Genomic DNA, 71,459 nt, shown 5'->3' with positions numbered 1-71,459 from the left:
AGGCCTGACACACGCTATCTGGACGGCTCTGGCCCCTGAGTGACAGGCACCCCTTGTGACTGTGCTGCCCTATAAGGACACATGCGGTTTACGGCGACGGACACCTCACAGCTCTCACTATCACCCTCACCCTACTGGTCCTTTCTTTAGCCCCCCCCCCACTCTTACTCTATACTGTAGTGGGACTGGGCATTCCTTCTGGAAGCTTCTGAATGGGAGCTTCGAGAAAGCGCCCCTTGTATAAAAAGACAGGAGTAGGCCCAGGGGTCCTCAGATACAGCGAGTGAGAGGACATTCACCTGAATCCATAGAGGATTAGGACCAGTGAAATACAGAGATTTAAATACTAGATTCATCTGCAAAGGAACAGCAGAGACGCTCTGAGATTCAATCTACAGCGATCAGAAAACGCCAAGTGAAGCACAGGAGCACATTCTTATCTAGTCAAGGTAAGAGGGAGATAGATGAAAGGCAAACCAAATGAATAGCTACTTGTAACTCAGGAGTGTAAGGAAGGTCAATAGAAAATATTCTGGAAATACATTATGCATTCATTTTATAAAGGTGAAAGACCAGCAGGAAACAAGCAGCCTACAGTATGTTGGTACTCTATACAGAATAATGTATATTGGGGAAGATTTGAACTGTATTAATCTGAAATTGCATTAAATCAGTGGGGAGAATTTAACAGACAGTTTTCCTGGGTCTGGTAGAACCCTTTGTGTGAGCACGCCCGGAGATGAGCACATGGAATATGACCCTGGTTAGAGGGAGAGAGAGACATGGCAGCTGAAGAGAAGGAAGAGAGGCTTGGCAGTTGGCACAGAGAACAATTACAATCAAGTTACCTATAACAAGTTATTAAAGAATGCAATTATCAGACCTCAAAGTGTCTTAGACCAGAACCTACATGATTAATATAGTCAGTTTGAAGCCAAGGGCAATGATGGATTCATAGATGCATTGATCTGGAAAAAGTAGTTTTATGAAGCCTTGATCATTTTTATGGATAAGATGCTGCTTTAGGAAAAAGTGTCTTCAATGGGGAAGAGTGTTAATGGCATTTGACGAATACTTCTCAGTATATCAGTGCTTTAAAACAATCAGGACATTTAAGACCAACTATAATAGTTTTGCTGAAATTAAATAACACACAAAACCCTATAGTAGAGAGGACAATTCCATGCTGAAGACATAATAAAACTCAACATTTTTCTATTCAAGACAAAAGTCTTACATCATCTTAGTCACATTCACATGGCACCACTACAACTGTTGGCAAGGGGGTGTGAAGATTCTGTAAACTCCACCCTCTTTTCAAATGGCAGAGGCCTTGATTGACAGATGGGGCCTGTGCAACAGGAGCCTCTGATGGAGGGCTGTAACAGCTGCCTTTCTTCCTCAGCACTTCTATCCCTCATTGCCATGTGGCTGACTAGACTTGAGGCTTTCTAGAAAATAATCAGGTGTCTCTGGATGTTAAAAAACTTTAAAAAGGCAACATTTCCTGCAATGACTATTTGTAAGCTACAATAAGTTTTATTTTCTTCAATTGCGCTGAAGCAAGACTTATTGCAAAATGCAGCAACAAGCCTAAAGTGCTTTTAAAAAGCATGTCTTCTGAAAAGCCTTAATTCAAGGATATTCACTCATTCTTAGGATAATAAAAGTACAATTAAAGATCTTTCAATGTCTGCCATTTTGTTTCTCCAGATGCCAGAGATAGCCAGCCACACCATGGAGGAGGAAGTGGAGACCTTTGCCTTCCAGGCTGAGATCGCCCAGCTGATGTCCCTGATCATCAACACCTTCTACTCCAACAAAGAGATCTTCCTTAGGGAGCTCATCTCCAACTCCTCAGATGTGAGTAGATTAATCATAACGCTAAATTGTCCCATGTAACATTTTACCTTAGTAACCAACCACTCATACACTGCACTCTGAGCCAATAGAGAAAATAAGTTATAGCTCAGAGTTAGCATGCTAACCACATTGTTAAATTAGCTCAAGCTATCAACCAAGAGACTTCTTTTTACCATTGTGACCTCTTTTTTTCATGTTCTGAAAGGCTTTGGACAAGATCAGATACGAGAGCTTGACAGACCCCACCAAATTGGATTCCTGCAAGGACCTGAAGATCGAGGTCACCCCTGACCTGCGCACTCGCACCCTGACCCTGGTTGACACCGGCATCGGCATGACCAAGGCCGACCTGATCAACAACCTGGGAACCATCGCTAAGTCTGGCACCAAGGCCTTCATGGAGGCCCTGCAGGCTGGAGCTGACATCTCTATGATCGGGCAGTTCGGTGTGGGTTTCTACTCCGCCTACCTGGTGGCTGAGAGGGTGACCGTCATCACCAAGCACAACGATGATGAGCAGTACATCTGGGAGTCTGCAGCTGGTGGCTCTTTCACTGTCAAAGTTGACAATGGTAAGCCTTTTCAACAGTATTGATTAATATGCTACTACAAACACCTTTCTCCAATACAACACTATAAACCCTCTTCCTGCATAAGTTGAATCTGCTGTGCATCAATGTCATTCTAAAGGTAGTAAGCCTAGATCCAATGTGTGAGTCTGATTTGTCCGATCTGAAGGTGAGTCCATTGGCCGTGGCACCAGAGTGATCCTGCACATGAAGGAGGACCAGTTTGAATACTGTGAGGAGAAGCGCGTCAAGGAGGTTGTGAAGAAGCACTCCCAGTTCATTGGCTACCCCATCACACTCTATGTAAGTTCTAATAGAGCTCTATATTTCTTTAGTCGTAACAAAATATTGGGGAGATTAACTGAAATATACTGTATAAACTAGGAAAGTAACCTGTCGATAATAGTGGACCCAAACATTGCTCCCTATAGTAGGCAAATCCTAAAAAAGTTTGATAACATGAACATTTTCATCAAGGTGGAGAAGTCTAGAGAGAAGGAGGTGGACCTTGAGGAGGGAGAAAAGGATGAGGAGGCTGATAAAGATGCTGCAGCTGAGGACAAAGACAAGCCCAAGATCGAGGACGTCGGCTCTGATGAGGACGAGGACACCAAGGACAGCAAGAACAAGAGGAAGAAGAAGGTCAAGGAGAAATACATCGACGCAGAGGAGCTGAACAAGACCAAGCCTATCTGGACCCGTAACCCTGATGACATCACCAATGAGGAATACGGAGAGTTCTACAAGAGTCTGACCAACGACTGGGAGGACCACCTGGCTATCAAGGTGAGTCTATGATAGCAACCCGAAAACGCAACCCTTATGGGTTTATCTTGATCCAACCTATGAATTAATACATTATTAGGACTGTATGAGTCAATGTTTATGTTTTTATTCCCACAGCACTTCTCAGTGGAGGGCCAGCTGGAGTTCCGCGCTCTGCTCTTTGTGCCCAGGAGGGCTTCCTTCGACCTCTTTGAGAACAAGAAGAAGAAGAACAACATCAAGCTGTATGTGCGCAGGGTCTTCATCATGGACAACTGTGACGAGCTGATGCCAGAGTATCTCAGTGAGTACTGTTCCTTGAACCTTTCATGGATACCTCCTGAGCACCTCACTCAATCAGGACTTCAAGTAAAGCTGTAAGTAAGATGTCTGACCAATTGTCTCGGTCGTTCTCTCCAGACTTCATCAAGGGTGTGGTGGACTCTGAGGATCTCCCCCTGAACATCTCCAGAGAGATGCTGCAGCAGAGCAAAATCCTCAAGGTGATCCGCAAGAACCTGGTCAAGAAGTGTATCGAGCTTTTCATAGAGCTTTCAGAGGATAAAGATAATTACAAGAAGTTCTACGAGCAGTTCTCTAAGAACATCAAGGTACGTTCTTCCTCCCTTTGAAATGGCTTTTCCAAGGTACCACAGATTTTCTCCCAAACTTCTCCTTTTTGAGGGAGCTTATGCTTTAACATCTTCCATCGTTGTGTGCCTTTTAGCTGGGAATCCATGAGGACTCTCAGAACCGCAAGAAATTGTCAGACATGCTGCGCTACTACACCTCCAACTCCGGTGATGAAATGGTTTCCCTGAAGGACTACGTTTCCCTTATGAAGGACACCCAGAAACACATCTACTACATTACTGGTGAGCTGCCCTACATTTTTTCTCTACATTCTTTTTCCTTTGTTAAATCAATGTTACTTAATGTTACTTTTTAATGTTAAAACTTGAGAAAGAAACAGGGCAATCCAACTGTTAATAACTGTGTATCCTCTTCTAGGTGAGACCAAGGAACAGGTCGCCAACTCTTCCTTTGTGGAGCGCCTCCGCAAGGCCGGCCTGGAAGTGATCTACATGATTGAGCCCATTGATGAGTACTGTGTCCAGCAGCTGAAGGAGTACGAAGGCAAGAACCTGGTCTCTGTGACCAAGGAAAGTCTGGAGCTGCCTGAGGATGAGGATGAGAAAAAGAAACAGGAGGAGCTGAATTCTAAATTTGAGAACCTCTGCAAGATCATGAAGGACATCCTGGACAAGAAAATTGAGAAGGTACAAGCACAATTTACCTGAACCTAATGCCTCTGCAAAGTGTCTTCACCTTTTAATATCAGACCACTTACAACAACCGTCACTATGACTACTAATCATCTGTTTTCAATATTGACAGGTTTCAGTATCCAACCGCCTGGTCTCCTCCCCCTGCTGCATTGTGACCAGCACCTACGGGTGGACAGCCAACATGGAGAGGATCATGAAATCTCAAGCTCTCAGAGACAACTCCACCATGGGCTACATGACAGCCAAAAAGCACCTGGAGATCAACCCAACCCACCCTATTGTCGAGACCCTGAGAGAGAAAGCTGAGGCCGACAAGAACGACAAAGCCGTGAAGGACCTGGTCATCTTGCTGTTCGAGACTGCTCTGATGTCTTCTGGATTCACACTGGACGACCCTCAGACCCACGCAAATCGCATCTACAGGATGATCAAGCTTGGCCTGGGTGAGTTGATCAAGCTTATTCGCCCTCAACTTTTGACTTGGTTGATGGGGTTGAAAGTCTCCTCCTAGAGCAATATACAGACAGGGCTGCAAACACCAAGTAACTGACAGAAATATCATGGTAGTACAATGGTAAGGAATATGGCTTTTGCTTTTCCCACCCTTTGGCTGTCTGAATAGCAGTTAGTACACCAACTGAAGATGATTTTCTAATGTGGGCTATTTCTTCCCCTCTACAGGCATCGATGATGATGACTCAGCAGTGGAGGACATCCTCCAGCCCAGTGAGGATGACATGCCTGTCCTGGAGGGAGATGATGACACCTCTAGAATGGAGGAAGTTGACTAAAGATATTACAGCAGTACATTTTATTTCTCCCTTTTAACTCTTTATTTTGTAAGTAAATTTTTTTGTGTCCCAAATAGACTTTCCAATTGACATTTTCCATGACTGTCGAGCTGTGGGGAAAGTATTGAATTTAATCAATCATAATTAATCAATACCATAATCATATAGTATACCGGCTGCCTATTCACATAGTATATAGTATACCCTATTCAACTGTACTTTAATAATAGGCTATTTAATGTCAAGTCAACAGGGATTTGACTTGTCTTTTTGTAACTGTGAGCTATTTTCTATGAAAAACGACAAGATTTATAATAAAGATGTATTTAGAAACATATCTTACATTGTCTCCTTCTGGTTGATGAATCCTCTTTTTCAAATAGTCTGGATTATTGTGATGTCAGGCATGTTTATAATTCAACACAATTTAATATCTCAGAGATGGATGAATGGACTATTTATTTTGCATCACCTTACCCTCTCCTAAGTGCTCCCTGTATTGACAGTATTTCACATCTTGTTTTCTTGTGAATTCTTTTGAGTTATCATGATGATGAACATGCCATGATATTGTCGTGGAAATTCAACACAGGAACACTATATTGGTATGTACTGTACCAATGACTTTGTTTATATGAAGGTATGAACCCAGATTATTTTTTATTTTTTTATTTTTTTATACAAAATTAACACTGAAATCGCCACGCCCATAAACCCGCCTTCGCAGAATTGAATGCAAGAGGGGCGTGGACAGAGTTCTAGCGTTTGATTGACATTCCATCGCTCCTCTCAGTGCACACACTCATCCTACACACTGTAGAAGCACAGTTTAGGAAGAGTCCAGACGGTTCTAGAAGCTGAGGATTTCTCGAAGACGTTCAGCTGGTATAAAACCTTGTCAGTTGTCCTCCTCCTCCCCATCTTTGCCGTTAGTTGTCTGGGTTGTGTTTGGTCGGGGACCAACTTCTGAAGAAGAGTACAGGGACATTTCCATCCACAGTAAGGTAAGAAATGAAATAACATTTTCCAACAGAGTGTCACTCTCCAATTCATACAGTCAGTGGTAGTCCAGTCTATTAACAAAATATATAGATTATATTTTATTTCTTTGCCATCAGAATAATCCACCCAAAACATTATTTAGTTGCAATGAATTGTATTGTACTTTTCCTAATTTCCTTACATTATTTCAGCATAGCCCACCATCCATACGTTGTTTGCATTCATTATATTATGAAGCTGACCTATAAAACCTGCAGTATATCCCGTCATGGATCTTGACTGTCTGTCACACTTTGATCATCATTTTCCGAAACTGATTTTCATTCACTTTACTAAACAATAACTATTCATCACGATTTGGATAATATTTCTAAAAGTAGGAAATTCATAAATATAATCATAACTCGTTATAATACACAGTCGCGTGGAGGAGATTGCGATATGATAGATAGAAACTGATTATGCGCTGGTAGGTTCTAGAATCATGTTATTTACCGTACGAACCGGCAGGTGGAGCATGTTTGTCCGCTGTTACTTCAAGCCACGTGCTTTCGGTCAGATTACACTGAGATTTGACGATGAATGCATATATATCTATATTTTTATATATCCCTCCCTCTAAAAACTGTTGCTTATTAATTAGCGCATCGTCATTGTGGCTGGTACTTCCATAGCCTACCAGCAGTGTGGAATGTAGAATATTTGATTCTATTAGAGTCCGCCTGTTCAGAGTAGATAATTATTCATTGATGTCATTTCCTTACAAGGAATTTATTTCAGTTTATTTTGTTGAATACTTTGCTCTCTGAAATAAGCTATGTAAAATATACTTATTACATTTTGAAGGAAACATTTGGAAAAGTGTTCATATTTTTTTTTGGGGGGGGGGGGGGATTATATTTATGACTGATATGTGGTAGTCTCACTTTGCTATCTTTAGATGAATGCACTAACTGTAAATCACTCTGGATAAGAGCATCTGCTATAAATGCCTAAAATGTGGCAAGGACCTGTGGCTTCTCTGCTGATGGTTTGCATTTGGTGGATTACAGTCATGAAGTCAATGCAGCTGTGAGGAACAGAGAGGACAGTCTGTTACACACCATCTGTCTGTTTTAAGCTATAAATCCCTTACGGAACTCCATGCAGGTGCACAAGCTAGTGCGCTCATTAAAGGCCCAGTGCTGTCAAAAACATGATTTCCTGTGTTTTATATATATTTCCACACCGAGGTTGGAATAATCCTGTGACATTTTGAAAATGATGATAACTCCCTTTTAGTGTAAGAGCGGTTTGAAAAGACCACCTGACATTTCAGCCTGTTTTGGTGGGATGGAGTTTTGGCCTGTCTGGTGTCATCACCAGGTGGTAAATTAGTTAAAGATGCAACATGTAACTTTTTGGGCGACCTGGCCAAATGCACATAGAAATGTTAGTTATAGATCTGCGTTCTCATTGAAAGCAAGTCTAAGAAGCGGTAGATCTGTTCAATGTGCACTATTGTTATGCTTCCCTTAACTTTAGATTTTGCATCTTACTTTTGGTTTTGTACACCAGCTTCAAACAGCATAAAATTATTATAGAAAATATGTTTCACAGCGGTTTAGATTGTACAATGATTCTCGACACCGTACTTGGTTGTTTTGTCACATGAACTGAAATTAGCTAAACTATTTGAATTTTTGCAACCAGGAAATGGTTCAGTGATTTCTACATAGTACACCTTTTAATAGGCCAATAAGAAAGATACTTCCAAACCTCTCTGCCAATAATGGCTAGTTTTCAGTTTCCCACTCAGACCACTCCCAGACAGTTCTAGCAAAATTCTTGCTTGAGGAAATAGCTCTTTGCTAAGAAGCAGTTTTTGTTGCTGTTTTCAATTAAAATGATCACAAAATCACAGTAAGGTACTTAATTATTTGATATTGAGATTAAAATGACTGCATTGGACCTTTTTTTAAGTCTGAAACTCAAATGTCAGGTCCAGCCTTGTCTTATGGTTTTGAGAACTAGTATTGTGCCAGTGACATCCCTACTAGCCACTCACTGACTGTCGTTGACCTGATGGAGCTGTCTGGACTGCCATGACCATACTGATACACAGTGGTTCATTTGGGGATGGAGTTGGAAAATGTGTTTTTGTCGGTGATGTCAGATTGCACAACTTCGGCTGCACTGACAGTTCAAGGAGTGATGCAACCCGTCAGAAGACAATCTGGTGTTTTGTCTCCTTCTCAGCGTGTGTGTCTGTTGTCTCCACAGATGCCGGAAGCCCATGACGCTCCGATGGAGGAGGAGGCAGAGACCTTTGCCTTCCAGGCTGAGATCGCCCAGCTGATGTCCCTGATCATCAACACCTTCTACTCCAACAAAGAGATCTTCCTTAGGGAGCTCATCTCCAACTCCTCAGATGTGAGTACTTCAGACACCACAAGCACTTAGACTACTTGGTAGATTTGATTTGACAATTCATAAAATACACAGGCATTTTACTTAAATTCCTTGTTTATTGCACCACTATTAATATTTGAAGTATCTTTAGATTGTTTTAATTCATATTTTATTACACACAATAAAATATTGATGTAGCCTGCAGGATACATTTACATATAATTAAGAGTTTTGTTAATCTCGTGCTGAGGTCAGTGTGAAATCAAAATGCAGATTTATTTAGACCTATTTATTTTCAATCGACTACTAGGCTCTGGACAAAATCCGCTATGAGAGCCTGACAGACCCGACCAAGATGGACTCTGGCAAGGACCTGAAGATCGAGGTCATTCCCAACAAGGAGGAGCGCACCCTGACCCTGGTTGACACAGGCATCGGCATGACCAAGGCCGACCTGATCAACAACCTGGGAACCATCGCTAAGTCTGGCACCAAGGCCTTCATGGAGGCCCTGCAGGCTGGAGCTGACATCTCTATGATCGGGCAGTTCGGTGTGGGTTTCTACTCCGCCTACCTGGTGGCTGAGAGGGTGACTGTCATCACCAAGCACAACGATGATGAGCAGTACATCTGGGAATCCTCTGCTGGCGGATCCTTCACTGTCAAAGTCGACACATCAGGTAAAGACAGATTATAGTTTTACAGTGAACTGTACGACTTAACTCTATGTTATCATATGAATCGGTGTGAACTGAAAATATGTGTAGGCCTACAGTTACAATATATAATGTAGGCCTACAGTTTGACTGTTTTCCTGGTATGGTCTGTTCTAAACGCTGACTTGACTCCCATGTCTCTCTCCTATAGCTGAGTCTATTGGTCGTGGCACCAAGGTGATTCTGTACCTGAAGGATGACCAGACAGAATATTGTGAGGAGAAACGGGTCAAAGAAATCGTAAAGAAGCACTCCCAGTTCATCGGATACCCCATCACACTCTTTGTAAGAACTAGTAGGCGTGAGTGGATTAAATTGTAACCAGTGTCAAATCAACCCCTAGCTGTAGTGGAAACTCCACTGAGTGATTACTAAGTTGTTGGAAGTACATCTCAAGGATCCTTTCAGATTTGCATAAAAGAGGTCAAGGGAGGGGGTAGGAAGAGATTTCAGATTGGAAAAGTGATTGGACGATAAATTGATGCTGATAACTTTTTTCACTTTTTGCATTTTTATATTGAATGTGAAACAGGCACACAAATATTTCTGCCAACTACCCTCTAAAAATGACTTACTGTACATCAACTCTGTCCCCTAACATGCCCATGATCCTCTCTGTTCAGGTGGAGAAGGAGCGCGACAAGGAAGTGAGTGATGATGAGGCAGAGGAGGAGGAGAAGGAGAAGAAGGATGGGGAAGGAGAGGAGGACAAACCTGATATTGAGGACGTAGGCTCAGACGAGGAGGATGACCATGATCATGGCCATGACGGCGCATGTGGGGACAAGAAGAAGAAGAAGACGAAGAAGATCAAGGAGAAGTACATTGACCAGGAGGAGCTGAACAAGACCAAGCCCCTTTGGACTCGTAACCCTGATGACATCACCAATGAGGAGTACGGAGAGTTCTACAAGAGCCTGACCAATGACTGGGAGGAACACCTGGCTGTCAAGGTGAGGATATTCTATTTATATTGGCCAACAGAATAAGTTTCCACACTGTTTATTTACAAAGTTTCACTCTGATTTGTAAAGTCATAGGTAGTACCAGGATTGGTCAGTTAATAATGCTTGAGCTAGTTTCATAATGGCATACAAGAAGATAGTTTTTTTTGTTAGTTGTTGACCTTCTGTTTTCTTCTACAGCACTTCTCAGTGGAGGGCCAGCTGGAGTTCCGTGCACTGCTCTTTGTGCCTCGCCGCGCGCCCTTTGACCTCTTTGAGAACAAGAAGAAGAAGAACAACATCAAGCTGTACGTCAGGAGGGTCTTCATCATGGACAACTGTGACGATCTGATCCCTGAGTACCTCAGTAAGTCAGACAGAACTGAAGTAGATGCTCACATAGAGCAGGTCTGTGAATGATTAACACAGCTATAATTCATCTGACCCATATTGTCTCTGTCATTATCTCCAGACTTCATCAAGGGTGTGGTGGACTCTGAGGATCTCCCCCTGAACATCTCCAGAGAGATGCTGCAGCAGAGCAAAATCCTCAAGGTGATCCGCAAGAACCTGGTCAAGAAGTGTATCGAGCTTTTCACAGAACTCTCAGAGGACAGAGAGAACTACAAGAAGTACTACGAGCAGTTCTCCAAGAACATCAAGGTCAGTTTCATACTGATGTGACACTGTAAACATAGTAATAATGGATTGTATTATGTATACAGAGCTTTTCACTAGTTTTCTGACAATTGATGTGTAACAGCAGCACCCACCACATGGGTGGTACACGGCAACCATTTTGTGCCAACATGCTCACCACATCAGCTATCATCATTGTAACATTACCTTCAAGGTCAGCCTGAACTAAACCTAGGTTGCGACAGTCACTTTGTATCTAGTGGTATAATAGGATGTAGAAGACAATCTAGGTGGATACTATGTCATATACCCACCTGTTCTTTGAAGAATCATTGGGGAACATTCTGAAAGGTGTAGCTGTAGAATGTTCCAATAACCTTTAACTGGTCGCCACCTGTCTGGTCCCCTCGCCACCTGTCTGGTCCCCTCGCCACCTGTCTGATCCCCTCGCCATCTTGTCTCCTCTAAACCTGATATAAGCTGCTTAGGGCCCTGTCACTCAGTGCTCCTTACCGCCATCTTCTGTCTTGCTGAAGTGGGTTTGCATGACTAGGGTCATGCAAACCTATGGCATATTGTTACAGTTATTGCATACATCTTAAGGTAGGCCTTGGAGTCCAAGTTAAAACAATCTGCAGGGGGCACACCTTTCATGTCCTCCGAAATTATGTGAAATCTGGCTCTAATCTTAAAGGACGTTTACCTTACTGACACAAGGCAACAAACAAGCCCCTTCTAGATATCATATTTGTCAGAACTTTGGGTTACTTCCTGGAAAATGTAAAAGTCTCGTAACGCATCAAGATACTTTCTGGGTGACTTGTTGTTTAACTGAGATCTCCTGTGTTTTCTTTCCCAGCTGGGTATCCATGAGGACTCTCAGAACCGTAAGAGGCTGTCAGACATGCTGCGCTACTACACCTCAGCCTCAGGGGACGAGATGGTCTCCCTGAAGGACTACGTCACACGCATGAAGGACACCCAGAAACACATCTACTACATCACAGGTGAGGAAACACACTCCTCACTGTACAGCCCAGTTCATAGGTTGTCAGATGGAAAGAACCTGTTTGCTCAAGTTGTTTTACCTACTGCATGTTTCAGGCGAGACCAAAGACCAGGTGGCCAACTCCGCGTTCGTGGAGCGCCTTCGCAAGGCCGGCCTGGAGGTGATCTACATGATTGAACCCATTGATGAGTACTGTGTCCAGCAGCTGAAGGAGTACGATGGCAAGAACCTGGTCTCTGTGACCAAGGAGGGTCTGGAGCTGCCTGAGGATGAGGACATGAAGAAGAGACAGGAAGAGCAGAAGTCTCAGTTTGAGAACCTCTGCAAGATCATGAAGGACATCCTGGAGAAGAAAGTTGAGAAGGTGAGGACGCTTAATCACACACTGCTTACACAGATATCATGTTGCTGAAGAGGCCCTTTATGAGGCAAATGTCAGGGGGCTTCACTCTACCTCAAAATGTCACCAATAAACCCCACTTTATTTACAAGCTCACTGACAGTACAACGATTGCCTGATTCAATGCTGTTCTGATCATCTTCCTAATAACCAACCTATCCTAACCCCCCCCCCCCCCCTTAGGTGACAGTGTCCAACCGCCTGGTCTCCTCCCCCTGCTGCATCGTGACCAGCACCTACGGCTGGACAGCCAACATGGAGAGGATCATGAAGGCCCAGGCCCTAAGGGACAACTCTACCATGGGCTACATGGCTGCCAAGAAGCACCTGGAGATCAACCCAGACCACCCCATCGTGGAGACCCTGAGGAAGAAGGCAGAGGCTGATAAGAATGATAAGTCTGTGAAGGACCTGGTCATTCTGCTGTTTGAGACGGCTCTGCTGTCCTCTGGGTTCACCTTGGATGACCCTCAGACACACTCCAACCGAATCTACCGGATGATAAAGCTAGGCCTGGGTGAGTTGATTTGCTCAAACAAGGAGGATGTTTGTGATCAATTGTAGCCCCTTTGCCTGTAGTCCTTTTGTGTTTTCTGATCTGAAGGACCCATGTTGGTGTAATCAATAAGGTCATATTGTCTCCATCTAGCCCTCCAGTATACTTTACTTAACATTAAGTGGCCTAGATATGAGAGAGCACCTTGTTAAAGCTTCAGTAACTGACCGTGACTCATTCCTCCCCCTCTTCCCCTGTCCAGGTATTGACGAGGATGAGCTGACCCCTGAGGAGCCAACTTCAACCCCCGTCGAGAACATGCCTCCACTGGAGGGAGACGAGGATACATCCAGGATGGAGGAGGTCGACTAGACCAGCTTGCTCAGCTGCTGTGTTACTGTAACTATGGCAGTTAGCTTTGGCACTAGTAGTATTGACAGGATTAATTTGTTTGTTCATAAACCTGGAATGTCCCCCCCCCCCCCTTGCCCTCCTACTTGATCCAAAATCCCTTGACCCGCATTGACCACATGCAGTTCAGATTCATTCCCCTACATGTTACATTCTTTTGAAGAAAAACAAGAGCCTGTTGACACTTTTTTTTTTTTTTTGTATCTTGAATTGTATCAAGCATTTTTGTATTTATTGACATTCCAATGTTCTTTTGTGTGTTGACTGTATGACTTGACTGTAAATATCTTCTCGAATTGATACTAACTTCAAATGTTGGGAACCCAAAAAATAATAAAGGTTACCACGTTAACCAATTGCATTGCTTCATTTTGCTATTTGTTGTCGAATAAAATTAGCTTTTCTAGAGGTTTAGTTGGATACTGCACAAATACTCCAACGTTATAATGGTATACAGCTTTTTCTGTCAGTAGGGTAAGTTGATTAAAACAATTACATTCAGCATCCTGCCTTCAAGGGAAATTAGTTATTTCTTACTTTTACCACTTTTTCTCCCCAATTTCATGGTATCCAATTGGTAGTTAGTCTTGTCTCATCGCTTCAACTCCCGTACGGACTCAGGCAAGGCGAAGGTCGAGCTGTGTATCTTCCGAAACAACCCAACCAAGCCGCACTGCTTCTTGACACAATGCCCACTTAACCCAAAAGCCAGCTACACCAATGTGTCGGAGGAAACGCTGCACCTGGCGACCATGTCATCGTGCACTGCGCTAGTGCACAATGGGACAAGGACAACCCTGCCGGCTAAACCCTCCCCTAACCCGGATGACACTGGGCCAATTGTGCGCCACCCCATGGGTCACGAGAGCATGGGCTCTGTCACGCCCTGGCCTTAGTGTGCTTTGTTTTCTTTATTATTTTAGTTAGGTCAGGGTGTGTGCTTTGTTTTCTTTATTATTTTAGTTAGGTCAGGGTGTGACATGGGGAATGTTTGTGTTTTGTCGTTTTGGGTGGTTATATGGTAAAGGGGGTGTTGGGTTTAGTGTATGAGTTTGTGTTGAGTGAATGTTTCTAGGTATGTCTATGGTTGCCTGAGTGGTTCTCAATCAGAGACAGATGTCTTTCATTTGTCTCTGATTGGGAGCCATATTTAAGGCAGCCATGGGCATCATGCATTTTTGGGTAATTGTCTATGTTCTATGTTGCATGTGTGCACTAGTTCTTGCATAGCTTCACGTTCGTCTGTTTGTTGTTTTTGTTTCGTTTGTTCATCTTCAAAATAAAGAGAAGATGTATTTTTCACACGCTGCGCCTTGGTCCTCTCTCTCACCACAAGACGATCGTGACAGGCTCGAACCCAGAATTTCTAGTGGCACTGATAGCACTGCAATACAGTGCCTTAGACCACTGCATCACTCAGGAGGCCATAAGTATTATTTCTAACAAAGATGTCTATATATCTCAGAATGTTGTGTTTCCCTGGAAATGATCAGAATTCGTTTTAACATTACAGTTTTGAAAACCATAGCTTGTCCAAAAAACTGGTCTCCTGGCACAACTCATCCCAGGACTGGGGTAAATTGAGCCACGGTACAGCATAAGTTAGGCCACCTACACATTTCTGTACTGAATTAAATATTACCACTCGTTTTAAAATCTTTTATCTTTATTTCCCTAACTCAATTCAACACAATCACAAGTGCTTTTTTGTTCTAATCATTTTAAACATATTTTAACACAGGCTTAACACCTTACACTTGACTTTTTTTAAACACTTTAAACATGGGGCAGGCCCTGTTAACTCATATCCCAAGAGATAATGCCTTGAATTATGCCTGGGAAGAAAACATTTACATTTGCTCAACTTGCATTGGCTTACCCATTTCTCAACTTACCCCAAGGCCATTGGTTCAAATTACCCCAAGGCAAACATTTTGACTCTATTAGCCCACAAAGCTTCAAGGATGCAATTTCATGCTAGGTTTAAGACCTCATATTGAAACTAATAACCCAACTGATGAAAAGAACAACCTTAAAATGATCTACTTTGGTTTAGAGGTTTCATGAATTAATTTGACCTGGTGAAATTTCTTACCACTTTTTCCATGTTTCTTCCTCCACACATTCCATGAAATGACCTCTTCCTAAATATTTGGTCAAATTATGAATTATACATTTTGTGGGTGTCTCAACTTACCCGTTTGGCTCAACTTACCCCACTCTCCCCTACTGTGCTGACAAATACTTTGCATTACAATCATTGTCTACGATAACAATTACATAGTTGCTTAGCCTATGAATAGACACCACGAATGGATGGAGAAGAACTCCATAATCAGAATACATATGCAACACAACATTATGCACTTTCATGGCATCTGCGTCTACTATGCTCTCCCTAACAGACTAACAGAGATAGTTGGCATATTCAACATGATGAGAAACTGCAATACTAGTACCAGCTACATACTATTTGCTGTATGTCTCCAGCAGTTGAAAATTTAAAAAAAAGTTACAACCATACAACAACAAAAAACTGCTATCTACCTGCCATGTTGGAGTAGGAGCCAGATAGACACCCATCCAACTTGACTGATGTCAACCAGCTGCAGTTTAAACGTGTCTTGCCAGCAGGGCGGGTGCCAATGGGTTGGTGCTCCTATTCATTCTCGAGCACTGTCTGTTAAAAAGAGACGTTGAGTCGCCTGACAGTTAGCAGCCTAATATATCGGCGAGGATAGGCGAAAATGTTCCGATGATGCTTCATCCAGACAAGTTGTGAGACACAAAGTTCGATGGGCAGAGAAGCCCACATTTTGGGAGCATGGAGAGGCCAGAGACAGACAGACAGACAGACAGACAGACAGACAGACAGACAGACAGACAGACTAGTGAATTACAGAAGTTGGGTATTGGAGGAAGGCCATCAGTGAATGTTCTGCAAGCAGTACAGTGGATGAAGGCGCGGTATGAGCATGGTGAACAGAGCGCCATGGAAATGGCAGCGAAAAAGGAGAAGAGCTGAGTGCAGCGGGAAGATATGTGTTGATGAAGAATGGCCAAGCACAAACTGTATTCTGTTGTCTGCTGGCTCAGAAATTTAACCTGATGAGAGTGAGGATGAATGACCTGTGGTGGCATGTGTGGTGAAGCCCTCCGAGTCCGAGCCAAGGCCCGATGATCATGCAAAGGATGATTCATGCCCAGTGGGAGTGACATTTTTGGAGCCAGTGGATCCCTGCCTTTTTGGCTGATCCATATGTAGTCTCAGGCTGGGTAGAAAATAAGTTGTGTACTGTTAAATCTGTGAAGATAGCTCAAAGATGACTTGTGACTTCTGTCCAGAGGTAGTGGGCTCTTCTCATCACACGCCTAGGAACAAGACCTGTGACTTGCTTTGTTTTCCAGAACAGGGCGCCTTTGAAAGGAGTGATTACTGGGGTGGCATTAAGTGTTGAGATGCAGCAACTGAAATTGAAGATTCCCTGTGTCTGTGACTCCCGTCGTTTGGTGCGACGCAGACACGGTGGCGAGCGTGGTGAAACTGAGAAGACATCATCTATCCTTTTGAGTTTTGAAGCAGAGTCTTAATCTGATAAACTAATGTTAAGATGTCAGTTATCCCGTGAGAGATTTTGTGCCAAACTCGCTGAGGTGTTTCAGATGCCAAGTTTATGGTTATGTTGCAATAGTGTGTAGGAGGGAGATTCTGAGATGTGAGAAGTGCAGGAGGGCCTGGGACAAAGGAATGTCTAGTATTGGTGGAAAAAACTGCCTCAATTGTGGGGGTGCCCATGTTGCTGGGGATCAGAAGTGCCCAGTGCAAGAGAGACAGGTTGAGGTTGCCAGGGTCAGAGTAGAGGAGAATGTGTCATATGCTGAGGCAGTGAAGAGAGCGCAGGATGATTGGTCAAGGGTGAGTAGTAGGCCTCGGCCAATACAGTGATATGAATTCATGCTTCAGTAAGGTTGGCTTCTTTGCATTCATTGCCTTGGTTATCAACTGTACCACAGAAATGGAATGTAAATCACAGAAAATAGATGCAGAGCCCCACATGTTTTGAGCCCCACCTGTTTTGCATGCTATTTTGGCATTAATACGTGTCACATATCAGTTTGAAAACAATGTAAAAAATATATATATTGAGTTAATAAAGCCGCAGCTCCAAAATGCAGGTGTTTCAGCCTAGCTCAGTGCTTTCTGTGGTGGTGGGGCAGCCATCGGAAAATACAGAGCATAGGGGTTGGTAATCTTCTCTAGTTGCGCCATGATTGGCTTAGTGTTCCGTCACTCATGGGACACTACGTCACCGCCAAATCTACAGGGAGAGCTAGAAAGTTCAAGCCCCCTTGGGTGCTGCCATAGATTTACATTAGAAGTGCCCATCTAAGAAGGCGCAGGATCATTGGCCACAGATAAAATTATCAAATAATCTACCGTAGCTTTGATTGGACTGATCATGTCAACATCATGAACAACACTCGGGCTCCCAAGTGGTGCAGTGGTGTAAGGCACAGCATCTCAGTGCTAGTGGTGTCACTACAGACCCTGGTTCAGTTCCAGGCTGTATCACAACCAGACATGATTGGGAGTCCCATAGGGTGGCACATAATTGGCCTGGTGTCATCTGGGTTAGGTTTTGCCCAGGGTAGGCTGTCATTGTAAATAATAATTTGTTCTTAACTGACTTCCCTAGTTAGATAAATAAAATCATAGCAAGCAAACTAGATAAGCGTCATCATCATGAATCACCTCGACAATCTACTGGCAAATCCTTGTCATATGAAGAGAAATTATAGATAAAACGTATCAGTGCTCATTGGCCATTGGACATAAACATGACACAACAAGTTGGAAATCGCAAATTCAACAATGAGTAGTTAGGAAGGAATAAATGCCTAACTGCAAGCGCTGCAAAGCAATCACTATTTTGCTTCCGCTGCTATTTGATGGAGAGTGTGTGTGATCCAAGTCTGGATAAACGTTCAAGGATAAACATTCACACGCAACACCATGGGTCAGAAAAGGTTGAATACATTGGCCCTGCTGTCAATCCAGCATGAATTCTGCCGCGTTCAAAACAACTGGAAACTCGGAACTTGAAAATCTCAGACTTCAGTGAGTTCACGACAACTGGGAATGATCTCCGACTGGGAAAATCCGTTTAGAACTTTCATCCAACTTGGAATTCCAAGTCGGGAACTCTGGCCTCTTTCTAGAGCTCCGACCTGAAGATCACTGACATCATGATTCAACTTTCTTTTTTTCAGAGTTTACAAATCTATAGAATGCCAGACTTTGAATGCAAAGTTTCATGACAAAATTTGCCCACAAGCAGGACCGCGCCATCTTCCTGTTCAAGTGTGCACAGTGGTCCAAAAATGTCTTGTATGCTTCTGCATAAATTATGTAATATGCCAGGGAGATATGTATACTGTAGTCAAGAAAGTAATACTAAGTGTATGTTGTGTAGTAAGCTGTTATTAGCCCATGTGCATCACCCTAATAATTTGGTCCCTTTCCTTCTCACAAGTTAGCCTACTGTTCTGACTTGCTGGTGCACATGTAGCCTATAAGCTGTTTTAAAGAAATGTCATCATCGAATATAGTAAGAACTTTCATTGTCTGCTTATATGCCCCATTTTATTTATCCTAAGGTTTTGACTTGGTGTACAGGGAGAATACTGTAAGAACAGCCCATGTTCTGAATTTTGTCGCAGTACATTTCAAAAGTGCTGAACAAATAGTTATATCTTCTATGGAGGAAATTATATTGGAAGGTCGGAAGGCCCAGCTGCGTTGTTGTAGGCACGTTATTGGGGACATGAGCAGAACTCCGGAATGGGAAAATGGAGTCCCTAGAGAAAGCAAGTACAAGATGGGTGTCAAGATGGAGCGGCAGTATTATCATAAGGAGATGTGTACTTGCAAAACGGAGAAGGAATGGAAGGAAAAAGAGAGGGAGAAGAGGTCCAAGAGAATGAGGGAAGAAGAGGGTGAGCTTGAGTCGGATAAAAATGGTGGGAAAAAGGGAGATGGTTTGTCAAAGAAGAATGGTAGAAAGTGTAAGCAGAGGGAGCTGAAGACAGGAGGAGAAATGGAAGTGAATGAGGGGGAAGTATCAGAGGTGGTAGGTGCGGTAAAGTCATCGGAGACCGAGGTATGTACCGAGGATCATGATGAAGAAGAGTCTGTGACATTAGGAGTGAAGCTTATGGAAAAGTGGACTCCTGCCTTTTGGCTGATCCATTTGTGGTTTCACGGTGGGTGAAATCGGTGAGGGTAACCAGAAGTGTTCTAGTGATAATTGTTTGTGTTTCTGTTGGGCAGAGGAAGAATCTGTTCGAAGTAAAACTAATGGGGGCAAGAAAAGTGAATTGTTTCGTTCTCGAGAAAAGGAAATCAATGAAAGGAGTGATAACTGGGGTAGCAGTAGATATATACGTTGATCAGCTGAGGGCAAAGATTCCCGGTGTATGTGATGCTCGTCGTTTGATTCGACACAGACAGGGTGGCGAGAGTGGGAAACAGAAGAGTTTTGAAGTTGAGTCTTTGCCTGATAAAGTGAAGTTAGAATATATAACTTATCCTGTACGACCGTATGTGCCGATTACGTCAAGACGTTACAGGTGTCAAGCTTATGGGCATGTGGCAGCAGTGTGTAGGAGGGAGGGTCCAATGTGTGAGAAATGTGCAGAAGGGCATGAGACAAAGGAATGTGTAGTATTGGGGAAAGTAGTGGAATGTGTTAATTGTAGGAGTGCCCATTGAGCTGGGAATCAGAAATGTCCTGTGCGAGAGAGGCAGGTTGAGGTTTCCAGGGTTAGAGTAGAGCAGAAGTTTTCATATGCTGAGGCAGTGAAGAAAGTAGAAGAAGATGGGTTAAAGGGGAGGAGTGGTGAGAGTAGTAAAGATATACCAGTACAGAGGGATAGGCCAAAAAGTGAAATAAGTTTTAGTAAGATTGGATTTTTAGCATTTATAGCAATGGTTATTAATTGTACTGCAGGGATGGATTGTAAGTCTCTGAAAATTGAGGTTGTGGTGGCAGCTGCAGAGAGGAATTTGGGTGTGCAAGACTTGACAGCAGAAGAGTTACAGGATGTGTTAAGTGGTGATGTCCCATCCTTTCAGGGTGATGGTATGAGGTAGGAATAAATACATTTAATTAGTGGAGTAGTGGGGTGTTAATTTTATTTTATATAATTTTGAGATTATAGAGTATAGTGTTAGATGGTAGGGTATTCATTTAGTACATTTTTCTTTTTCAAGTAAAGTATAAGGGAGTTGTACTCCAGTCTAGCTGTTAAACCTCATAGATGAAGAAGTTATATCAACTATGTCTGTTTTAGCTTGCTCATTATTGTCTTAATTGAAATTACGAATTGCCTCTTATCCGCTCATAGTTCCCTTATGCCATAGTTTGTACATCTCAATTGTCAGTAGAAACCACATTTGTTTAAGCTAGTCAGCCATATTAGCTATGTTATTTTAAAAGGCAGTAAATGAGGCTGAACAGTTTGGCTGCCAGGCAAGGCTCCTCTGATAGCAAGGATTTACTCCATGGGGCTTAAAAGAAAGCTCTGCTGTTGGGACAGCTATATGTAGTCCCTAACAGTTTGTGGGCAAAGTTTGTCACCGTTATAGTGCAATGCATGTATTGTTTAGTGTTGTGTAGTGGCTTTGCTGGCATGCATAAAACATTATTACATTTTTTTGTCCCACCAAGATTTACATGCTAAAATCGCCACTGCGTGTAGAGGTTTTACTGCAGAAGACTTATAAGGTTTTGAACGAAAGAGTCTCGCCCTCCCAGGCGGTCAGCCTGGTATATGATCAGTAAGGGGCGAAGTAGTGGAATGTGGGGGTGATTTTTATTAAATAGTGGTAGGTTACATAGGTGTAGGTAATTGGTGGTGAAATGTTTTCCTTTTTATTTTTGTATCACAAAATATAACGTGATCGACCACACACTACCGCACAGTAGGTGGCGGCATGCACAAACAAAATATGCGAACGCCATGATACCAAAGAAGAAGAACTGCTAAACGTCGTTAGGCTTTAGCTTCTGGAGAGCGTCAGAGAGGGAACGAGGGCGGCTAAATTTTTGCAATGCCGAATAAAGCGAAAAAAGAGAAGGTAAGTTGGGAGTTTTGCAAAACCGCCCATACGAGTAGTGATGTACAACAACTCGTTTGAACTACGAACAGGCGGCCGTCGACTCGACATTTGCAATGTCCCATTATGACTAGCTAATGTTAGCTAGCTATGCTAACTTGGATAGCTACCGTTAGCTGGGTAGTTGCGTGTAGCCAGTCAGATTATTTGTAACAAAAAGTACAGTACGATTTGAGGGACATAAACGCATAGTTAACGTTTGCTACAATTAAAGTTAACTTCTTAAAGTTACTAAATAACTTGTTCAACTTCAACAAAACTGTCAAAAACATTAGCTTTGCTTGGGAAGGTAAACATGAAGTGCTAACGTTAGCGTTTGACATTAGTCAACTTGCCCCCTGTCCCTACACATTACTTAGCTGACTTTTGAATAAGGCATGTCTAAAATATGTTTTCTTTACAGGAGTCGGGAAAAGTTGTCAAAACCGGAGGTCAGGAAAACGACCATGAGGTAACTAAACACCTCGCTAGCTCTTGAGAACCCGTCTATGAATGTGCAAGATAAACACTTGACGTTAGCTACTACAGCACCAAAAACTATATATATATATATGGTTTTGAATGCAAACATTTCAATGCCATTTTGTTCTACCCAAGCAGCGGATATGAACCTGATTCACATGTAGAGAGACTAGTTGTCCGTTTCAAAAACATGGTAGTCACTATCCCTTTACTTTGTCAGAATATAAATAATGCTTGCATAACATTAGCTACTACCATTGTGATCAGAGACCACTTAAGATGGCTAGTTATGTTAGTTAAAATCAGATGTACTGAAGATGTAGATATGGCCATGAATCCACAGGAACATACACCAGTCAGGGATTAAGCCCTCATAAAAACGGTTTGCCCTCCTCTCGCTCTCTGGGGGTGTAATCCGGGGTTATCTATCTGTACTGTGTGTCATCAGCCATGCAGCCGAACTGCTAATGTGTCAAATTGAAATCGCTGTATTACTCCCACAACCCAATCCAACCCCTCTCTGCATACAGCCAGGTTCCGCTCTCCTCTGGGATGCTTGTGGCCACTGGGGTTCTAAGCTTTTGACGTCAGTGGGATGATGACAATGAAACCATGGGAGTCATATTATACAGGCTGGTTCAGGCTTAGTAATACCCTTTGTTTAAGCGCCAATGGCCTAAGCTAGCACGACCTTCTCATTGTTTGAGCTGGGTTAAACAGGGCGTTAGATGCAAGCAGAGAAGTTTTTTGATATGTCTGTTCAGAAACAAACAGAATAAATGTCTGCCTCTTTGGTTACATGTAGCTAGACTTATTTCCTGTCTCCTGTGTTTTTTTGGATGTGTGAACCACACCACTTTCTTACCCAAGGGCCTGACCAGCTGCAGTATGAAGCTAATACAGTATATAAAGCTGAAACCGCTATGAAGGTATAAAGTTATGAAGCTAACACATTGGGTAAATTAATCAGCGGGAGAGAAGACCTTCTGTTGTTTCATGGGTCAGTAATCCAGGCCCGTCATGGGTTCCAGCAGCTTTATTCCTCCCACTACTAGACAGTCGGCAGGCCGGCGGCTCACTAAGAAGGCCTAAAACCCTAAACCCCTGTCTTGTAGTGTGAAAGGCAACATTTAGTTGAGTTCAGTGAATTTGACAAATCCCCCTTCTGATGTAACTCCATAGCGGAGAGACAGCCTTGTCAGGTGTATGTGTGGTGATTAATGGGTCCCAGCAGGCAGGTGGGACAAGACTATGAGAAACTGCCCACATTTACCAGTTTTCATATCTAACCTAGGGGGGGCCGGGACGACTCTACACTGGGTTGTGTTCAGTAGGGGGAAACCTTTTGAAATTAGATACAAAATGAATAGTCCCTCCGTTTCATTGTTTTTTGTTTGGTGTCTAATGAACAAACCTGGGTGCATGCTCTGATCCATGCCCCCCCCCCCTCCACACAGCAGGGTTCCAATAGGAAAGGCAGTAACAGCGTCCCTCCCGCCACTCAGCTGCTGAAGGGCAAGCAGCCGGGTTCCCAGACGCCGGTCAAGAAGGACAAGAGGCAGAGCTCGTCCCGCTTCAGCCTCAGCAACAACAGAGAGCTGCAGAAGCTGCCTGCCTTCAAAGGTACGATTGGACCTAATCTAGCCTATTCCTAGACCTCTCTCTTGTCTCATGCTTTCAAAGGTATGACTGCACAGTAAACCACTCCTAGTCTAGGCTAGTCCTAACTCAGCCTATTCAAAGACATATATTTTGTCTCCGTTCACTCCATAAGCGAAAGTAAATCTAGCTATCTAGGCGATGGTCTGTATCCTGTATTGGCTTGGTAAGTTTTGGTTTCTCAGCCCTCCCAACTGATCTATGTGCTGGCCCCTGTCCCATTACCCCCAGCCCTGGCTTATCCTCTAGGTTTAGCCCTGGTAAGCTTTAGCATAGCTGCCTGCCATCTCCAAAAGCTCTCTTGCATTCTTATCTGATGTAAATCACAGCAACGTCACCGTCACCATCACTCTCTCTCGCTCTCTGTGCAAGTCTCTGTACCTCCCCACTGCTCTGCCATGCTATAAAATGTACCTCCGACAGCATTGCTCAAGACGTGGAAACAAACAGTGGACGTAAAGGGCTCTGACTTTGCGCTGGATTTAACACAAGTGTCTATATTTAGGGGGTAATCCAGAGATAAGGCTTTGATGCTGCCAGGTCCTTGTTTCAGGATGCTGCCGGTTGCCAGATAAGCGTGTGGTTGGCAGGGAGCTACATTACAACCCACCTACCCTCCCCTGCATTTCTCATGGACAATATCAGCACTGGCGCATGCAAATCCTATGCAGTGTTATAATGTTACTACTGTGAGTGACTGGCATGCAGTTGGCTGTCCATGGCAAACTATTATAGATGTGGAATGTGCGCAGTATTCACATCCAGCAGATTTCATAAGTACATAAGCTATGCTACACCATGTGAAAAGGACAGGACCCGTGCATTACTTAGGCCTAGATGCAGGGTCTGAAATAACATGGAACATTTGGTGTTTGGGGCAAAGTGGAGAGCTGCTTTAGTTTCTGTCTACATCCAACTCTGTCTAGAGTAACCACGCAAGCCAACTGCTTCAGCAGTGATAGTATGTCCTGTACACCTCTCACTCGTCCCTGTGTCTTCTGTCAGACCGCTTACATTCAGGCAGACGCTTATCTCTGATCATGTAATACTTTTGTTTCCTTTCTCTTGCGTTACTGTGTTCTTTACGAGTTCGATAAGCTCCGAGTCGTGGTAACAGTTGGTCACATCATGGGCTCAACGAGGGCTTTTGATAAGGTTGTTCTGCTAATATTGTCCGATGGACCATGACCTTGTGGGTGTTATCAGTGGTCCTGTCCTAATAGGCAGTCAGGCACCTAGCAAGGCCTGCTTTCATTCCACACATTCTCCTCTGGATGGAGATAAACTCTGTTTGTCGGCAGCAGTCAGGCTACACCGAGCTTTAGTGCTGCTGCTTTTTGAATGGCTGAACTACTGCAGACTAGACCGCTACACAGAGCTTTACCAACGGGCTGGCTCTGGACACCTGGGCCACATGAAGAGGTAGAGTGCTGCTTTTGGAGAGTTAGTTCTGTGTAGCTGAAGAGCTGATTTCCGAGAGCTACAATGAACTTTAGGGGTTGTTTATTTTGTGTTCCACAGAGCTTTAATAGGTGCCTCTTTTTGACAGAAGACTGACCAGGCAGGGGAAGATGCAGCCTGATACCACCTCACATTATTGCTGAGTGGAATATGCAGTCTGCATCCTGTTCACGTGGTGGTAATGCCTAAAAAAAGCTGTTCCAGGATAATGTTTACCTTTTCCACAGTTTGATAAGCATGACCAACTTGCTACTTTGGGGGAAAAACAAACACCACAGTGTTTCAGACAAGTGTCTGTTTTTAGTTAACCCCCCACTTGGCTCTCAACTCTCCCACCCTGCAAGGGTTTGCCAAAAGGTGGTGAAGAAAGAAACGAACAGCAGCTGGTGTTTTTGTTTGAGATCCCGTGACAGAGGAGCTCTCTTGGGAGGGATACAGTTTCTCTCGCTCTCTGTTGGGAACTGTTGTCTGGAGGAACTGTTGTTTCAGAGCGGAGGAACTTCACTCTGTGTGACTGTGAACTCAAGTCATTGGCTGGATGACATATGGCTTCAGTAGTAGCTTGAGGTCAATAGAAAGTGGTGTAGAAGTGTCAGCAGACTCATAAAAGAAGTCTTCAATTACTTATATTGACACATCTTTGAAATGGCTCCAAAACAGACCTTGTTGTTATAGCCAGAGTAGCCCGACGCGTCACAAGTTCAGTCCAGTTGTTCTGCACAACTGTAGAGGCTAGCGGGAGAGTTTATATAAATGGCTGGAGCCCGGTGGCCTGTGCCAAATGAGAGTTTGGAGGATAACCAATGAGTGAGTGCGTGCAGTCTGTATCAGAAGAACAACAGCTCTTCAGACAGGAGAATGCCCCATGACTAAGCAGGCCAGAAACAGCTCAATCTCACACACACACACACTTGTTTTTTTTTATTCTTGTGGGGACCTAAAATGTATTTCCATTCAAAATCCTGTTTTATCTAATGTTAACTTCTAACGCCACACCCTAACCCCTGAGCTTAAAATAGCCTTTGTCCTTGTGTGGACATGGGAAATGTCCTAACAAGGGAAAATTTCTTGTTTTACTATCCTTGTGGGGACTTGTGGGTATTTCAGGTCCACACGAGGATAGAAGAACAAGACGACACACAGAGCTGGGCGGTGTTTCTGTTGCATGTATTTTAATGATTTCGGAGGATTTTCTATGATGTGTTGAACTACACTCCAGTGTATTTTGTAACAGATACTTTTGAAAGCTGTAATTTGTATTTTCAAAATACTTCACTATACCATTTCTTTATAGCAGTTCAACATTTTGTGGCCCCCTTTCACCCTACATTGGTATCAAGTCTGATGGCACTATGGTGTGATATGAGCATCTGATAAATTAACTATATGTAATGTAAAAAGGAACAATTGCATAACATGTTGACTTACTCTGATCTCCGCACTGAAACGAGGTCAATGGCAATACCCAGTGTGCTTTGCAGTTGTTCATTTTCACATATTTACATTTTGGTCATTTAAAAGATGCTCTTATCCAGAGTGAGAGTGTATTCAACTAAGATGGATAAAGAACATATCACTGTCATAGAAGTTTCTTTAACGGTTACTGACAATGTTGTTTCTGTTAACTCAGCTACTTCCAAATATATTTTAAAGTACATGTATTTTAATTTATTGATACATTGGTCTTTAGGGTATTTTGTAGTTGTATTTTGTACTTTATGCCCATCCCTACACACCACACACACACTTTAAATACTTGAATCCAGAAATCACATTACATTAATGATTTAAACATTTCAAAGGTCTTGGTTACAAAAAGCTTCCCTTCTCCACACAGCTAGGCTGCCCATAACAGCTATAACAGAGCATTACTTCACCAGTTGCTTTGCTCTAGTCTTATGCAGGCCTGCAATCTTTAGTCCACGTACTGTAAAGCTATGTACGTGGCTGAGACTGCCAAATATCAGCGCCACCACACACACACAAACCAGGAATTGCTTTTATATAACTAAACTGAATTACCTGTTATCAGTATTTTCTAATTGTAAATAATTCTACTGGTAACAATACATTTACCAACTATTCTCCTCTTGAATACTGCCAATGGTACTAGTTAACTTATAAGAGAGAGGGTTCTTCCTTTCACTTTCTCACAGAGTATTCAGTGTGGTGCACAGTGACATTAGCTCTCTCCCCATGTGCTACTTTGCCAATAGACACGCAGCCTCCCTCACCTCTAATGTAAAGACCGTTGGTTCAGTCTGTATCTATAGCAACATCAATACTTACTCATACCTTCCTATAGTGACCCTGGACACAGAACATCCAGATCGAAAACACGCAGCAGCTAACCTGACTGGTCATCTTCAGTTCGACCTCCTACAAACAAAGCTAAGGAATCCCGCTGTCAGTTGGAACATTTTCTGAAAACGCAGTTGAGTTCACAAGTTGCACTATGACTCACTTCACCTATTTGATTTAGGTCAGAAACCACAGTAGGGGGGAAAGCATGAAACACGCCAAGAATCTCACTGCCGATAGGTACTTATCACAGTGGGAGGCTGTTCCTTCTCTTACTAGACAGAAAGCTGTACTTGCTGCGTGCTGAGCCGGTAGCGACGAACCTGCCATTTCTCCTTGTGGACTCGGTCAACAACTTGACTTTGAACCAATGGGTGGCAGGTAGCCTAGTGGATTGAGGGTTGGGCCAGTAACCGAAATGTTGCTGGATTGAATACCTGAGCTGACAAGGTAAAAAATCTGTCGTTTTGCCCCTGAGCAAGGCAGTTAACCCACTGTTCCTCGAGCGCCGAAGACGTGGATGTTGATTATGGCAGCCCCCTGCACCTCTCTGATTGAGGGGTTGGGTTAAATGAGGAAGACACAGTTCAGTTGAATGCATTGTTGTACAACTGACTAGGTATCCCCCTTTCCCCAATCCGAGAACACAAACCCCCACGTGGGGACCGGAGTTTGGAATTTGGAATTTTCTCCATATATCGGTTAAATGTCATGAGCCAGTCACACTTCATATGCAATGTAAGTTATGGGATGGTAGCTGGTTAAATGCACAGACGCTATAGACACAACAGTAAATACAAAGGAGATGATAGAGGAATACAGGAAAAAGAGGACCGAGCACGCCCCCATTCTCATCGACGGAGCTGTAGTGAAGCAGGTTGAGAGCTTCAAGTTCCTTGGCGTCCACATCACCAATAAACTAACATGATCCAAGCACACCAAGACAGTCGTGAAGAGGGCACGACAAAACCTATTCCAACCTCAGGAGACTGAAAAGATTTGGCATGGGTCCTCAGATCCTCAAAAGGTTCTACAGCTGCGCCATCGAGAGCATCCTGACTGGTTGCATCACTGCCTGGTATGGCAACTGCTTGGCCTGCGACCGCAAGGCACTACAGAGGGTAGTGCGTATGGCCCAGTACATCACTGGGGCTAAGCTACCTGCCATCTAGGACTTCTACACCAGGCGGTGTCAGAGGAAGGCCCTAAAAATTGTCAGACTCCAGCCTCCCTAGTCATAGACTGTTCTCTTTACTACCGCACGGCAAGCAGTACTGGAGCGCCAAGTCTAGGTTCAAGAGGCTTCAAAACAGTTTCTACGTCCAAGCCCTAAGACTCCTGAACAGCAAATCAAATGGTCACCCAGACTATTTGCATTGTCTCCCCACCCTCTTTTACACTGCTGCTACTCTCTGTTGTCATCTATGCGTAGTCACTTTAAAAATTCTACCTACATGTACATATTACCTCAACTAACCTGTGCCCCTGCACATTGACTCTGTAGCGGTACCCCCCTGTATATAGTCTCACTATTGTTTTTTTTCTATTGTATGTTTTTTTTTTTTTAGGGGGTGGATCAGCTTTAATATTGTAGATTGTTGCTTCCATCAATGTAATTGTCTTCATCATTTCCAATCCCCCATATTTTTGAGGGTAAATATATCTAATTTTTTATTTTAAATATATACCTTTTATTATACCCCTCCCCCAATTGGAGTAAACAAATCTTCTACTTTCAGTTTATACAGACACATTTTACAGACAATCTATTTTACAATAGTTATTTTGTTTGTTTTTAGTCCTTCCTCTATTTCTTATGTCCATCCAGTTTGATTTCTATTTGTAACTGTGCTATTTCACAACATTTCTGAACCTATACAGTAATCCCTCGTTTATCGCGGGGGTTACGTTCCGAAAATGACCCGCGATAAGTGAAATCCGCGAAATAGAAAACTTTTTTTTTTTTTACAATTAGCAACTATTACATGTATACAAATACAGTGACTCACGTGTAGGCCGTTTCGTCGACATTATGGGTTTAGGAGATGTTCGAAATTACAAGATAATTTGGCCAACTTAATGTAAATTTGCCAAGCTGTTTTATGTACGTACACATAACTGCACGAGACGACAAAATGATAGCACAATTCGTAGCATGTTTTGATACAAGAAGCGGGAGTGAGTTTTTAGCGAATCAGAATGCAGAGCACAATGCACCAAAAAAAAAATAATAATGCATTATGAAAATCCGCGAAATAGCGAATCCGCGATAAGTGAACCGCGAAGTGGCGAGGGATCACTGTATACATTTTACAGACCCTGTATGTTTTACATTGATTATCTTGTTGTTAGTCCCACCTTTCAACTCCATTCAACCCCTCCCATCTATCTCTTAACACCATCCATTTTGGATTTCTATTTGCCATATATTTTTCAACTGCGCTGTGATGCTTCACAAAAGTACTGAACCTTTCTATTCTCATAGCTTCTACAGATTGTAAATTTAAAGAAACATTTTTGCTGAAATAATGATCTAATGACTCTGCCTCCTCGCAGCAAAATCTGCAGAGCTGGGAAGATTTTATCCCCCATAATATATAACATTCTATTGGTTACAAGAATTTTGTATAATTTAAATAGAAACATTTTGAAGTTTTGAATCCGCAAAACGTCGTTTTGCGTGTCAATTCATAAACCATGTGCCATGGAATCGGTACATCAAATCTCTGCCCAACTATTTAGCAATTTATATGGCACCACTGTCAATTTTTTGGTCCTTTAATTTTCTTCAACCGTTTTTGGTCTTTAAACTTCTTATGGCTGCAATCCAGTTAATGGGATCGATAGGACAACAGCCAGTGAAAGTGCAGGGCGCCAAATTCAAACAGAAATCTCATAATTAAAATTCCTCAAGCATACAAGTATTTCACACCATTTTAAAGATACACTTCTTGTTAATCCCACCACAGTGTCTGATTTTAAAATAGGCTGTACAGCGAAAGCACCACAAACGATTCTGTTAGGTCACCGCCAAATCACAGAAAAACACAGCCATTTTTCCAGCCAGACAGGAGTCACAAAAAGCAGAAATAGAGAAAATTAATCACTAACCTTTGATCTTCATCAGATGACACTCATAGGACTTCATGTTACACAATACATATGTTTTGTTCGATAAAGTTCATATTTATATCCAGAAATCTCAGTTTACGTTGGCGCCATTTTCAGAAATGCCTCCAAAATATCCGGAGAAATTGCAGAGAGCCACATCAAATAACATAAATACTCATCATAAACTTTGATGAAAGATACATGTTTTACATAGAATTAAAGATAAACTTGTTCTTAATACGGCAAAAGCACAGTATTCAATAATCTGAGAACAACATTCAGCCACAAAAGGAAGCCATACAGTTACCCGCCAAATTGTGCAGTCAACAAAACTCATAAAAAGTATTATACAACTTCACTTACCTTTGCTGATCTTCGTCGGAATGCACTCCCAGGACTCCCACAAAAAATGTTTGTTTTGTTCGGTAATGTCCATCATTTATGTCCAAATAGCAATTTTTGTTAGTGTGTTTGGTAAACAAATCCAAAGTCAGGAAGCGCGTTCACTAAAAGCAGACGAAATGTCAAAAAGTTCCGTAACAGTCAGTAGAAACATGTCAAACGATGTATTGAATAAATCTTTAGAATGTTTTTAACTTATCTTGAATAATGTTCCAACCGGAGAATTACATTGACTTCAGATGTGCGATGGAACAGAGCTCCCTCTCATGTGAACGTGCATGGTCAGAGCATGGTCAGGTCATGGTAGACCTGACTAATTCCTGTCTCCGTCGGCCCCACTTCACAGTAGAGGCATCAGACAAGGTTCTACAGACTGTTGACATCTAGTGGAAGCTGTAGGAAGTGGAAACTCATCCATATCCCACTGTGTATTCAATAGGGTCTTGGTTGAAAATCGACCAACCTCAGAATTCCAACTTCCTGTTTGGATTTTTTTCTCAGGTTTTTGCCTGCCATATGAGTTCTGTTATACTCACAGACATCATTCAAACAGTTTTAGAAACTTCAGTGTTTTCTATCCAATACTAATAATAATATGTATATATTAGCAACTGGGACTGAGGAGCAGGCAGTTTAATATGGGCACCTCTGGGCACCTTTCATCCAAGCTACTCAATACTGCCCCTGCAGCCATAAGAAGTGAATGCAGGGCCGACAGACAAGTTAATTTACTTCCCCCTTCTACTTGCCTCTTCTATTTTTAGGTAATGCTGCAATTAGTTGGTTGTAATTTTAGGTAGAGCAGACATTTCCTTAGATCTGTGTTAGCTGCATTTGACAACTTCACCAGTCCTATTTATGATAACATTTACAAACATTACACCTTTTTAAAATAATCTTATCAATAAACTTGTATATTTGAGTTTAACTACAATATATGTTGTATTATTTGTTCTGTCTCAGGTGGATTAAACTGAAATTGCAACCAAGTTTCTAAGGCATGTTTAAAAAATAAAAAAAACTTTGGAGATAACCGAAAGTGTAATCTGAATAAAGGGGAAAAAGGCCTTTCTTGCACATGGGGTGAGACTTTCTTAGTAATTTACTAGAGAACCATTTCGGATTTGAGTGTAACTTTTGTATGACTGATACATTTTGTGAGGTCTAATGCTTTAGTATTTAATAATTTCTTCCCTCCGAATTCATATTCGTTATGTTAATAGGCCCTTTTAATTTTGTCTGGCTTGTCATTCCAAATAAATTGAATATTTTTTGTTCATATAATTCAAAAAGCAGGTCACTAGGTGTAGGGAAAACCATAAACAAATAGGTAAACTGAAATGACTAAAAATGTATTGGAGTGAGATCATTTCTTTCTTTCATGATAAGTATACTGAGTATACTGTCAGACCATTTTATTGGTAAACTACACAGTAATGTAAAAGTTGAACTTTTTTTGTGATCCAATACATAATGTAGTACATTTACCATAATTTGGTTTTAATTAGCAAAAGTATCTAGATCCTCTGAGGCTGTGGAGGGATTCTAATTGTGGTTTTAAAAGAAAACATGAATCATCAGCGTATAATGAAACCTTTGTTTTTAAGCCACGGATTTCTAATCCCTTTATGTTATTGTTGGATCTAATTTTAACACTTCAATGGCAATAATAAATAGATATGCCGATTGTGGACAACCTTGTTTTTCTCCTCTTGACAGTTTAAAACTTACTGAGATGTAGCCATTATTTACTATTTTATACATAGGGTTACTATACTTAAACCCATTTTATAAGAGATTCTCAAATTGAAATATACTAGGCATTTATATAAAAACTCAAGTCTTTATCAAAAGCCTTTTCAAAATCAGCTATGAAAACCAGGCCTTTTTCCCCAGATATGTCATAGTATTCTATTGTTTCCAGTAGTTGTCTTGTATTATCTCCAATGTATCGTCAATGTAAAAGACCTGTCTGATTAGGATGAATAATATCTTGACAAAACCTTTTTAATTTTATGCGCCAAGCATTTGGCTAGAATTTTTGTACCGCAACACTGAAGTGTAAGAAGCCTCCAATTTTTTTAAATGGACTTGATCTTTATATAAACTCAGCAAAAAAAGAAACGACCTCACACTGTCAACTGCATTTATTTTCAGCAAACTCAACATGTGTAAATATTTGTATGAACATAAGATTCAACAACAGACATAAACTGAACATGTTCCACAGATGTGACTAACAGAAATGGAATAACAAAGGGGTCAAAATCTTAAGTAACAGTCAGTATCTGGTGTTGCCACGAACTGCATTAAGTACTGCAGTGCATCTCCTCCTCATGGACTGCACCAGATATGCCAGTTCTAGCTGTGATATGTTACCCTGCTCTTCCACCAAGGCACCTGCAAGTTCCTGGACATTTCTGGGGGGAATGGCCCTAGCCCTCACCCTGCGATCCAACAGGTCCCGGCGTGCTCAATGGGGTTGAGATCCGGGCTCTTCGCTGGCCATGGCAGAACACTGACATTCCTGTCTTGCAGGAAATCATGCACAGAATGAGCAGTATGGCTGGTGGCATTGTCATGCTGGAGGGACATGTCAGGATGAGCCTGCAGGAAGGGTACCACCTGAGGGAGGAGGATGTATTCTCTGTAACGCACAGCGTTGAGATTGCCTGCAATGACAACAAGCTCAGTCAGATGATACTGTGACACACCGCCCCAGACCATGACGGACCCTCCACCTCCAAATCGATCCTGCTCCAGAGTACAGGCCTCGGTGTAACGCTCATTCCTTCGACGATAAACGCGAATCCGACCATCACCCCTGGTGAGACAAAAACGCGACTCGTCTGTGAAGAGCACTTTTTGCTTGTCTGGTCCAGCGACGGTGGGTTTGTGCCCATAGGCGACGTTGTTGCCAGTGATGTCTGGTGAGGACCTGCCTTACAACAGGCCTACAAGCCCTCAGTCCAACCTCTCTCAGCCTATTGTGGACAGTCTGAGCACTGATGGAGGGATTGTGTGTTCCTGGTGTAACTCGGGCAGTTGTTGACATCCTGCACCTGTCCCGCAGGTGTTACATGTGGTCTGCCACTGCGAGGACGATCAGCTGTCCGTCCTGTAGCACTGTCTTCGGCATCTCACAGTACGGACATTGCAATTTATTGCCCTGGCCACATCTGCAGTCCTCATGCCTCCTTGCAGCATGCCTAAGGCACGTTCACGTAGATGAGCAGGGACCCTGGGCATCTTTCTTTTGGTGTTTTTCAGAGTCAGAAAGGCCTCTTTAGTGTCCTAAGTTTTCATAACTGTGACCTTAATGCCTACCGTCTATAAGCTGTTAGCATCTTAACGACTGTTCCACAGGTGCATGTTGATTAATTGTTTATGGTTCATTGAACAAGCATGGGAAACAGTGTTTAAACCCTTTACAATGATCTGTGAAGTTATTTGGATTTTTACGAATTATCTTTGAAAGACAGGGTCCTAAAAAAGGGGTATTTCTTTTTTTGCTGAGTTTATATACCACTTGGATCCTGTTTCAGTAATAATGATATCAGACATTTTTGCTTGTCTGATAATCTACCGTTTATGTAGGAGTGGTTAAAACATGCTAATAATGGTCCTCTGAGTATATCAAAAAAAGTTTGGTATACTTCCACTGGTATGCCATCCAGCCTTGGAGTTTTCCCGGACTTAAAGGCTTTAATTGCATCAAGAAGTTTCTCTGTAATTTGGCCTTCATGTGTTTTTCTGTACAGATGTTAATTTGACATTGTTAATAGGGAAAAAATCCATACAATTAGCTTCAGTTAGTGGAGATGGGGGAGACTGAAACAACAACTTTCTTAAAGTACTTTAGTTCGGTGAATCATAGTCCCGCTATTGTTATTTTCCTGCTGCTCTTTAATTACTTGGTACTTTTATTTCTTATGCTTATCCATATTTTTTAAACTGCATTGTTGGTTAGGGGCTCGTAAGTAAGCATTTCATTGTAAGGTTTACACCTGTTGTATTCGGCGCATGTGACTTTGATTTGGAATACTTCCTCCTAGCTAGCTAGCCACTGTAGTTAGTATTTCCATTATAATTCAATCACAATGCCTGTTATTGCAGTGTCCTTAGCTCAATTGCTATGTTGTGATAGCTAGCAAATATGCTAACGCTAGCTAGCTAAAATGTCGCTATGGGCAGGCAGAGGCAGTATGGGATTATGGAGAGTGAATTACATTGTTCGTCATTTGATAGATATTTATCTAGCTGTGGCCATCTGTATCAACAAGGGCTTTCTACAAAATAGCAACATTGGCACATCTAGCTAGCTAATAAACATTGGAATCTAGACTTTAAACTAAGCAACGCAAACGGACATGCATTGCCAAACAGTGCTACTGCCACCTCATGCTTTGGAATATTTTAACAAGGCCTTGTGACTGCCAACTTCATGGTCTTTGCGGTGTGAATAAAAGAGCTTGACTACTGACACTGTTCAGAGGTGCTAAATATTTTTGGTTGGTGACAGGTAGACAATCCTATGTGTGTTTCTGCTCTTTACAACGAGCATGGTTAGTCAGTCTACACCCCTGTCATTGTCTTATCAAGCAGAAAGGGCTGACACACATACACGACTAAGAGCAAGAGAAGAATGTGAGCCATAGTCGTTGTGTGCGCGCCGTGTGTCTGCCTGTTGTGCTGGTGTTAGTGATGTATCTGCTCTCTATGAGAGCAGCTGAGGCAGAACATTTGCTCACTAGCTTCCTGTGTTATAACTGTGGCTTCCTGTTTCTTACACCTGGGCCATCTGTATGTGCACGCACACACACGGGTCCTCCGCTTTTACTGAATGATAGTCAATGCCTCCACGTATTTTGCTATTTTTCACGTCTTTCATCAATCACTGTGTAATTATGTATCCTCTCATTATTGTTGTTCGAGGGGAAATCCACTTGTTGTTGTGAGCCAGAGATAAGATGCAGCCTAATAATACGTGTGTATAGAACTGACCTACTGTACGTTGTATAAAGTATCATTGGACTATCTGTGCTTTTCCTAGAGACTAGATAAGGCGGGTGATAATGTAGCCTATTAGGCTACACTGCTTCTTTGCTTACTTTTTATAGTGGGTTACTTTGTCTGAGTCTTGATTTATTTATTTACATAGCTCTTTCTGATGGGAATGCCATTTATTGTAATGGAGGCGGGGGCAGGGTAGATGTTTGTGTGAGCGAGACAGAAAAGAGATGAGGGGTAAGGTTTGCAGAGCTTCAGTCATCTTTCCCCCTGAGGTTGTTAGCCAGACCTCCTGTGTCTGCTCCAATCACAGCAAAGGTCCCGCCTCTTCCCCAGCACACCAGCAAATCCCCTCAACCTGCCTCATGCTTGTGCATTCTGACAGCCTGCCCCATGTGACCCAGGTTGGCCAATCAGACTCCTTAGAGTGATGACATCACTAACTTGCCTGTTCCCTCCAACTGCAGCAGAGTTTCATTTTCTGCTCGGAGTGTTTGGTGTTAAAATGGAGGCTGGCTCCTCGCCTTAGCCTGTGCTACCTTCTACCCCAGCCATTAGATGTTGACAGGCACTAGTGCTGCCAGCGTGATGGTTCTGGATGCACCGAGCTCAAATGGGCCTTTTCAGCCCGTGGCCCTCATGCATTTCAGAGGTGAGCAATGCTAGCTGGCAGTTTTTTTTCTGTGTCTTATATCTGGTTCTGTGTGTGTGCGCACTAGGGGGAGGTGGGCAAAAATGTTGCCATTTACCATCTGTAGCTGTTTTCAATGTGCTTTGCAGATAGAAACGGTTTGAGACTAAAGCCTTCTCTAGGAGGCGGCAGGGAAGGGTGTCTGTTATCTACTGTCTGGGCACCTGGGGAGTTTTTGGAGCAAGTGAAGATTGTTTTTGTCGTAGACAATCAAGGAAGGTTTTTGCTAGTGCATTGCATAGCTCAGTGTGGGAGAAAGGGAGGGGAAGGGGGCTAGTTTTACTGCCTTCTGCCTCTACCATCCCCCACCAAGACTGCTGATGTCAAAGGATGTGAGGTCACAGCCGTTTGTGTGTTTTGTGTCACCCTAAAAAGGCAGAGCCCTTTTGCTATGCTCTGTCCCTCGCAGTGGAGATGGCAGTGTTTTCCCTATATTCATTTAGTTGTTGCCGCTCCCGAAAATATGATTACATAAAAAAATAAAAATAAATCCGGATGGTAAAATGTTTTCAATGTGAACTATAACCAGATATATAAAGTATGTAGAACAGATAATGGAGCTATATTTTTTTTAATGGGATCATCTTGAGAACTAACAACCATTAGTTTTAAATTTGTTTTTATAAACAGTCAGCTATGTTTGAGTAACTCAGATAGCATAAGGACACGGCATAAGCCATGGCAAAATATGTAGAATTGGAGGAAAATGGCTTTAAAAAGGTGAAATGTTCTCTCTGCCCCATGGCAAAATGTGTATCTTTAAAACAGCCAAATGTTGAAATCTGTTTCATACATCCTCAGTGTTAAACAGTAGCTTTAAGGACCAAATTAGTACAACAGTAGCAGACACTAGTCATTGAATATACATTGTTTGGTCTTCTGTTTTTACTAATAGTGAAGAAACAACGGTTTCCTGATTGCAATACGAGTGCATTTTTATGGAAACCGTACTGTATTGTCCCCATCGCCTCAATCTTGTATTATTATGCACATATATTTTGCCAAGACACCTGTGACCTGCTGCTGCATATTGTTGTCATGACATTTTTTCTGGCAATGTATTATGCATCAGCTGCTGTTCAAATCTCCATAAAAGCTAATGGCCTCTGGCACTGTTGTTGTGAGTAGTCTGCTGAGACACTGTAGGAGTGACACTACCGATTTGGCTTAGAGGTGTAGACTTGTGTTCAGTGTTTCCACTCTTCATTTAGCAGCGTTGGCCCTCAGCTGGTGAATTTGTTGGCACCGCTTCAAAATATACTGTGTTCAAAACATTAAGAACATCTGCTCTTTCCATGACAGACTGACCAGGTGAATCCACGGGCTAGCTATGATCCCTTATTGATGGCACTTGTTAAATCCACTTCAATCAGTGTAGGTAAGTGGTCACCAACCAGTCAATAGCCAAACAATAAAACCTTGCTAAACTATTTTTTTAAATGGTGCGAGGTGCACCGGATTCAGCTGCTCTGCACGCCGGGTAGGCGAAGTGTTCCCATTTTAAAAAAAATAATTTAATGTATCTAAAGGATCGAACTCTGCCTTCCCGGCGGGCCTGGAGAGCAAGCAAGTGCACCTATAGGCCTAGCGCTGGCCAATTGGATTTCTCAGATTATCATGCAGTAACCTACGTAGTAGCATGTGTAAAATAAAGATTCCTCGAGCGCACTGAATACTATGAAATTTCAAGACTTTTATAACCATAACTAGAGACTGTCAATGAATACAATAAAGAGCTGCTGTTTTTGAGTGGTGGTTACTTTCACACTTTATATAATTCAACCAGCACTGCCGCTGCAATGAATGAGTAGGAATGTGTATCGATAGGCTTATGCTATTTTTTATTATTTGCTTAGGTCTTTTTCAATATCGTGGAATATGTCACTTTCTTTGTTCATAGGAGTAACAACATGAATTTGTGCATGAGACAGAAATAATGCGGTGCAACTCGAGTTGTGCCATCAGCTGGAAGATAATGTCCCCTCTTCGGTCAGTGCCTTTGAATGGGCTATGTTAGTAGGTGCCAGGTGCACCGGTTTTTGTCAAGAACTGTAATGCAGCTGGGTTTTTCACGCCCAACAGTTTCCCTTGTTTATCAAGAATGGTCCACCACCCAAAGGACATCCAGCCAACTTAACACAAGTGTGGGATGCATTGGAGTCAACATGGGCCAGCATCCCTGTGGAATGCTTTCGACACCTTGTTGAGTACATGCCCCGACGAATTGAGGCTGTTTTGAGGGCAAAAGGGGGTGTGCAACTCCAATATTAGGAAGATGTTCTTAATGTTTGGAATACTCTGTGTCTATTTCTGGCGAGACACTTTTAAATGGATAGTCATTGGCTCAGTGACTGGAAGTCTATGGCAACATCTAGCATGTCATTGCGCTAGCGCTAGTAGCACCCCCCTCCTCCCTTTACCACCACTGCTGAAAACAATCCTATGGGAAACACTGGTGTTACTTGGCCTAGTTATGAGAAATGCATTAATGCTATTATTTTGCATAAAAATGATGCAAACATTCAAAGCAGTTGGTTTAGGCAAAGCAGTCCACACTTTCAGCTTGTCCTAAAGCATTAAGTAGGCCCTTCTTGACACACAATTACCCTAACCGTTGTGCCTTGGCTGAATCCAGGTCTGCATCAACCCTTCAGATGTGCTTGTGTTCACTGGGAGTTATGATGAAGCTGATCCTAGATCTGTGCCCTGTTTTACACCCATAGCGAATGTTCAGATGCTTTCTCTTAACCTGTAAATGTCTGTGGAGGCATTAAGGTCATGAGGCCATGCGGTGTGGGGCACACGTCCCTTTAATATTTTAGGCAAGATGGGAAACCCTAGGACTGTTGTGTAATGGCACTAGGCCTGGGGTAGGGTAGGCATGGAGGAGTGGATAATGGGACACGCATGTTAGAGCAACAACGTGTCTCAACACGCCTGACACAGGCATGTTCCACAGCAGAAGCAGTGTTATTCAACAGGGGATAATGAAAGAGAGGGGTCGTGTTAGCACTGGGCTGCCAAGTCAGGTAGTTTCTTTATACTTTTTTAAAAAACACACAGGTTTAGGCCTATATAGAATTGTTCAGGTTGGACAATCAGCAGGTTTGGTGAAAACTGCCGATTTCATATCAAAATTATTCAATTGAACGAAACGCTGATTTGCTGTGCTATATGATCAACAGCCCTCGTCCCTGTTTCCTCGTTCCTGTTTCCTCAACCTTTTCTGTAGGATTCTCTCTGGAGCTTCGTCCCAAATTACCTGTGGTCAAAAGTAGCACACTACATAGGGAATAGGGTTCTGTTTGGGACACACTCTTGGTCATGCTGTGGCAACTAAAAGTCAGAGAGCCATGCAGTTTTGTTGTTTCACTCATAAGGTTGTGTGTGTGGTGGGATGATCGGTTCAGTCCTCCTCAGTATCGGGCTCATTGGTTTTGTAGGTTTAACGTATCATTTATTTGCACCAAAGAGAACCAGTCATAAACAACAAAGATTTTAAAAAATACAAATCAAATTCTCACATGCGCTGAAATCAACAGGTAAATGCTTACTTGCAAGCCCTTAACCATCAATGCCGTTTTAAATTAATACCCACCCCCCAAAAAAACAATTGATAATGATGTGGTTGGAAGCCCAAGGGCTTATATAAAAAGCGATATACAATACATAACTAAAAAAAATAAAAGTTTGTTAAAATAGATAACAAAACCCTCATCATAAATGTACAAATTAACCTATCAGAAATCATTTATAATGGCTTAAATCCAGCATGTCTGTATAGATGCCATCCTCTGCACCAATGTACCTGACCAGGTAAGGTATTGAACTCAAAATGGCAATATCTCACTGAGCTAAAGCCAAGGTTTTAGTTCTGGGAACCAAAATGTATGTTTAAGTCTCAGCTAGCCAGGCATGGTTAGGGTACCCATCATGCGAGCATAGTTTTCCGCAAACCTTTTTCGTTGGCCAGAATGTTCCCGCCTGCCTTTGGTCTTTGGGAACATTTAACCCATTGTTAGAGCGGTGACTCCAGTATCTTGTCAGTATATACCACCATCTTTGTCAGAGATGCTTTGTGTATATGGCCCCTGGTCCAAAGTCCTTTCTATCTCCTGCTTCAGTGGTGACCTAGTGTGCAGGTAGTGGTGGTAGGTCAGTTCAACCAAGATCTACATGACAAACTTGCAACAAAAAAATTCAAGGCACTCATTTGTGAATGTTTTTTTTAATAAAGTTTGTGTACCTAACACAGGTTAGGTGAAAAAAGTGGTTAACCAGAATGCACTGTCGGAGACTTTTGTTAGACTGCATTTGTTTTCTCTTCAGATTGGAATTGTCATGTAGGCCTAGTGTATGAAGCTGGCTGCTTCTAAATATTGATTTCTGTCAGGCTGTGTTGTGGTCAGTCATCGCATGCACAGTGCACACGGCAATGATGATCTAGCTAGCGACACTATATATACAAAGAATGTGGACACCCCTTCAAATGAGTGAATTTGGCTATTTCAGCCACACCTTTTGCTGACAGGTGTATAAAATCAAGCACACCGCCATGCATTCTCCATAGACAAACATTGGCAGTAGAATGGCCTTACTGAATAGCTGTGACTTTCAACGTGGCGCAGTCATAGGATGCCACCTTTTCCAACAAGTCAGTTTGTCAAATTTCTGCCCTGCTAGTGAGTTAGTGCTGTTTTTGTGAAGTGGAAAGGTCTGGGAGCAACAACGACTCAATCGTGAAGTGGTAGACCACACGGGCTCACAGAACGGGACCACCGACTGCTGTAGCGCAAAAAAATGGTCTGTCCTTGGTTGTAACACTTACTGAGTTTCAAACTGCCTCTGGAAACAATGTCATCAGAACTGGTTGTGGGGAGCTTCATGAAATGGGTTTCCATGTCCGAGCAGCCGCACGCACACAAGCCTAAGATCACCATGCCAACTGTTGGCTGGAGTGGTGTAAAGCTCGCTGCCATTGGACTGTGGCGCAGTGGATATGCGTGTTCTCTGGAGTGATGAGTCACATTTCACCATCTGGCAGTCCGACGGACGAATCTGGGTGAACGCTACCTGCCTGAATGCATATTGCAAACTAACGTTTGGTGGAGGAATAATGGTCTGGGGCTGTTCATGTTTCGGGCTAGGTTCCAGTGAAGGGAAACCTTAACACTACAGCATAAAATGACATTCTAGACAATTCTGTGCTATCAACTTAGTGGCAACAGTTTGGTGAAGGCCCATTTACGGTTTCATCATGACAATGCTCCCGTGCACAAAGCGAGGTCCATACAGAAATGGGTTTGTTGAGCTGTGGAAGAACTTGACTGGCATGCACATAGCCCTGACCTTAACCACATCGAACACCTTTGAAATGAATTGGAATGCCAACTGTGAGCCAGGCCTATTCGCCCAACGTCAGTGCCCAACCTCACTAATGCTGTTGTGGCTGAATGCTGCTGGGACTTGCTTCCAATGTTACAACGTCTAGTGGAATGCCTTCCCAGAAGAGTGGAGGCTGTTAGTCCCCCCACCCCCTTTGCTGCAGTAACTCCACATTATTGCCCTTGATTTTGTAATGAGATGTTTTTATTTATTTATTTATTTTATTTAACCTTTATTTAACCAGGTAGGCAAATTGAGAACACGTTCTCATTTACAATTGCGACCTGGCCAAGATAAAGCAAAGCAGTTCGACACATACAACAACACATAGTTACACATGGAGTAAAACAAACATATAGTCAATAATACAGTGAAAAAAATAAGTCTATATACAATGTGAGCAAGTGAGGTGAGATAAGGGAGGTGAAGGCAAACAAATATGTATAAATAAATAAAAATATAAAAAGGCCATGGAGGCGAAGTGAATACAACACAGCAAGTAAAATAAAACCTAAAAACACTGGAATGGTTGGTTTGCAGTGGAAGAAAGCGCAAAGTAGAGACAGAAATAATGGGGTGCAAAGGAGCAAAATAAATAAATAAATAAATACAGTAGGTAAAGAGGTAGTTGTTTGGGCTAAATTATAGATGTTTGATAAACAGGTGTCCACATTTTGGTCATGTAGTGTATCTACCTGAGTGAGCCTTCATCCAGAGAAAGGAGACTGAGCAGATATTTGAATGTTAATGTTTATTTGATGGCTGCCACGCTCTGTGCTCCTTCAGCCTGATTTGAAAGTGTTTACAATTGTATTCGTTCAGCAGGCTGTAATCAGGAGCGTCAGTGTCTGTGAGACTCTTTTTTTCCCCTTTAAAAAAAAACTTTCACTGACTCATTCTCTAGTTAAGTGGCTGGGTTTTTGGTTATTTTGCCTACAGTACGTGCTGTGAATTTGTCTTTGTTCTGTGTATTTTGTCAAGCAGTGAAAATGAATTTCCTCATGTGAGTGGATAATGAATCTGACTCTCTCCCCCCCCCCCAGATGTCGCTCCGGCAGAGCAGGAAAAGTTGTTTGTCCAGAAGCTGCGTCAGTGCTGCGTCCTGTTTGACTTTTTGTCGGACCCTCTGAGCGACCTGAAATGGAAGGAGGTGAAGCGGGCAGCGCTCAGCGAGATGGTGGAGTACATCACCCACAACAGGAACGTCATCACAGAGCCCATCTACCCAGAGGTGGTGCACGTGGTCAGTAGACACAGTGAAGAATGCCTAGGTTGTAATTATTAGTGCACACTGTACCAAAACATTTTTAAAGATAAAAGGGAAAGAAAAGTGTTTGTTAGTACTCCCTCCCTCCCTGTTTTGGACCTGTTTTGCTTATTTTTGGTTCCTGGTTTATACAACCCTTCTACACTATCATGCTGTTTTTCTTCTTCCGTTGATTGTGTGGTGCACATAGGCCTAGTCAGTGGAGAAGGCCCTCTGGTGACATTGATGTATTGTCCTTAGGGGTGTGAACGTTTAAAAGTTAAAACGTTTAAACGAAGTTGGGACCCGTAATGTTAAAAAAATTATTAACTGAAAAACGTTCAGTTATAAAAAAATAAATATTTTCTGTGTTTATAGATTATCATAACATATGACCGCCAGCCTGCCTTCTCATGCCTGCCTCTCTCTCGCGCTGGCATGCCTTCTCCTGCCTCTCTCACACGCTGGCCTGCCTGCTCTGCCTCTTGGCTAGCGGTTTTAAGACTTCGGTCTGTTGCGAATAGAATATCCTAGCCTATTGTGGCACCTACAGCTTTGGGCCAGTCTTGCGAGCATGGGGTAGCCTACTCTAGGGTTGGGCGGTATCCGGATCTTCATATCCTGACCTTCATACACAAGAAGCGCTATTTCTTTCCAGACCATAATATAGACCATAAAAATATGTAATATCTTCACACAAAACAATTGTAAGCAGCAGGGATCTTGATCCAGGAGGCGATTGATTGTCTCTGCTGTAAAAAACAACAGCTTGATCTTGCAAGCTAGCTACTTAGCTAACAAGTTCGCAAACCAAATGCGTAGTTGGAGACTCGAGCTGGAGATATTTTATTTGGCATATCTTAGATGGTTATTATAATATATTTTAATAAATTTTACGTTATTGAAAACCATAGTCAGTATTTCAAAATGCCCTGGTAAACGTTATAACTGGTATACCCTCCAAGCCTAGCCTACTATTTTTTTTTTTTGCCTCATATGAAATCACAGTAGGCTACCAGTAGCCTGTTTCGATTCCGCTTTTCAGACAATGGAATGTGGCCCCTTGAAAGCGCTGAGGCATGTTTGTCTGTTAGGGTAGTCTACACTATGTAAAAAAAAGAAATGCTCACACAAAACCTTCTCTAGTGAGATGAACTGACATTTACTTGTCTTTAAAGGAATTACTGCTTCTGAAGCAGTACTCAAGTCCATCACTAGGCAACCAGAACTGTCAATCATAATCTCGAGCTACTGCGCGAAGCCGGCTCGCCTGCTGCCTGCTTGCAAGACTACTCACTCCTAAAAAAGTACTTTAAAGTTTGTTAAATACCATGACTTACCAATACATTTTAGTATTAAACACATCTAGCTACCATACCATTTAAACTGCATAAATAACACAGCAGTGTTTATTGTTGTCAGGGAAAACATACAGAACATTTTACGCAGAAGCAGAATTCTACAGTCGTGGCCAAAAGTTTTGAGAATGACACAAATATACATTTTCACAAAGTCTGCTGCCTCAGTTTGTATGATGGCAATTTGCATATACTCCAGAATGTTATGAAGAGTGATGAGATGAATTGCAATTAATTGCAAAACGCCTCTTTGCCATGCTAATTAACTGAATCCCCCAAAAACATTTCCACTGCATTTCAGCCCTGCCACAAAAGGACCAGCTGACATCGTCAGTGATTCTCTCGTTAACACAGGTGTGAGTGTTGACGAGGACAAGGCTGGAGATCACTCTGTCATGCTGATTTGAGTTCGAATAACAGACTGGAAGCTTCAAAAGGAGGGTGGTGCTTGGAATCATTGTTCTTCCTCTGTCAAACATGATTACCTGCAAGGAAACACGTGCCGTCATTGTTTTGCACAAAAAGGGCTTCACAGGCAAGGATATTGCTGCCAGTAAGGTTGCACCTAAATCAACCATCAAGAACTTCAAGGAGAGCGGTTCAATTGTTGTGAAGAAAGCCCAAGAAAGTCCAGCAAGCGCCAGGGCCATCTCCTAAAGTTAATTCAGCTGCGGGATCGGGGCACCACCAGTACAGAGCTTGCTCCGGAATGGCAGCAGGCAGGTGTGAGTGCATCTGCACGCACAGTGAGGAGAAGACATTTGGAGGTTGGTCTGGTGTCAAGAAGGGTAGCAAAGAAGCCACTTCTCTCCCGGAAAAACATCAGGGACAGACTGATATTCTGCAAAAGGTTGGACTGCTGAGGACTGGTGTAAAGTCAATCCCCTTTCCGATTGTTTGGGGCATCTGGAAAAAAGCGACCATCAGTCCTGTGTCATGCCAACAGTAAAGCATCCTGAGACCATTCATGTGTGGGGTTGCTTCTCAGCCAAGGGAGTGGGCTCACTCATAATTTTGCCTAAGAACACAGCCATGAATAAAGAATGGTACCAACACATCCTCTGAGAGCAACTTCTCACAACCATACAGGAACTGTTTGGTGATGAACAATGCCTTTTCCAGCATGATGGAGCACCTTGCCATAAGGCAAAAGTGATAACTAAGTGGCTCGGGGAACAAAACATCGATATTTTGGGTCCATGGCCAGGAAACTCCCCAGACCTTAATCCCATTAAGAACTTGTGGTCAAATCCTCGAGGTGGATAGACAAACAAGACCCCACAAATTCTGACAAACTCCAAGCATTGATTATGCAAGAATTGGCTGCCATCAGTCAGGATGTGGCCCAGAAGTTAATTGACAGCATGCCAGGGCGGATTGCAGAGGTCTTGAAAAAGGGTCAACACTGCAAATATTAACTCTTTGCATCAATGTAATTGTCAGTTAAAGCCTTTGACACTTATGAAATGCTTGTAATTATACTTCAGTATTCCATAGTAACATCTGACAAATATCTGAAGACACTGAAGCAGCAAATCTTGTGGAAATTCATATTTGTCATTCTCAAAACTTTTGGCCACGACTGTACTGTCTGAAAAGGTACAGACCTGATGCGGCACTTTTTTAAACTGTTAAGTTATCAATTGTCGCTATCGACATAGAACGCATCTACAGTAATATGTCTGTAAAGGGTTGTGGTAGATATAACTTCATCGCCCGGACCTAGTTGTTCATACATACGTAATAGAATCATTTTGTATTGTTAATTGATGTGGAATTTTGTAATTGATTTAACCATGATTCTTATCGTTTTAACAAAAAAAATGTTTTAACATTAAGGAACATTTTACATTTGTCACATCCCTAATTGTCCTCAAACTTGCTTTTAATGGTCACCAAAGACGACCCTCTTGTTTGTGTTGCAAACACATTTAGTGTCCATAGGCCCCACAACCATTTTGTGTAGGCTTCTGTCTCTCTGGCTTGAGTGAATTCATAACCCTGCTATTCTCAAGTAGTCATGAAAGCTATAAGCCATTTCAATCAATTAAGCTGTCACAGAAGCTTTCAAATGGCATATTCCACATACTACAAAGTTTCCGCATTTCTCAGTCTCACGTTTTTTGTCGAGGGTGCCTTTGGCAGAAATTCTTCAAGTTATTTCAGTTCTAGTTAGGCTAGATGTTTTCTTTTATAGTTCCTGAGGCATAGGCGCGTCCCATTCCCTACCAGGTGAACTCTGTGAAACCAGGGCATTGCAGAGAGTGGAACTGCTTTACACTCACTGAACTTGAATCTGTTACCCAGAGTCAGAGGTGAGGCCGACTTTGTTATTCTATAGTACAGCTAGCAGTAGGCCTATTGTCTACCTAGCTAGCCATTATCAGCCAAGGGCTAGCACTGTGGGCTCGATATTTGTGTTACGCCACATATGACTGAAATCGGATTGGTGTGAAAATCTGAACTCATCTTTTGTGGTTTCGTCATCATGGGCTCACCTACCTCTGTAACAGATATACATGGCTGGGGATGTGATGTGTCGTGGTGCTGCCTGCCTGCCGGCCAGACGGGTCTGAATTAAAACAGGCTTTGATGTTTATCAAAGCAGGAAACCAAGGATGATCAAGGTGCAAATGTCCCTTCGTTCTCCTGATCCTGCCTCTATTTGATCAGTGCAGCAGAAAATGCAAGGCCGCTGCAAAATCAGCATAAGAATATACTCTTGGTTTACTTTAGTTCTCCCCTTCCTGAGTCTTTCACTTTGATGTGTTCACTGCTTTTAACATCAAAGTGTTGACGAGGCGGACTCTAAAGGGTGTGTTCTTTATGGTTACATAGACCACGATGGGCGGCTCTTTGAGGGGGCGCCCAATTGATAAGTGCACTATTGTTACAGACGCGCTCCAAAACAAATGTTACATTGATAATTCAGTCAAGTGAGTGCATTTTAACTCAACCTGCTGGAGGGGGGGGGGGGGGGGGGGGGGGGGGTAGTGTTATCTGAAAGGTGAGAATGAAATAGCGCTTTTCTACAAACTGAGGTACTCAAAGCGCTTTACATGGTAAGGAGAGAAACTCACCTCCTCCACCACTCACCTGGGGGATGCACGGCAACCATTTTGTGGATGATGAAATTGGGCCAGGTTGGGAATTTTGCCTTATCACCGGGGTTAAAACACCTACTCTTATGATAAGTGCCATGGGATTTTTTACGACCGCAGAGAGTCAGTACATCCATTTAACGTTCCATCCTAAAGACTGCATCCTATGCAGTGCAATATCCCCTTCACTGCCCTGGGGCATTGGGATGTCCTTAGACCAGAGAAGAGTGCCCCCTACTGGCCTGCCAATACCACTTCCAGCAGCATCCAGGGACCAACCAGGACCGACCCTGCTTAGCTTCAGAGGCAAGCCAGCAGTGGAATGCAGGGTGGTATGCTGCTGGCTTGGAGAGGTGAACAAAAAGAGTAGCCTAAGCTTCGGCTGGTTAAAAAAAAAAATGTCTGCTGCTCATTGAGGGGGGGGGGGTCTGGTAAATGTAATCTTAAAGGTCCTGACATCCTCCTCTCTCTGGTTCTACTGGTCTGTGGCTGCGTTGATTGAAAAAGGTTTTTAAATGATCAATATGTAAATGATCAAGAAGATGCCGCCTGATTGGTGAAGAGGTCAGCTGGACAGCTGTACTGTTCTCTTATATTTAGTTGTATTCACAATACACATGAAACAAAGGGTGTTTCTCAATATGCCTTCTACCCTGCTCCACACCCCCATCCTCAGTCATACATTTTGAGAGGCACTACGCACTCCCGTGCTATTTCATTACTTTTGACCTTTTTAGAGTAAATTGAGTCATGTCGGCTGCTCATCTATGCTGGACTTTCCTGGATCACGACTACTCTCAGCTGTTATACGTCAAACATTTGTAGATTTAAACGTCTGGGTCGGTTTAATATTCCAATATTGTCAGTAAAGCAAATGATTTACATAGACTAGTGTTGCATGGTATAACGGTACCAGGGTAATATCATGGTACCAAAACCTCATGGTACTTATGATACCAACATTTTAGAATCCGTAGTACTGTTTCATAAGATACTACCACATTTTTTTGTTGTTGTCCCTACCGATCTAAAGAACCCGCTGACGCCTGTTTATGAAATCCTAATAGTCAGTTTTGTTTAGAAATTCAGTTGAATTTAAGCAACATTAACTAGACTCTTGTATGCGCCAGTCCAATAATGTCCGCTTCACTTTCATGCGCCTATCACATGGCAGCTGTAATCAGCCAGCCGGCAGCTGGATCCCCTTCCAGCCATCACTCACCTGCATCTCTGTCTGGTCTTCCTGCGGCATTTATTCCTCCATCAATTATTTTTAAATATAGCCGTGATGGCGAGTGGGGATGCAGTCTTGTTACATTTGATACATTGGAGCAGACATTTAACGAAAGTAACAAGCTAGCTAACTTCAGCAAGAGACAACTTGTTTTTACTTTATGCATTAGCTTGCAACATACTTTATCATTAAAATATTAGCGTAGACAATGACCATACTAGTTTACTAGCAATAGGTAACTTGCTAGTGCTGTAACTATAAGTTGTTAACCCTCATGATCCATGGTTAGAAAGCTGACCAAGATAGTTGGCTAGCTAAGTTATCACTCGTCATGATCCATGGTTAGAAAGCTGACCAAGATAGCTGGCTAGCTAAGTTATCACTCGTCATGATCCATGGTTAGAAAGCTGACCAAGTTAGCTGGCTAGCTAAGTTATCACTCGTCATGATCCATGGTTAGAAAGCTGACCAAGATAGTTGGCTAGCTAAGTTATCACTCGTCATGATCCATGGCTGCATGGGCTACTACACAGCCTGCAAGTACTCTGAAAACGTGAATATAATCTGGTACTAGCTATGCTACAAATAGTTACAGGAGTCGGGAGACGAGATGTTCGTGCCTCAGTCACCTCAGCACAACTATGCCCTGTAAAGCGTTACTGCCTGTAAGACTCAATCTGCTGCGAGCCAGCCAGTCTAATGGCAATACAGACGACACAAGACTACATCAACTTTTAACTTCGGAATGATCAGCTAGCTAAATGTGAATCGTAATAATCTAGCTAGCCAGCTAGTTTAAAAGGCAAAAATGACCGATAACCGATGTTATGCAATCTAGATGACTAGCTGTCAGTTCTTCGTGGCTAGCTAGTTACCAATTGTTTGTGGCCAGTTGGACATATTGACTTACTATGATGTTGCACAATGGGTTAGGCAGGTAAACATGCCAAAATGAACACTATGTATTTTTTTACGTATCAAGATAAAATATTGTAGCCCGGCAACATAAGAGATGTGAATGGGCAACAGTTCATTCTCAAGTCAGTTTATTTCCTCTCTTCAGCCCAAAATAATGGCTTCCATTGATTTCAATAATTTTTGCGTTTTTTATGTGGTTGCGTCATATTTCTGTGCATTCGTTCCGTTGAAGCTTGCAGCAATGCATACTTCAAAATGTTTTCTCCAACGTGTGCGCAGAGCATGGTAGTATTCATTTTGAGACACCCAAAATGTCAGTTTCCAAAGTGCTGGAGTTGGCCAACCATTGACACATGCTTGGGATAGTTCTTCCAATAGCCCTTATGGTAATAATATGAAGTGCTGTGTCGTGACCTGCCTGTGTCTCTGTCCTTCAGTTTGCAGTGAACATGTTCAGGACATTGCCTCCATCATCCAACCCCACAGGGGCTGAGTTTGACCCCGAGGAGGATGAGCCCACGCTAGAGGCCGCGTGGCCACACCTCCAGGTAAACATGCACAGTCACGCACCACACAACCACGCACACAGCACAACCACGCTAGAGGCCGCGTGGCCACACCTCCAGGTAAACATGCACAGTCACGCACAGTCACACAAACAAGCAAATGAATACGCGTGCCGTTTCATACCACTGATGTGTACACCTCTGTTCTTTCTCCAGCTCGTCTACGAGTTCTTCCTCCGGTTTCTGGAGTCTCCAGACTTTCAACCAAATGTGGCCAAGAAGTATATCGACCAGAAATTTGTAATGCAGGTAGCTAAGCGCTGGACCTTTCTCACTGGAAGTAAATAAACAGGATGTGAGATTGTGAGAGTACTTGTGATCTAAGGTCACCTGCTGCATTGTCTCCACAGCTATTAGACCTGTTTGACAGTGAAGACCCCAGGGAAAGGGACTTTCTGAAGACCACTCTGCATCGCATCTACGGAAAGTTCCTGGGCCTGAGAGCGTACGTCAGGAAACAGATCAATAACATATTCTATAAGTGAGTAAATGGTCATAATACTGTACTATGAAATTGTATTGTCATACACGGAGTGTACAAAACATTAAGAACACCTGCTCTTTCCATGACAGACTGATCAGGTGATTCCAGGTGAAAGCTACAGTATGATCGTTTATTGATGTCACCTGTTAAATCCACTTCAATCAGTGTAGATGAAGGGGAGGAGACAGGTTAAAGAAGGATGTTTAAGCCTTGAGACAGTTGAGACATTCAATGGGCAGGACCAAAGATTTAAGGGCCTTTGAACGGGGAGACACTTAACATGGCGTATGCCAATGTTTAAATGACCATTTATTGAACTGCTCTGTTCTGCTTTTGACATTGTCATTTGTTCCCAGGTTCATTTATGAAACAGAACGTCATAACGGAATAGCAGAGTTATTGGAAATATTAGGAAGGTATGTTGTTCTTTAATCGCTTTTGTGCCTATATTGTTTTGTGTTGATCAGAAGAATTACATTGCTGATCACAACCTTCAAATCCTTCTATCTGTTTGCAGCATAATCAATGGCTTTGCCTTACCGTTGAAAGAGGAGCACAAGATCTTCCTGTTGAAAGTGTTGCTGCCTTTACACAAAGTCAAGTCCCTTAGTGTGTATCACCCACAGGTAGCTATCCCTAACTCCCTTTGGTTTCAAACACGTTACTGTTAATGACCGTACAGTTAAAGCCTTAGGCATGCTATACAATAATGTGTTAATTAATATGGCCTATATGTGTTATAGGTTGTGTTAAGTGTTTATTAGTTGTATTAAGCGGTGTCGACATGATGGTTGTAGTTAATCTGCTTTTTTGTTTCTCTGTCTTTTCTAGCTGGCTTATTGCGTGGTGCAGTTTCTAGAGAAGGACAGCACTCTCACAGAACCGGTAAGACATCTCGCTAGGCAAGAATCACCATTCCCCCATGGAATGCGTGAGATTAGTGCTTTGCTCTAATGCTGGCTTAGTGTTAATGTGTGAATCTTCTCTATAGACAGTGATGGCTCTGTTAAAGGACTGGCCAAAACACACTGACTTGTTAGTTAGACACACAGCTCTGTGGAAGTGACTGGTTAGTTAGACACACAGCTCTGTGGGAGTGACTGGTTAGTTAGACACACAGCTCTGTGGGAGTGACTGGTTAGTTAGACACACAGCTCTGTGGGAGTGACTGGTTAGTTAGACACACAGCTCTGTGGGAGTGACTGGTTAGTTAGACACACAGCTCTGTGGGAGTGACTGGTTAGTTAGACACACAGCTCTGTGGGAGTGACTGGTTAGTTAGACACACAGCTCTGTGGGAGTGACTGGTTAGTTAGACACACAGCTCTGTGGGAGTGACTGGTTAGTTAGACACACAGCTCTGTGGGAGTGACTGGTTAGTTAGACACACAGCTCTGTGGGAGTGACTGGTTAGTTAGACACACAGCTCTGTGGGAGTGACTGGTTAGTTAGACACACAGCTCTGTGGGAGTGACTGGTTAGTTGAGTATTAATGTATGACTCTAATCTTCTCCTGTAGACGGTGATGGCTCTGTTGAAGTACTGGCCGAAGACGCACAGTCCAAAGGAGGTGATGTTCCTCAATGAGCTGGAGGAAATCCTGGACGTCATCGAACCCTCGGAGTTCGTCAAGGTCATGGAGCCTCTCTTCAGACAGCTGGCCAAGTGTGTGTCCAGCCCTCACTTCCAGGTGTGTGTTTGATCTGGTGGAACTCATGCAGTGTGTGTTGCGCATGTCCAGGCTTGTGTGTGGTTCTGTACTATGGTGTGGCCTGACCAGGTATCCCTCTCTCTCTCTCTCTCTGTGTGTGTGTGTGTGTGTGTGTGTGTGTGTGTCTGTGTCTGTGTCTGTGTCTGTGTCTGTGTGTGTGTGTGTGTGTGTGTGTGTGTGTGTGTGTGTGTGTGTGTGTGTGTGTGTGTGTGTGTGTGTGTGTGTGTGTGTGTGTGTGTGTGTGTGTGTGTATCAGGTGGCAGAGAGAGCGCTGTACTACTGGAACAATGAGTACATCATGAGTCTGATCAGTGACAATGCTGCCAGGATACTCCCTATTATGTTCCCCTCGCTCTACCTCAACTCCAAGACCCACTGGAACAAGTGAGCCACTCTGCTAACAACTACCTAACTACCTACCACTATGGAGCAGACTCCGTCTCTCTGTTGCTGCCCTGTGAAAGAGAAGTTAACATCGGTCCATATGTATGGTTAATGTGTGTGTGCAGGACGATCCACGGTCTGATATACAACGCCCTGAAGCTCTTCATGGAGATGAACCAGAAGCTGTTTGATGACTGCACACAGCAGTTCAGAACAGAGAAGAACAAGTAAGACTACTTTACCTCTAAACACACACACACACTGAATAAAAGCTTTCTCCTAACTGTTCATTCATTCGCAACGTCCACCCACATAGTTTCATTCTACGTCTGTCTCCACTTAGCAGATTTCATCTTGAAATGACTCTGAAATGTCTGATCCGTTGTCTGATGTCTGTTCTGATGTCTGTTCCGCTGTCGTTGTCTGTTCCGCTGTCGTCTGATCCCGTCTCTCTAAACCTGTTGTGATGTCTGTTCCCCTGTCGTTGTGATCTGTTCCCCTGTCTCCCTAAACCCGTCATTGTCTGATCTCTGTTCCCCCGTTGTCTGATCTCTGTTCCACTGTCTCTAAACCTGTTGTTGTGATCTCTGTTCCCCCGTTGTCTGATCTCTGTTCCCCTGTCTCCCTAAACCTGTTGTGTGTGTGTGAAGAGAGAAGGCCAAGTGGAAAGAGAGAGAAGAGGCGTGGGTGAAGATTGAGAATCTGGCCAAGTCCAACCCTCAGGTGAGCTCTAAGCATCTTTCCTCGTGTGTTTTAATCCAGCCCCGTTGTCTCTTGCTCTCTCAAACATTTTACATTTTAGGCATTTAGCGGATGCTCTTATCCAGAGCGACTAACAGTAGTGAGTGCATATATTTTCATACTGGTCCCCTGTGGGAATCAAACCCACAACCCTGGTGTTGCAAGCACCATGCTCTACCAACTGAGCCAGTAGTTTTGCCACTAGTCCTCCACCACAGAACAGCCCAGGCAGCACCAGATACGTAGGTGTATTCTATGGCTCAGAACCCAACAACCAGAAATCATCTGACTCATCATGGATTTGACCAAATGATCTGAAAAGGTCTATATCATTATCTTTGGTTCTGGGAGTTCCTCACCTCTCTGGCTGGGTTTACTTCCTGGTGTCTCATTATAATCCTACCCTCCTCTCTCTCGGTGTGTTTAGTTCCTGGTGTACGTGGACCCGTCAGACCTGGGTAGTCCTATGGAGACAGACGGACCAATGATGGAGGATGTTAACATCTTGAAGAAGACCATAGAGGAAGAAGCCACACAGGTACTGTGTGTTGGTGGTATGGGGGGGGGCAGGCGGGCTAGCGTGCTATTCCTCTGTCGTCCTCCGTGCAGTCAGTGCATTGAATTAGACTGTTCATGTGAAGGTTCAGAGCACAGTCTCCCGAGCTGTATGAAATGTAGCATCAGAATCTGGTGCTTCCTGTTACACCTTGTTGCAGTTTTGACCCTCTAGAGCAGGGGTGTCAAACTCATTCCACTGAGGGCCTAGTGTCTGCAGGTTTTTGGTTTTTCCTTTCAATAAAGCCCTAGACAACCAGGTGTGGGGAGTTCCTAACTAATTAGTGATGTTAATTCATCAATCAAGTACAAGGGAGGAGCGAAAACCCGCAGACACTCGGCCCCCCGTGGAATGAGTTTGACACCTGTGCTCTAGAGTCTAAGCCTGGGTGGGGGGTGTTCTAAGCTAACATTATGGAATTGTTTAAGATGGTCCTACCAAGTATCATTGAGCTATTAGATTTGTAATTTTATGGCCCCTGAAGGTATAGGGTGATGTCGGCGGATGCGGTATTTTGAGACGCAGCCCATGCGAAAAAACATATCTCTAGCTGAAACAGTCAGATGTTGATGGGGAGTTTTTATTATTATGTTAATTAGATTTCCGCGGGGGTGCAGAAATTGTAGGCTAATGGTTAAGAGGGGTGGAGACAAACGTGTAGGAACAGGAGTAGTGCAGCATGGATAGGAGTAGAAGTACGCCATTCAGAGCCCTCTCCTCTCCTACTGCCCGGGTTGTGTCATAAATGGCACCATATCCCCTATATAGTGCACTACTTTCAACAGAGCCCTATGGGCCCTGGTACAAAGTAGTGCACTACATAGGGAATAGGGTGCCATTTGGGATGTAGGTTGGAGAGGGACAGTGACGTACTTATCGACAGAATCAGATATCTATAGGCAGGCTCACATTTCTAAGGCAGGGGAGAGCTGACAGTAATGAATACTTTAGTTCATACTATAGTGTACACTTCATACAGGACTACTACATATCTAGGACATGATGGATTGGGCTGAGTTGGGTATACAATATGAAGCACTTTGAGTTGAGATCTAGTCAAGACGTGATATACCTAGTTAAACGTGCTATTTGAATTCTAGCGGCACTGAGGACTATCAAGGACTAGAGAAGGTTTGTTTAGGTTGATGGACTCTGGATATGTGTAACTGTTCCCCCATCTCTTGGAGAAGAGGATGTGTGATCAGTCTAATGCCTCCATAAGACCAGGTACTACTTCTAGCGATCAAACAATTGGAGGTCATTCATTATCAAAGGTGGGAGCGAGAAACAAGGATGCACAATAGTGCCCACAAAGCTCATCACTAAGCTAAGGACCCTGGGATTAAACACCTCCCTCTGCAACTGGATCCTGTACTTCCTGACGGGCCGCCCCGAGGTGGTGGTAAGGGTTGGCAACAACACATCTGCCGCGCTGATCCTCAACACGGGGGGCCCCTCAGGGGTGCGTGCTTAGTCCCCTACTGTACTCCCTGTTCACCCACAATTGCGTGGTCAAGCATGACTCCAACACCATCATTAATAAATCAATCAGATGTATTTATAAAGGCCTTTTTACATCAGCCGATGTCACAAAGTGCTGTACAGAAACCCAGCCTATAACCTCAAACGGCAAGAAATGCAGGTGTAGAAGCACGGTGGCTAGGAAAAACTCCCTAGAAAGGCCCAACGGTGGTAGAATGATCACTGACAACGATGAGACAGCCTATAGGGAGGAGGTCAGAGACCTGACAGTGTGGTGCCAAGACAACAACCTCTCCCTCAATGTGAGCAAGACGAAGGAGCTGGTCGTTAGCTACAGGAAAAGGAGGGCTAAACAGGCCCCCATTAACATCAACGGTGCTGTAGTGGGTCAGGAGTTTCAAGTTCCTTGGTGTCCACATCACCAACAAACTATCATGGTCCAAACACGCCAAGACACTGTTCTCTGCTACTTCATGGCAAGTGGTACCAGAGCGCCAAGTCTAGGTCCAAAAGGCTTCATTAGACTGCTGAACACATAATCAAATGGCCACCCGGACTATTTACATTGACACCCCCCCCCTTTGTTTTTACACTGCTGCTACTCCCTGTTTATTATCTATGCTTAGTCAGTTTACACCTACCTATAAATTACCTTGACTAACCTGTACCCCCACACATTCACTTGGTACCCCCTGTATATAGCCTCATTATTTTATTGTAACTTTTATTTTTTTTAAATATATATATTTAATGTATTTATTTAATTTTTTCTTAAACCAACAATGCAGGTCAAGAAATAAAGTTAAGGGCTTGTAAGTAAGCATTTCACGGTAAGGTCTACCTACACCTGTCGTATTCGGCGCGTGTGATAAATTAGATTTAGCTACTTAGCTGGGATCCTTAAGGGTGAAACATTTAGGTCCGTCTGGGATATTAGAACAAAAGTTCCTGCTAACAAAGAAGCAGTAGTTTTTTCCTCTGTCACTGCATGTGCAATATAACAGCAGAATAAGTGATCATCTTCTTTTCCCTAAACTGCACCTCACGTCCACAAAGTAAAAAAATATATAAGTCTCTGGGACAGACAGTCGCGATGCTTCCCCTAACGCAGACTTCAACTTCAACTGTCGGTGACTAAGAGTCCAACACTTATGCAAATTAGCAGCGGCTTAATAACAATCAGGGAAGGGAGGGTCTAGCTAGCTAGCTTAGACACCGCGCTGAATAGGCTAACAGCCAGCGCAATGTCGTACATGCCATTTGGAGAATACTTCCACATAGGGTGATCTCCGCGATTCCTTACTACTTTGTAGATTTTGGTTTGACTGGAGTGTAACTGTTCTCCCTCTCCCCCAATAGCTCCAGAGGAACGAGCGTAAGGAGCGTCCGCTGGTCAGGAGGAAGTCTGAGCTGCCTCAGGACATCTCCACTGTCAAGGCCCTGGAGACGCACCGGAGGGCCAATGATATGGTCACACCACACGACGGACATTAAAGACACACACACGTACAGACAGTCTCTCTCATACACACACACATACAGTCGCACACACACGTGTACAGACAGTCACACATACACAGTCAGACACCACATACCGACAGACAGACCAGCCCCGGGGGGCCCAGAACAGTCCAGCACAGACAAGGTCCAGAATAGAACAAAACAGAATGGCCTGGCTGAAAGAAGCTGCAGCTCAAACAACTCCACCAGTCCAGCTCAAACAACTCCACCAGTCCAACTCTGAAGTGTTCCCCAGTTCGCTCCAGCCCTGCCAGGAGATATCAATGGCACAGGACTGTATGGCATGACCACCAAACATGACATTGTTCCCCTCGCCCGCCTCCCTCCCTCTCTCTGTCTTGTAAAAGCAGTGCTGTTCCCTTCTGGTCATTTTTCTCAGGTCTTCTGTTATTGTTTTAATTTGTTGTCTTTCTGTTTTTCTCTCATCCTCATTCTAGATGTCATGTGCACTGGCAATAGGACTGGCAGACAGACATGTATTATAGATGCATACTGTACGTAATGGACAAAGGAAGAAGCAGTTTAGTCTCCTCTCGCTCTCTCAGCATAGAGAGGAAAGCACAGTCCTTCTCTCTCATGTTTATTCTTTGTTGCCTAGTTACTGCTGCTATTGCCATAAGCGTAATTTTTCTCTTGTTTCTTGTGTTCTGCTAGGATTGATTTGATGGGAGGGGACCGTCAAGAGACGTAATAAAGTTGTGGCTCTAAATGTGCTTGGCTGAGTGAAAGGGGGGGTTCTTCTGTCCACTGGACATCAGCTGGTCTGTACAGACCTAGTTTGGTGCCAACCTCACTCTTGCTTTTTCTCGCTTTTTAAAAAACGTATCCGCCCTTTCTTAGCTGTATGATATTGTATGCAATAAGTTGTCCCAGGTTGCAGTGTGTTTGGTTGGTTCGAACAATGGTTAATGGTTTTCTAAGACTGAGGGCACAGCACATCAATTGTTTTCTGGATCCGCTAGAGTTCACTGTCCATGTGAACACGTCAATCTCATTCCCTGTCGGTCTGTTTTTGTCTTCATTCATAATCAGTATTGATCAAGACATCCAAGTCATGCTAGTGTTGTGAAAAGTGAGCTCCGTGTTCTAGTTCAGTGTTTAGACTCCCTTTGAGCTGTAGTGTGTGAGGAGCTGTACTGGGCTACACACAGAAGAGTACCTGCTCCTCACAACCAAGACCCCTCTCTTTCTGATGTTGCTTTTCTACGTTGGGAAGTAGTAGCCTAGTTCAGTCATATAAAGATAATTCTGTCTGTAGTCAGTCAAAATTCATCACAAGCCTTTCCTTTCATAGTGCCTTTATTGAACACGCGGCTAAACTGAGAGTAGAATAGCAGTGTTATGTGAATGCAGAACCATGTTCAATTTAGCATTAGCTTCCCAACAGACCAGAGAGACGCACGTTGAAACACAATGACACACAATACATACTAAATACTCTGTGGGTTAGGGCCATGTTTGGTGTAAAACGCATACGAGCTGGTTTTTGTTAAATCTACAAAGCAGATCAATGATTGTGGTCAAGCTAGAGAGGAGTGGGTTAGCCCCAAAGACTTAACATAGACGCACTTCCTGATAAAACTTGAAGAATAAAAACCCAAGATCCAAAATGTCTGGTCTGTTGAGTTACGTCAGTTCCTCTGTGTGCCTGATGAAAAAGGTGTAGAGAAGGATGCTTCTCATTCAACCTGATCTTATTACCCCACGCCCTGTTCCATTTAGGATGTCCCCCAAATGGCACCTTATTCCCCTAGAGCCCGATGGACCGTGATCGAAAGAAGTGCACTATATAGGAAATAGTGGGCCATTTCAAGATGTAGGCAGAGTATTGATGTGATACAACACCATTGTTTGAGTCCCCAGACAGACATGCACTCTGGCTGTATCCCTGTAGAGAAGCTCTGTGTGTGAGACACTACTTCTGGATGTGTGCAGGGTCTTTTCCATTGCCTGCAAAAACTCTGATGTTCAGATTGAATGTGCAAATTGTAAATATACTACTATTACTATCACAATGTTTCACTGTCTCTTTCTAGATTATTTTCTTTGTCTTAAATTTATGGTGAATGTTATTCTTTATGCCACCCCCCCCCAACTATTTTGCTGTAAAATTACTAAAAGGAGGTATAGAGTGCTTTTATAGATGGCACAAACAAAACTGGATGGCACCAGGGTTTGGGTCAATTTAGGAAGTCATCTGAAATACAAATGTTCCTCATTGCTTCACAGAGGAGAATTGTAATTTCAGTTGACTGAATGTGAATGGATCCCTGGCTGTTCCCAGTGTCCTGAGAGCAGAGAGGACTCTGTTGGTGACTGTTGTTCTTCATCAAATTGCTTTAATATTGTAGCCTCTGGCGCTCTCTATTTTACATGCAGTGCATTCGGAAAGTTTTCAGACCCCTTGACTTTTTCCACATTTTGTTACGTTACAGCCTAATTCTAAAATGTATTAAGTTGTTTTTCCTCTTATCAATCTACTCACAATACCCCATAATGACAAAGCAGAAAGTTTTTTTTAGAAATTTGGGCAAATTTGTATAAAAAAAACAAAAAGAAGCTATCACATTTACATAAGTATTCAGACCCTTTACTCGGTACTTTGTTGAAGCACCTTCAGCAGTGATTACAGCCTTCAGTCTCCTTGGGTATGACGCTACCAGCCTGGCACACCTGTATTTGGGGAGATTCTCCCGTTCCTCTCTGCAGATCCTCTCAAGCTGTCATGTTGGATGGGGAGCATTGCTGCACAGCTATTTTCAGGTCTCCCCAGAGATGTTCGATTGGGTTAAAGTCCGGGCTCTGGTTGGGCCACTCAAGGACATTGAGACTTGTCCCGACGCCACTCCTGCATTGTCTTGGCTGTGTGCTTAGGGTTGTTGTCCTGTTGGAATGTGAACCTTCACCCCAGTCTGAGGTCCTGAGTGCTCTGGAACAGGTTTTCATCAATGATCTCTCTGTACTTTTCTCCGTTCATCTTTGCCTCAATCCTGACTAGTCTCCCAGTCCCTGCCGCTGAAAAAGATCCCCACAGCATGATGCTGCAACCACCATGCTTCACTGTAGGGATAGTGCCAGGTTTCCTCCAGACGCTTGGTATTCTGGCCAAAGAGGTTGATCTTTGTTTCATCAGAGCAGAGAATTTTCTTTGTCACGGTCTGAATTTTCTTTGTCATGGTCTTTCGGTGCTTTATGGCAAACTCCAAGCGGGCTGTCATGTGCCTTTTTACTAAGGAGTGGCTTTCTTCTGGCAACTCTACCATAAAGGTCTGATTGGTGGGAGTGCTGCAGAGATTGTTGTCCTTCTGGAAGGTTCTCCCATCTCCACAGAGGAACTCTGGAGCTCTGTCAGTGACCATCGGGTTCTTGGTCACATCCCTGACCAAGGCCCTTCTCCCCAGACTGCCGAGCGGCCAGCTCTAGGAAGATTCTTGGTGGCTCCATACTTCCTCTATTTAAGAATGGAGGCCACTGTGTTCTTTGGGACCTTCAATCCTGCAGAAATGTTTTGGTACCCTTCCCCAGATCTGTGCCTTGACACAATCCTGTCTCGGTGCTCTATGGACAATTCCTTCAACCTCATGGCTTGGTTTTTACGCTGACATGCACTGTCAACTGTGGGACCTTATATAGACAGGTGTGTGCCTTTCCAAATCATGTCCAATCAATTGAATTTACCACAGGTGGACTCCAATCAAGATGTAGAAACATCTCAAGGATGATCAATGGAAACAGGATGCACCTGAGCTCAATTTTTAGTCTCATAGCAAAGGGTCTGAATACTTATGTAAATACGAAACATAAAAATAAATAAAAAACAGTTTTCCCTTTGTCATTGTGGGGTTCTGCGTAGATTGCTCAGGAATTTTTTAGAATAAGGCTAATGTACCAATGTGGAAAAAGTCAAGGGTTCTGAATACTTTGCCAAGGTACTGTATGTTATTTTTAATTTTATTTTTAAATAATGATTCTATAAGTGTCTTTTGGTATACAACCCTGTATGATAATTGGCATCTAATATTGTACATATAATGTACTTTTATTTTGTTATAGCTACTACATGGTAGATGTAATATTTTGTACGGAATGTCCCCTGTGTACAGAAAACAAAGGTTATTAGCTACCACAGTTGGGATGTGTGACAGACGTCAACACAACATGTGACCTATATGCATTTAGAACAGTTTTAAATTTGGATTCTACTATTTTTTTATCGATTTGTAATCCACGATTTTCTTTGTTTCAGCATTTTAAAAGTATGTGATGAGTTCCTACATACATCAGCATTGTGTGTGTGCTTTTATCCAAAATCTCCAGTGGTGTACATCTATCTAGCTGTATATGGTAAATAAAGAGAACATGTGAGTTTTTATATTTTCATCCTAGAACAGGAATAGAGTGCTTTCATGATTTGCCGCCTAATTCCTCCTTCACTACCCTTGGAAGCCTGTGTGACGATTTGGAAGGATAGCCATGTGACACTACTCCTTGACGAACTACATCCCCTGTCCTTATTTAGTTATGTATCCATGGACACGGATGACCACTTATCAAGGTTTCCAACTCATCTCCATCACTCAGAATCTGGAGATTGCCTTTGACTAGACTATTATATCTCCACACAACACATCACCCCAGAGACTATTATATCTCCACACAACACATCACCCCAGAGACTATTATATCTCCACACAACACATCACCCCAGAGACTATTATATCTCCACACAACACATCACCCCAGAGACTATTATATCTCCACACAACACATCACCCCAGAGACTATTATATCTCCACACAACACATCACCCCAGAGACTATTATATCTCCACACAACACATCACCCCAGAGACTATTATATCTCCACACAACACATCACCCCAGAGACTATTATATCTCCACACAACACATCACCCCAGAGACTATTATATCTCCACACAACACATCACCCCAGAGACTATTATATCTCCACACAACACATCACCCCAGAGAGAATATCTACATTTAGAAGCGTGTTTTTGTCATCTTTAATACAGTAAAAGGCATACACTGACTCATACCAGAAATAATTTTATAGCAGTGCTGTCTATCGGAGAGTAAACTATAGAAATACAATTGTGCACTAATTATGCTCCCAAACATTTAAGTGACTGATGCCTTATGCAAACAATACTGATCACATTAACGCCTGAGCTGTTTTATGGACTGTTCCAATATCTAGCATACAATTTACAATGAACCTATGGTTAATATTATATTGTATGCAAGTCTGCAGGTAAAATGCATTAAATGTTATGGATAAAAATGGGGTTTGTGGTGGGTTACCACATGTAACTGTTTTAAGGCACATTTCTTGCAATTCTACACATTTTTCCATTTGGTGGAAATAAAATGTTGCATTTTTAAAGTGATTTTTATTTTTTTCCTTCAATTCTACACATTTGGACATGGCTTATGCTATCTGTGACTAAAACAAACAATCAATGGGGGCCACATGCCATGACAAATACTCCTGAATAGCTAGGTTTCCATCCAATTGGCGACAGATTTTAACATTAATATTCTAAAATATACATTTTTTAAAAAGCGCAATTTCCCACCAGATAAAATGCTGTGTGTGATGACATAGTGCACATAAAAATACATTTTTTGGTTAAATTCTCATTTACCTAATAAACTGCATGCTTTCCTGACGAGTCAGTGGGAGGACCACACGTCATCGCGTGACTGCAGGTTTACTTCGATATGATGGTTAATATATCAATATTTGCACAAATAAAGCGTTTCCACTGACATTTCTCACCTAATTAATTTTACCGACAGCGTATTTAGTTTTGTCAACATTTGAAAAGTTTAATGAAAAATGTAATTTTTCCACCAGGCTGGTCATGATTTATTTTTTAGTCCACATGTATTTTTGACAGCAGCATATCACCCTGCATCCCACTGCTGGTTTACCTTTGAAGCTGAGCAGGGTTGGTCCTGGTTGGTCCCTGGATGGAAGACCAAATGCTGCTGGTAGTGGTGTTGGATGACCAGTAGGAGGCACTCTTTCCTCTGGTCTAAAAGAAAATATCCCAATGCCGCAGTGTAGTGATTGGGAACATTGCCCTGTGTAGGGGACGTTAAACAGTTGTCCTGACTCTGTGGTCACTAAAGATCCCATGCCACTTATTGTAAGAGTAGGGGTGTTAACCCTGGTGTCCTGGCCAAATTCCCAATCTGTCAATTGGCTCATTCATTTCCCCAGGTTGTTATAAAATACAAAAAGTACTGTACTCTCTTAAGGTTGGATGGAAACCTGTTTTAATGCCTATTTTTGTACATTTTAGATTCTCCCTGACGGTCTAGCTTTTATTTTGATAATTGTTATTTTTCAAAGATGACCTTACAATTTAAAATATTTTCTACATATCTGATTTTTGTTTTATTAAGTTTACATTGATAACATTTTCTCATCCTGAAAATAATTTTATAAAAAGGAAAAAATAAAGCAAATTAATAGTTTGAAATGGGCTTCCCGGAAAAAAACAAAGTTAAGTAGAACGCCCAATAAACCTGATGATGCAGTCATAATGCATTGTAGGACTTTATGATCATGTATGACCCCTTATGTTTTGTCTCATTGTCATGCATACTGGTGTGTACAGCCCTGTTGATGTGATTGGGGCCGTATTTCATACTGGTGTGCTAATGAGTATATTGGAACTTTGGTTGCCTGTAAGTAAGGAAGGAAGCAACAAGCATTTTCCAAGCATTGAAATCAGGTCCAGTATCAACTAGAGCATCCTATTGTAACTGTCTGCTACCATCTTGTGGTTTTAAATTGTCACTTTATTCACACAGCACCAGAAATCAAACAAGGAATCTTTCGATCATAGTGAACCAGTGACATTCTGAAGAGATTTGCTAGACGAGGCTAGTTGCGTGAAACTGATTAAATGGAGCAGATGAGGGCTTGTCATTGCTTAGAAACACTATACTAATTTTAGTTTGCCTGTTGCGTAAAGGGGACAGCCAACTGACTGGGTGCTTAGTTTACACATTTGAAACAGACCAGGGTCAAATTCATACTCCAATGTTGAGATTAGTCCAGAGTCTGTTCACTGACACAATGAGGAATACTTCTCTTCAAATACATGTTTTATTTGGTACATGCGCCGAATACAAAAGGTGTAGAACTTACTGTGAAATGCTTACTTACAAACCCTTAACCAACAATGCAGTTTTAAGAACATATTTACAAAATAAACTAAAGTAAATACATGAATTAATAATAAATAAATAACAAAAATATACAGCGGGCACCGGCACTGAGTCAATGTGCGGGGCTTCAGGTTTGTTGAGGTTATTTGTACGTGTAGCTAGGGATAGAGTGACTATGCATATATAATTACCAGTGAGTAGCAGCAGTGTAGAAACACAGGGGGGGGGGGGGGTATACGTAAATAGTCCGGGTGGCCATTTGATTAATTGTTCATTGTTCAGCAGTCTTATAACTTGGGGGTAGAAGCTGTTAAGGAGCCTTTTGGACCTAGACTTGGCGTTCCAGTACCTCTTGTCGTGCGGTAGCAGAGAGAACAGTCTATGACTTGGGTGAATAGAGACTTTGATCATTTTTTGGCCTTCCTCTGACACCGCCTAGTGTATAGGTCTTGGATGGCAGGAAGCTTTGCCCCAGTGATGTACTGGGCCGTACGCACTAACCACTGTAGTGCCTTGCGGTCGGAGGCCGAGCAGTCGCCATGCCAGGCGGTGAAGCAACCGGTAAGGATGCTCTCGATTGTGCAGCTGTAGAACTTTTTGAGGATCTGGGGACCCATGACAAATCTTTTCAGTCTCCTGAGGGGGAAAAGTTGTTGTGCCATCTTCACGACTGTCTTGTTGTGTTTGGACCATGATAGTTTGTTGGTGATGTGGACACCAAGGAACTTGCAACTCTTGACCTGCTCCACTACAGCCCTGTTGATGTGATTGGGGTATTTGGCCCTCCTTTTCCTTATAGTCCACGAACATCTCCTTTTGTCTTGCTCACGTTGAGGGAGCGGTTGTTGTCCAGGTCCCTGACCTCCTCCCTATAGGCTGTCTCATCGTTGTCGGTGATCAGGCCTACCACTGTTGTCGTCAGCAAACTTTAATGATGGTGTTAATCGTGCTTGGCCATGCAGTCGTGGATGAACGGGGAGTACAGGAGGTGACTAAGCACGCACCCCTGAGGGGCCCCTGTGTTGAGGATCAACGTGGCAGATGTGTTGTTGCCTACCGTTACCACCTGGGGGCGACCCGTCAGGAAGTCCATGATCCAGTTGCAAAGGTAGGTGTTTAGTCCCAGTGTCCTTAGCTTAGTGATGAGCTTTGAAGGCACTATGGTGTTGAGCTGTAGTCGATGAACAGCATTCTCACATAGGTGTTCCTTTTGTCTAGGTGGGAAAGGGCAGTATGGAGTGCAACAGAGATTGTGTCTGGATCTGTTGGGGTGTTATGTGAATTGGAGTGGGTGTAGGGTTTCTGGGATGATGGTGTTGATGTGAGCCATGCCCAGCCTTTCAAAGCACTTCATGGCTACGGACGTGAGTGCTACGGGGCGGTAGTCATTTAGGCAGGTTACCTTCGCTTTCTTGGGCACAGGGACTATGATGGTCTGCTTGAAACATGTTGGTGTTACAGACTCGGTCAGGGAGAGGTTGAAAATGTCATTGATGTGAATTGGAAATATTTTGCATATCCCAACTTCCCCTGAGACACCAATATGGATAGCAATCAGGACAAAAAATGTACCCCGACATTCGCTTTAGGGAGCGGTAAATTGTTGGCTGCAATTGAGCAATAAGCTATATGGGTGATTTTAGCATGTAGCGACAGATTACCTTGTGTTTGAACTTCGAACACTGGCCAATGCTCGTTAAAATAGGATTCTGGCCTATTTCATGTTGGATTATGTTATATACAGTATGTTAGATATGTGATCCAATAGAAGACATTAAGAGGAAATTCTAATCAAATATGAAACTTAATTTTTGCAGGAAGGCCTTGTGCAGGCCCAGAGTTTCTCTTTTGAAACTAACCTCACAGGCTACATCCCAATATCCATAGCATACCAAGTCTTAATGTATGCCAAATATATTACCTCTTAAATGGTGTTCTAGTGCATTATCTTACGCCAGATTCTGCCTGCACTGAGGGATGAACCTCACTCATGAGTGATGCCACCTGACAATGATTCTAGTGTGGATATTGGACCAGAGCCTCACAGAATCAAGTCATAACCTTTGAGGCCAAACCTTTAACTTTATTAGTTGTTATCTACCAATATAGGCTTCCTGGGCTATATCCCAATTGGCATCATATTCCCTATTTAGTGCACTGTCTTTGACCAGGGTCCATAGGGCTCTGGTTGAAAGGAGTGCACTATATAGGGAATATGGTGCCATTTGGGACATACCCGTAGATGAGGTAAGTGTAATTCTGGGCTGTGCTGTCTAGATGGTGGTGTAGTGGGGCAATTGGCCAAACAGTGCCAGCCCCTGACTGTTAATTGGTTGTTCCAGAGTCATGCAGTTCTCCAGCGACTTAGAGAGCAGACGGGGCTGACTGTCGCTAGACACCCTTCTGTGTCTAGTACCCCTGATGAGCCCTGCTCTGGTCGCACACCATCCATCCAACGCACCGACACGCTCAGCCGCTCAGGGGATCATGTCTATAATGAATATGCTCACTCAACGCCATGATCCTTATCAGGATGATAATAATGATTATTGTGATGGCGTTTATGATGATGATGATACATGCAGTAATTCTTCATTTCGTTGATAACCTAGTTAGAATATACTTCCATATTGTGTTGTAATAGACAGTGTGGATCACTCCCAGTTAGAACAACATTAGCCACAGGCTAACCTCAGTCTGTGTCATAATCATTCCTTTATGTAAGTGAAAAGAGTGTCCGCATTTGACCCTTTGGAGGTGTTTATTAAAAACAAATAATTAGCTTTATCGACACTGCTTGCCATTTATCCCAAAACAAATGTTCTTTTTGAGGAATCTGAGACGTAGAAAATACGTCACCGGTTGGTTGTCTAAATTAGTATTTTTCTCTCTTGCTCTCTCTCTGGCTTCCTCTTTCTCTCTCTCTCTCTCTCTCTCTCTCCCCCTCCTGTGGTTACCCTCCCTCTTTCCTCTCTCGCTCTTTCTAGCTTTCTGTCTCTCAGATGAGGTCGTTGAGTTCGTTTAATGTTTTAGCGAACAGCCAAAGCGCCTTGCTTTGTGTAGGCTACCAGAGAGTTTCAGAGAGGATATACTAGTTGTGTGCCTGTTGTCCTGCAAAGCCCCTCTATCTCCAGTGTTAAATCTCGCTGCTGCGCCGCTACCCGAGGTCTCTGTATCCAAAAACATCTTGTCACGACAGGATGGTGTCAGCTACTATTGCCATGGAAACACGGCTCGGAACTTTTAAGGGACCCCATTGAGATTGCGTCCAATCATATTTTAGGAAAAGCATTCAACAATGTCTGTGTGTGTGTTCCTCCCCACCTCTACATGACTCAGCACCCCTCTCCAGCAGCTTGTGGATGACGGGAAGACGGAGGGGTCAGCTACCCAAGAAAGAGCTACTGAGGACCAGGAAACTGACTCACACTGCCCTAGGGGTCTGGAACACCTTGGATGTGACTCCCTCTCTTTTAATTTCTCTATCTTTGTCTCTCTCTTCATGTACCTGTCTTTATCCATCTCTTTCTCGCTGTATTTCTCTCTTGCACAAACACTCTCTCCCTACCTGTACCCTTCCCGCCTCTCTCTCTCTCTCTCGCTGTATTTCTCTTTTGCACAAACACTCTCTCCCTACCTGTTTCCTTCCCGCCTCTCTCTCTTGTAGTGCCAGAACTCAGTATAGAAGCAGCGTGTGATTCCATCATAAAGAGATCAGGCCCTCCGCTGTGCTGCTTCGTAGAGAGGGATACGTTTGTTTTCCCTGACCTATTTTCTTTCTGTTCCCTTGGTCATGGGACCATGCGACTCACTCACCACCAAAACAGCTCTCTCTGTGGTCAGCAGACTGACTGGAGTGGTGTGGCAGCAGGCAGGGCCAGGGCCAGGGAGGGTGAGAGGCAGACAGACAGACGGGAGGAGAGGGGGAGGAAGAGAGGGATGGAGAAAGAAAGAGTGAGAAGGAGAGAAAGTGGGAGAGTGAGGTGTGCAGTTATGACACTGATCAAGGTAGCACAAATCAATCTACCCGGAGAGGGAGAGAAAAACAGGGAAAAGGATGGCGAAAAAAGAGGTAGAGCAAAAGAAAGATATGAAGAGAGGGGAAAGAGCGAGTGCGTGATTGAGTGGCTTTAAGCGACATACCTAGTTTGGGATACTCTACATCACCCTGTGCTGCTCTTCTACTTTAATAATTAACCACATTTGTCAGAGAACATAAAAGTTAGCCGGAAAAGTCTTTACTGTTGCAGGAGCAAGGGCCTGTGCTCCACTCGGCTCAGAGGTTATGTAGGCTCCATTCTTCATTAAAACACACTTCACGTTAAATTGACCCTGAGAAGGGGGGACAGTGATGCAGAAATTAAGTAAGGGAGGGGGGAAAGAGAGAGGAGGAAGATAAACAAACAAGGAGGGAGGTGAAGAGAGAGATGGTGATAGAACGACAGACATGGATAAAAAACGAACAAAAGAGAGCAGGAGAGTGCCCAGCATTAACTTAATATGAGTGGCGTCTACAGAGTCGAGCCAATGTCCCTTTCTCACCCTGTCCAAGGTGCACAACAAGACAAAAACCTTGAGACTGGCTGGCTGTTTTTACCCTGTCTGCGTTTGGTCCAGCCTAGAACCATAACACAAGATGTCTGCTGAAGATACTGGAGTCCGTCACACTTTACCAAAGCTTCTTTGTCTCCATCTTGAATAAAATAGGCTGAACATTCAGAAACAGGCTTCAAAGGGTTATTGAGACACAGATATCAGTAGCCTACTGTATTTCAATGAACTATGCCTTTAACAAATAAATGCATTAAACAGAAACAAACATTTCTGTCAGCTACGGTATGCATTTAGCACAAGGGGGGGAAAAGTACGGCTCACGGGCCGTATCCGGCCCACAAGGCACTTCAAATCCTGCCCGCGAGACATAAAAATCCAGCCATTGAGAAGAAAAACAAATTCTCCCTTTTTCTCCCCAATTTCGTGGTATCCAATTGGTAGTTAGTCTTGTTCCATCGATGCAACTCCCGTACGGACTCAGGAGAGGCGGAAGTCAAGAGCCGTGCGTCCTCTGAAACATGACGCAGCCAAGCCGCACTGCTTCTTGACACAGCCTGCCTAACCCGGGAGCCAGCCGCACCAACGTGTCGGAGGAAACACCGTACACCTGGCGACCGTGTCAGTGAACATGCACCCGGCCCGCCACAAGAGTCGCTCGAGCATGATGGGACAAGGAAATCTCGGTCTGCCAAACACTCTCCTAACTTGGACGATGCTGGGCCAATTGTGCGCCGCCTCATGGGTCTCTCAGTCATGGCCAGCTGTGACACAGCCTGGGATCGCGATGCAGTGCATTAAACCGCTGCGCCACTCGGGAGGCCCCCGCAAATTGATTTTAACAAACAATTGGTCCCCCAAAAAATGCGTCCCTCCGTTGAATTTCAAAATCCCCATGTGGCCCTCGAGCCAAAATGTTTGCCCACCCCTGATTTAGTATCTTAGAGAAATTGTAGTAACTCCTAACAGACTCCTAATAGAGTTGGTGTTGGGGATGTTACATAGCTACTAATCGGCCACACAAGGAATGGACAATGAATGGAAAGCAGACAGATTGGGGATTGGAGTCGCTGGCACAGTTAACTGGTTTGTCAATCTGCCGTTAGGTGTTTGGATGTACTCTATGAACTCAAAGTTCACCCTAGACAAAAAGCTGCCCGCGATAGGCTGGACTTTCTTCCCTTCAGAAAGAGGGCCACTTGGCCCTGAAAAGAAAAACGACGGCTCAGCAATGTTCTAGTCTAGTTCTTGAAAATAGAATGGATCATTTCCTCCTGATTTCCTTGGAAATGTTCATAGGGAAATGTTTATTGATCCGAGCCGACTGGATTAATGAATGTCGTGGCATCTTGGCTACCTCATTTTGTTAGCTCCCTAACTATCCAAGAAAGGACGAGATACATTTCTGTAGTATTACAACAGGCTCATTGTCTAGAACTGCTCTGTGACTTTGTACATTGTAATTACAAAGTAATAGGGCATAACTTTGACGAAGTACAGTTTTTAGTGACCACCCACTAGGGAAAAAATGGTTGAATCAGAATTGTGTCCACGTAATTTCAACCCAAAAAATCTATATGTTGACGTTGAATCAATGTGGAAAACTGATCAGATTTGCAAAAAGTCACCAACGTAAGGGCATTCTGTCTTTTTTCCCCCAAACCTAAATCCAAAGACATGGTGAAATGTTGTCAACTCAACCAATTATAAATCAAAACCAGATGTTGAACTAACGTCTGTGCCCAGTGGGTATGTTGTTTTTAATTGGAACCCTCTTGCTTCTTAATAGAAGATGCAACTTCCAGGAATTCTGCTATCTTGATTGGCTCTTGTGTGTTTTCCAGGAGCAGAGCGCACTTCTGTGATTGGTGGATATATTCTGGCTCTTGCCCAGGAACCATTTTAAAGATTGATTCCGATTTCCGCCTTTGCCCCATTATGAGATTTCACAGTGTGTTCAGTGTTAGGAGGACACCCCGATTTTCCAGGAAATAGATGCCCTTAGGATACTATAGACATTGGCCCTGTTCTGATATCTGCACTAACATACCACTTAGAATGAAGGTATGTCTTGGGCATGCTTTCTAAACGATATGATAGTGTGGATATTGGAACCTAGCCATGGTTGCTACACTCTTAGAAAAAAAGGTGCTACTAGAACCATAAAGGGTTCTGCAATTGTCCCCCATAGGAGAACCCTTTGATGAACCCTTTTCGGTTCCAGGTAAAACCCTTTTAGGTTTCACGCCGAACCCTTTTTTCAGAGGGTTTTACATGGAACCCAAAAGGGTTCTGCCTGGAACTAAATCGGGTTCTCCTATGGGGACAGACGAAGAACCCCTTTGGAATCCTTTTTTCTGAAAGTGTAGGAGAAGAAAAGATGGATAAATATGATATATTTAGAAGACAAGGGGCAGACAGTGTTAGATGAGCAATCAGTCCAGGCGAGCTGAGA

General features: G+C 43.1%; 3 protein-coding genes across 5 annotated transcripts; all 3 read left to right on the top strand.

The window, feature by feature from the left end:
- Positions 1-211: 211 nt before the first annotated feature.
- Positions 212-5,614, top strand: LOC139582662 (heat shock protein HSP 90-alpha 1). The gene is made up of 11 exons (XM_071412858.1): positions 212-449; positions 1,714-1,863; positions 2,069-2,435; positions 2,602-2,735; positions 2,910-3,218; positions 3,336-3,501; positions 3,618-3,808; positions 3,925-4,072; positions 4,209-4,477; positions 4,596-4,929; positions 5,168-5,614. The coding sequence occupies exons 2-11, from the start codon at positions 1,714-1,716 to the stop codon at positions 5,275-5,277; spliced, it is 2,178 nt and encodes a 725-aa protein (XP_071268959.1). The 5' UTR covers positions 212-449; the 3' UTR covers positions 5,278-5,614.
- Positions 5,615-6,081: 467 nt separating this feature from the next.
- LOC139582661 (heat shock protein HSP 90-alpha-like) lies at positions 6,082-13,641 on the top strand. The gene is made up of 11 exons (XM_071412856.1): positions 6,082-6,281; positions 8,542-8,691; positions 8,981-9,350; positions 9,538-9,671; positions 10,010-10,339; positions 10,532-10,697; positions 10,803-10,993; positions 11,829-11,976; positions 12,074-12,342; positions 12,562-12,895; positions 13,137-13,641. Exons 2-11 carry the CDS (start codon positions 8,542-8,544, stop codon positions 13,244-13,246), a joined length of 2,202 nt encoding a protein of 733 aa, XP_071268957.1. The 5' UTR covers positions 6,082-6,281; the 3' UTR covers positions 13,247-13,641.
- Positions 13,642-21,266: 7,625 nt separating this feature from the next.
- LOC139582659 (serine/threonine-protein phosphatase 2A 56 kDa regulatory subunit gamma isoform-like) lies at positions 21,267-59,267 on the top strand. Of its 3 annotated transcripts, none has more exons than XM_071412853.1 (16): positions 21,267-21,425; positions 21,868-21,915; positions 23,384-23,549; positions 42,990-43,189; positions 50,241-50,351; positions 50,526-50,618; positions 50,720-50,850; positions 51,210-51,269; positions 51,371-51,479; positions 51,685-51,738; positions 52,373-52,543; positions 52,821-52,948; positions 53,074-53,175; positions 53,599-53,671; positions 54,117-54,227; positions 57,087-59,267. In XM_071412853.1, exons 1-16 carry the CDS (start codon positions 21,399-21,401, stop codon positions 57,219-57,221), a joined length of 1,719 nt encoding a protein of 572 aa, XP_071268954.1. In that variant the 5' UTR covers positions 21,267-21,398; the 3' UTR covers positions 57,222-59,267. The 3 variants fall into 3 exon arrangements, with proteins under 3 accessions (XP_071268954.1, XP_071268955.1, XP_071268956.1); XM_071412854.1 differs by having other exon boundaries at positions 21,283-21,425; positions 23,387-23,549; XM_071412855.1 differs by lacking the exons at positions 21,267-21,425; positions 21,868-21,915; positions 23,384-23,549 and adding an exon at positions 36,328-36,522.
- Positions 59,268-71,459: the final 12,192 nt, after the last annotated feature.

The sequence above is a fragment of the Salvelinus alpinus genome, chromosome 8 (genome assembly GCF_045679555.1).
Source record: "Salvelinus alpinus chromosome 8, SLU_Salpinus.1, whole genome shotgun sequence".
Taxonomy (NCBI): Eukaryota; Metazoa; Chordata; class Actinopteri; order Salmoniformes; family Salmonidae; genus Salvelinus; species Salvelinus alpinus.
Note: the sequence above shows the minus strand (reverse complement) of the source record. Positions and strands in the feature narration are given on the sequence as shown.

Coding starts and splice junctions, on each gene's coding strand:
- LOC139582662 (XM_071412858.1), top strand. CDS start 1,714: ATGCCAGAGATAGCCAGCCACACCATGGAGGAGGAAGTGGAGACCTTT. Junction 1,864..2,068: donor TCATCTCCAACTCCTCAGAT/GTGAGTAGATTA, acceptor ATGTTCTGAAAG/GCTTTGGACAAGATCAGATA. Junction 3,219..3,335: donor AGGACCACCTGGCTATCAAG/GTGAGTCTATGA, acceptor TTATTCCCACAG/CACTTCTCAGTGGAGGGCCA.
- LOC139582661 (XM_071412856.1), top strand. CDS start 8,542: ATGCCGGAAGCCCATGACGCTCCGATGGAGGAGGAGGCAGAGACCTTT. Junction 8,692..8,980: donor TCATCTCCAACTCCTCAGAT/GTGAGTACTTCA, acceptor ATCGACTACTAG/GCTCTGGACAAAATCCGCTA. Junction 12,896..13,136: donor GATGATAAAGCTAGGCCTGG/GTGAGTTGATTT, acceptor TCCCCTGTCCAG/GTATTGACGAGGATGAGCTG.
- LOC139582659 (XM_071412853.1), top strand. CDS start 21,399: ATGCCGAATAAAGCGAAAAAAGAGAAG. Junction 43,190..50,240: donor ACCCAGAGGTGGTGCACGTG/GTCAGTAGACAC, acceptor TCTGTCCTTCAG/TTTGCAGTGAACATGTTCAG. Junction 53,176..53,598: donor TTCAGAACAGAGAAGAACAA/GTAAGACTACTT, acceptor GTGTGTGTGAAG/AGAGAAGGCCAAGTGGAAAG.